The following is a 54056-nucleotide window of genomic DNA, read 5'->3' as shown; positions in this document are numbered from 1 at the left end:
TTTTAATTTTTAATGATGTTTCTCTATTGATATTAAACAAATTCTTTTTTTAATTTATATTGAAGTTATTTTTTAGTTTTTGTATATCATATATTTTTCAACTAATATCAATTTGATCTATTTTTTGGACAACTGTACGTTGGGATTATTTTTCGATTAATGTTAGGTAAGATTTTTTTTAGTCAATATTGAAATAATTATTTTTTTACTGACATGGAATAGGATTTTTTTTTTGTTTTTTTTTGTTGATGTATGATTTTTTTTATTTGCATCATTGAATATGATTATATATTGAATATATTCTTTGTTGACTTATAAAACCTAGGTTTGATTCTTTCCAACAATAAATTGTTAATAACATCTATCTTTTTAACTTAAATAATAATAGTAAATATATATTGTAATAAATAATATCGCATTGTTGGGATTGTGTGGTTATTGTACTTTTTGTTTGATATTAGTTAGGTTTCTTTTGACCAATATCAGTGAGACTATTTTTTATGAATATGAATTAGATTTTTTTTAATAATAGCTATCTTTGTTATTTCTTTGTGAATGTCTATATTATTAATAATTTATTTGTTCAACTAAAGAGAGTTTTTAAAATAAAATAAGTGAAAAGTTAACAAAAACAAAGTCAACCAATAAAGATTATAAAAATAACTCTGATGAATACCATAAATAATTATGATCGACATTGACTTGATTAAAATATATCATTAATATTACTATTTTTGAATTATTTTCAAATTTGTATACATTATTTGAAAATAATTAAAATGCTATCTAAAAAAATTAAAAAAAAAATTGAGTTCTCTTATTCAAACCTATGAAATGGATCAAGAGCACTCGCGATTCCTTTTTGAAATGCTTCCCACCAGATTTCCACTTGTTTGGTTTTCACAAATTTCATAATTACATTGAATGTTTTTAGAACGAGACTACTGTGTTATGGTTTAGTGGTTAAATTGGGACTGATAAAATTATTACAAGATTAAAAATATACTGAAAATAAAAAATTATAGTTTTATGACTTTAAAAACTAAAATAGTACATAAATTTATAAATTTATAATATTTAAAATGCATATAAAACATTAAATAAAGTTTGTATTATACTTATATTGAAATTTAAATACAATATTTTAGTATTTCTTAATAATAATTTTTTTATATTAGAATAAAAAATTAGTAACGCTTTAAGCTAATTTCTGCTTTGGTTAAGAAAAAAAAAAGAGTTAATTTGCGATTTATTAATTTTTTATTGAACCAGTTTTTTATTGGTTTGACCAGTTTTCTTATTTAATATCGAATTTATGCATAATCGATTTTGGACCGCACTAGAATTAGATAAGCGAATGGTTCTTAATTGAGCTGTTTGAATTTACTGATTAATCTCATTCATTATATAAATAAAAATAAAGATAAATTCTACTAACAATCACCACATTCTTAATTAAATATTTGTAATATGATGATTTTTCATGTGTATTTATATATTTTTTAGTATTTAGTTAAGAAAATTATTTCGACTACGTTAAACAGTGTTTTTTCGTTTCTACTTACATATTTATTTTTAAAAACTCTTCAAAACTTTAAACTTATCATCTTTCTTTTTATTTCTAAATTAAGTTTAAAAAATAATATTTTAAAAATGATCAATAATTATTTGGATTACTTTTTTAAAGTATAGAGAAAATAATTTGTACAAACGTTAAATACGTTTCCCTCAATTGTTAAACATACTACTTTTTCATTCTTATTTTTTTCATCTAAAATTACTTTTTTCCATGACTTGCAGGTAGAGAGCTCCCTCATCAGCGATTTATTCTTGATTAAATTCAATATTTTATACATAGTTAATTAAATTTTAATTACTTTATAAATTATAATATTTTTAATTAAGTTAATATGAAAATAAATATTCTATAAACAATTCAAAATATTTATATTTTTATTTGACTAATTTATCGTTTAATTTTGTAGTAAATAGAATGATGTTACCATTATTTTTTATTTTTGTTCGGGTACTGTCAATATAATTGTACATCGCTCAGGAATCGAGGATCGAGGATCGAGGTAAATAGTAGTTTATATACTCTTTCCTCTTTCAATTCGTCGAGACATCTTTTAAGGATAAAACTGTGATGGAACACCAACCTCTAAAACAAACAATGTCTTACATGCGTGATTGACCATAACAATGCTATCTCTCGGATTCTCAAGTTATTTTTGACAAGAACATTTTTCATTTATATTTTGTCGATTAATCTGTTAATTTCCTTCATAATCTAAAATAATATTACTTAATATAGTCAAAGAGTATTTATATTAATTAGTCTTATATAAAATAATTAGTTTTATTTTCCAAAGAGTATATTTGAACCAAATCTAAATTATTAGCTTTAGTGTAAACGTTACATCACATGAAAATGGAAAGTGGACAAGAAAGTGGAAATCTAGAACATCACATCTAGTTCTTTATTGTTTGTTCTTCATACTTCTGTCTTAGAATTCTAAGCTTTTGTTGATTAACTTACTTGTAGAATTCCATCACTCCAGGACCAGAGGAGGCATGGCATGCAACTTGAAAACTTGAAAATCCAGCAAGCTTGCACAAATTCTCATATTGTTTCTGAGTTCTTTCCTTTCCACCAGCTGTGATAAACATAAGGTTGTCAAGGCAAGAAACAAGCTGAGATTGTTCAGTTGTTTCTGGTTCTTCTGGCATTATGAACTCCACAACAACCACCTTCCCATTTGGAAAAAGTGCTTTGTGACAATTGCTTAAAATTTCTATGCACTTTTCATCAGACCAATTGTGCAATACAGCCTAAAACAATATCATTAAAGAAAGAGATTTAGAATCTTAAAAATGAAATTAGATTAATTAAATACATGAAATAGGTGTTTAGTATCATGTATACTAACTTTTAGTATCATGGAGTCAGCCTGTGGAACTCTTGCAAACATATCTCCTCCAACATGCTCAATCCCTTAACAAAATTTGGCAAAGTTTAGAATTGACCCTTTGATATATGATAAAACATTAAATATATCATGCTATTACCTGGTAGGAATGGTGCATTTTCAATCACTTGGGGCAGATCAAAGTTAATTCCTTTAATGGAAGGGTATTTGGAGATTATCATTTTGAGATTTTGTCCACTGCCACCTCCTATATCAACCAATGTTGATATTCCCTCAAAACAAGTATATGTTTCAAGTATTTTATTCATATCTATTGCACACAAGTCTGCCATAGACTTATTAAAAATTTGGTTCATTTTTAGATCCTTTTCCATGTACTGGTACGCTGTTACTCCATGAAGTTTCTTAAACAAGTCAACGTCTGCATCAATCACTGCTTCCTTCAAATTCAACCTGAAAAGAGTTCAAAACATTGCAGCAAAGTAAGACTACACATACCCTTTTTCTCAACAAAACACAATCTCATTTGAAGTATGACTTTATCATAGTTATAAATGAAAAGCTCAAACTAACAGAAATAAATTCATATCATCAATATAGTAATGATAAGAATGACACATGCATGACAGTTAAAATCATTTACCAAACTGGTGAGAGTGCTGGACAAGACAGAAAGGTTGCAAATGAAGCAAAGTTGCCAGTAGTTGCATCAGGGACAAAGTATTGTCCAACTTGTGAGAGTCCATAAACTATCTCAGTGGCACCATGTTGTGTGGTGCGAGTGGAACTAGTAAGAAGAGAATAACTAGCAAGCAAACGCAACAAGCGATCAAGCCTATTAGGCAAATCAGGGTGTTGGTTTGGGAGCTCAGAAGCAATTTCATGGGATGACATGAATGAACCATGTGGTGTTGTAGCCTTGGCTATGATCTCAAACAAGTTGAGCTCAATAGCAGCATTCAGAACTGCAGGGTACACTACAGTAGTACTAAGCAGCATTGCAGATATAGAGGCACCATCCTCACTTTTTTGAGGACAAGTTGTAAACAAGTTATTCTTGGCCACAACATAGGATTCCCCCATTCTTTCTTCTTTTAGTTCTAATGATCTTTAGATTCTAGTTTGGTAACAATGTGTGCTTAATTGCACTTCAATGTGTTCTTTTTATAGCAGTTTGTAGTCATGGATGGAAGGCTTTTACTTGTTCATTTTTTTTATTTTTCCTTATCTTGGTTGAATTTTTTAGTATTGTGTGCACAAAGCAAGAGTTGTGAGAAATTTATTTGGATCAAATTCTTTATAGATATTTTCAAAGAAAAAGAAAATAAAAAAATAAACTAATTTTTTTATTAAATTAAAATTAGTTTTTAAAACTCTCATATTGATTATGCATAAACTCTGTATAAACTTTTTTTTTCTTAAAGTTGTTTAAGAAGAAATTTTACAATCTAATCTCAGCTTTTATTTTTTTATAAGCAAAATCTGAGATTTTATATATTACTACTTACTTAATAACTCCCAGTCACTATCTTAATGAAATGTTGATTCTCTGAATACTAATTTTTGTAACTTTGATTATTCAAAGATAAAGATGTTGTACTTTTAAAATGACAGCCAAATGGAAAGCATAGGAAGATTCAACAGGACTGGATTAAGAATAAATGCGTTGAAGAAAAAGTTGTATACATTTTTTTGTAAACTATGAAGACATGGTTATGTTTTTGACTAAGAATACGTCTACTTCGTAGAAAATAAATAAATAGAAAAGTATGAATATAGTACAGTGGAGGAGTTTGAAAATTATGAGGCACCTTTTTCTTCTTTGTTAGCTTTTTTTTTTATCTGTCTCTTAAAGTCTATCTTTTTCTTAGTATACGCTACAAAAATTAATTTAACATTATTGGTATATAATGTGTGAGTATAATCTATTTGATTTATCGAGTTCGTTACGAAAAGCATTGTTTAAGATTAATTCAATTTTATAAAAAGAGATGTGAGATTTTTAATATTTTTTTGAATATTATAAGAGACAATGAAATAAATTAAATTTAAATTTAAAGATAATGAGATTGCTATTAATATTTAATTTAACCTTTTTTGAAAAATCTTTTAAAATTATTATTTTTAATTGGTTAAAAGTTGGATCATAGGACTTAAAGTTGTATTGTATGATAATGCATGCGATGGTTTTACTTTTCAAAGGCTTATTATTTAGAGTTATAGAAAATTGTAAAATATTATGTAAATTAAAACATGATTAAACATGATTATGAACGCATACATACATGTTCACATATAGATCTTATCATATCATGATTCTCACATATATCCGTACAATCAAGAAGGAATAGACACTTACCATGATCCATGAGTGATTCTACTTGAACAATTACTTTATCTCATTTGTCCTAATCTATCTTTTAGCAATTCCGTTCTTTTCACACACTTTCATGATGGTTAACACTGAGACAACTATTATTTGCATAGACAGAACCCTATTGACCTTAATTCTCAATCTCCATCTGTTGTAGGTTTTTCATTAGGTACCATCAGATATTTATTCTCACGTTAACCAACAGTCCCTTTAATTATATTATTATTATTAAATCATATTCGGGTCCAAAACTCAAACTCTAAGTCATGTGAGTCACTTTATCGAAATTAATTTACATAATTTCTTACATTCTACCACTTGACTCATATGAGTTATAATACTTTCATGATTTAATAATTACATAAATGCGCATTTAAAAGGCCATACATAAATTGGTTCTATCATTAATCAAAATCAAGGATACAGAAATAATAAGAGTCATGGCGCTTACATGTCATTTCAATCAACACATTTCCTTCCATGTATTACTATATCATTCTTTCTCCTTTATATGACTTTATAATGAGAAATCCATAAGAGGTTCAAACATAATGTCATTTTTCATCAATAACAACATAATTTGTTTTCCACAACATAATTTACATGCATATACATAAAGTAGAAAACATAAATTTCAGAAACTTTATTTATCAATGAGCTCAGAGTGTCAAATAAGCATTAACAACAACATTCATCATTCACTAGTAGACATAATGCCCATATTTACAACATGACCAGTAAATGTTTTGGACGGTAACCCTTTTGTTAAAGGGTCAACAATCATAAGATCAGTGCTAATATGTTCTATTGACACTCTATATTTCTGAACTTCTTCTTTAACGACAAAGTATTTCAATTCCATATGTTTAGCACATTTGGAATACTTGTCGTTTTTAAGAAAAGAAGACAGCTGCGGAGTTATCACAATAAATTCTCAACGGCTTGGCAATACTGTCAACAATTCCAAGTCCTGAAACAAAATTCCGCAACCAATTAGCCTGAACTATGGCCTTAAAGCATGCCACAAATTCAACTTCCATGGTGGATGCAACAATGACGGTCTGCTTCGCACTTTTCCATGAAATCTCTCCTCCGGCTAAAAGATACACATAACCAAATGTAGACTTTCGTGTATCCACACAACAAACAAAATCTGAATTTGTATATCCAATCACCTCAAGATGATCAAATCTTTTATAAGTAAGCATGTGATCCTTCGTTCCTTGTAGGTATCTTAAAACTTTCTTTGCAGCTTTCCAATGATCCAATCTTGGATTACTCTGGTATCCACCAAGCATACCAACTGCAAAACTAATATCTGGTCGTATACAAGTTTGAGCATACATTAAACTCCCAACAATAGATGCATAAGGTATATTCTACATCTGTTTCTGTTCCAAATCATTCTTTGGACATTGCATGAGACTAAATTTGTCTTCTTTCTGTATTGGAACGAGAGATGTTGAACATTTATCCATTCTGAATCTCTCTAAAACTTTATTAATATATGCTTTCTGAGACAAACCTAACAGTCCTTGTGATCTATCACGAAATATTTCTATTCCTATCACATAGTATGCCTCACCCATATCTTTCATCTCAAAGTTACTAGAGAGAAACTTCTTAGTCTCACTTAATAGACCAAGATCATTAGTTGCAAGCAAGATCTCATCAACATACAGAATCAGGAATATAAACTTGCTCCCACTGACCTTCAGATATATACACCGATCAACGATGTTTTCCTTAAATCCAAAGGACACAATAGTATCATTGAACTTAAGATACCATTGCCTAGAAGCCTGTTTAAGCCTGTATATTGATTTCTTAAGTTTACACACCATGTGTTCCTTTCCTTCATCAATGAACCCCACTGGTTGGTCCGTATAAACATCCTCTTCTAAATCCCTATTCAAAAAGGAAGTTTTGACATCCATCTGACGCAACTCAAGATCATAATGAGTTACTAACGCCATGATAATTCTAAAGGAATCTTTCTTAGAAACAGGTGAAAATGTTTCCTTATAATCAATGCCATCCTTTTGAGTAAAACCTTTGGAAACAAGTCGGGCCTTGTAACGTTCGATATTGCCATGAGAGTCACGTTTAGTCTTAAAGATCCATTTACACCCGACTCTCTTGCATCCTTCTGGAAATTCTATAAGGTCTCATACTTCATTCTCTGCCATTAATTTAAGCTCATCTTTCATGGCATCTAACCACTTATCAGAATTATCATCATTGATGGCGTCTGAAAATGAAACTGGATCATTATTAATACTTAAGTCATTTTCTGACTCTTGTAGATAAACCACATAATCATTCAAAATAGCTAACCTTCTTTCTCTTTGAGATCTTCTTAATTCTATTTATTGTGGTTGTTCTACTATAGGTTCATTGTTAACCTTGTGATCATTAATTTGTTGTTCTTCATCATCGTTGAGTGGTTCAACTACATTAGGAACAATAATCCTTGAAGTTGAAGTACTAGTCAAAGGAACTTGTACTCTGACTTCCTTAATCTCCACATTTCGTGAAGTATCACTCCCACTAGTTTCACCATTTTCAATGAACCGTGCATTTCCAGATTCAACAGTTCTTGTGCTATGGGTAGGACAATAAAACATATACCCTTTTGACTTTGCTGGATAACCAATGAAATATACAGTGATTGTTCTTGCATCCAATTTCTTTTCTTGCGGATTGTATATTCTAACTTCTGCCTGACATCCCCAAACATGTAGGTGTCTCAAACTGGGTTTCCTTCCTGTCCACGATTCAAAAGGTTTCTTTTGAACTGCCTTACTAGGAACCCTGTTCAACAGATACATGGCAGTTTTTAAAGCATACATCCACAATGAAACAGGTACAATTGACTTACTTAACATGCTCCTAACTATATCCATTAAGGTTCGATTACGCCTTTCTGAAACACCATTTTGTTATGGTGTACCTGACATTGTCTATTGAGCATAAATACCACGTCTCTCAAGGAACTTAGCAAACGGACCAGGGTGTTATCCACTTTCATCATACTTTCCATAATATTCACCACCTCTATCTTACCTGACAATTTTCACCTTTCCGTCTAATTACCTTTCCACTTCATTTATATAAACTTCCAAGGCATTCACTGCTTGCGATTTTTCATGCAGTAAATAGACATAACCATAACGTGAAAAATCATCAATAAAGGTGATAAAATACCTTTCTTTATTAAAAGAACTTGCATCAAAAGGTCCACATATATCAGTGTGTATAATTTCAAGAAGCTGAGTACTTCTTGTGGCTCCCTTCTTTGTGTGTTTTGTTTGTTTGCCTTTCACACATACATTCAGATTAGTAAAATCCAAACTTGGAAGTATTTCATTCTTTACCAATCTCTCCATTCTTTCTTTGGAAATATGTCCCAAACGTTTGTGCCACAAGAAAGCAAAACATTCATTCACTAAACTACGTTTAGTGCCAACATTATGATTTGAGGTCATAAGAGTTTCATCATATAAATTATCAAGATTCAATCTATATAACCCATCATATAAAGAGTACCAGGTCCAATCAAATAGGTACGTTGATATAAACTGAAACATCCATTCCCAAATTTAAAAAAGTATCCGACAACACCAAGTTTAAACAATGAAACTAAATTCCTAGATATACTAGGTACATAAAAAGTATCCATCAAGTCTAAATAAAATCTAGTGTCGAGGATTAAACGATAAGTCTCGACTATTGGAACTTTCTCTCCATTCCCCATGCAGATAAACTTTTCATTTGGCTTTATGGTTCGGGTTGAAAGGAATCCTTGTATCGTGTTAGAAACATGAGTTGTGCATCCAGAATCAATCCACCAAGAATTATGTGGAACTTCAGTTAAGTTTGATTCAAAACATACATAATAAGAATTCATGGTGGTTGATGTACTCATTAATGTCTCAACAAGAGACTTATCATCTTTTTGGGAACGCTCTTCCACAAATTTCATAAATTCTTTTGCATTCTCGGTTTTGGGAAGAGCAGACTTAATATTGTTTGCTATGCTCATTCGCATAAAGATCATGCTAAGTCTATTTGACTTTTCCCAAGCCCTATAATGAGCCTTCTCCTCATTTCTACTATCATCAGTAATAACAACAAGTTTCTCGATTCGAATGGCCAAATCAAGATCCAATACACCTAAGTGAAATTGGACTTTTTCACTCCAGTATGGAAAATTTAGACCATTAAAGACTAGAACTGACGTAACTTGCCAATGTAAGGCTATAGGAACAAATACTGCAATCACACATGCTTAACATTAATACTTTTTGCCATAAACTAAACATACAATACAGATTCAGAAAACATTCTATGTATACTAATGTTCGCCTTTGGGAAATTCATTAATACACAAAACATAATGATGCTAATAGTATTAACTTTATTTGGCAAAATATATGCATTAACTAGAAACACTTGTTATCTTTGGATATACAAGCAAAACTAATAACACATACTCACTACCAACAGTCATATCCATTAATTATAAGGACAACTAATTAACATTTGGGTGATCCAAAAATTTCTTATAATAATGAATTTTCATTTACCCATATTTAAATAATTTAGCATCCATTCTATAGGTAATTGAAATAAAATTTATCAGTAATGTGGAATTAAATAAAACACTTAAAGATTTGATCACTTTGGTGATTAACAAATCTATCATACAAATAATTCCATAAATTATATCATTAATTGAAATAAAATTAATTCATAATTTGAAATTAAATAAAACATAAAGATTTGATCACTTTAGTGATTACAAATCTATCATACAAATAATTCCAAAATTTCAATTTAAAATTGAATGCATAAAGCGGAAAAATTAATTTTCCATTCCTCACTTTCAATCAATTAATTAAACTTTAATATAATACAAATTAAATTACATTATAACATAATAAAACTTTAATTAAAATTTGATATGGAGGAATGAATTCATGCGTTTCATTAATTAAATTCTTTTCATGCATGCATTTTATTATTTTATATTATAATATAATAAAATTTGGAAAAGACTTTAATTAAACTTTAAAAAAAATTAATAAAATTGATAACGTAAAGTTGAAGGAATTAATAACGTAAGGTGTGCAGATAATTCATACATGAATTTAATTATATTATATTATAATATTTTGAATCCAACATTTGGTCACATTCCAATTCCGTGAGGACCTGGACCCTTCCTTCCCTTGCATCATCCACGCTAAGGCTGATACTTCCACACACCAAAAAAAAAACTAATGACATAAGGTGCGGCGAATTAATTCATACATGCATGAGCCAAACGCACCATCATTCACCGTATTGCAAACCTAGAACCATTCTTTTGGAAGACAATCATGCAACCAGGCCGTTCTGGGAGAACACCACCGCGCCACACTAGACTTCAACCCCAATGCCGCCATGCCCTAAGCCACCTTCACCGTTAATGGAGAATCACAAAAATGAGCAACGAGGCTCTAATACCACATGTAAATTAAAACATGATTATGAATGCATACATACATGTTGGCATATAGATCTTATCATATCATAATTCTCACATATATCCATACAATCAAGAAGGAATAGGCGGGCACTTACCTTTGATCCATGAGTAATCCTACTTGATCAATTACTTTATCTCCTTTGTCCCAATCTATCTCTTAGCAATTTCGTTATTGTCACACACTTTCATGATGGTTAACAGTGAGACAACTATTATTTGCAGAGACAGAACCCTATTGACCTTAATTCCCAATTTCCATTAGATGTAGGTTTTTCATTAGGTATCATCATATATTTATTCTCACGTTAACCATCATACCCTTTAATTCTATTATTATTATTATTAAATTATATTCGGATTCAAAACCCAAACTCTAAATCATGTGAGTCACTTTATAGAAATTAATTTATATAATTTCTTACATATTCATCCATCCTTAAGATAATCGTTAGCAAAACTTGATTTAAAAACAAACTTTATAACTTTTATGAGCATGGAATCAAATATCACTAAAAAAAATCATTAAATAAAAACTAATTTTAGAGAGTAAAAATAATTAGTAGTTATATTGACTAATTAGATACTATTTTAGAGACTACAAAAATTATTGATTTCTAAATTAGTTTCTATTATTGATAAATAGTTTCTAAATTATAAATCTTATTAATTTAGAAACTATTTATCCATAATAGAAACTAATTTAGAAACCAATACTTTTTAATCTTTAAAATAATATCTAATTTAGTCAATATAACCACTAATTATTTTTAGTCTCTAAAATTAATTTTTATTTAATAATTTTTTAATAATGTAAGATGATAAATTCAGAATTAATATCTCTAGTTAAACTAAGAATGAATTTCATTTGGTTTGTAGACAATCGATAATCTTAAATCACAATAGATTATATGTTGATAAAAATTGTTTTTAATATATTAATTATTTATATATATATATATATATATATATATATATATATATATATATATATACTTTTTGAGAGAATACCAACCTTATAGGAGGTAGCAAGTAGCAGTAGACAAAATCTTAAAATGATAAAAGGTGACAGTGGACAAAATCTCAAAATTTATTTGAATATACGATCCAAATAAATTTTGAGATTTTGTCCACTGCCACCTCTTATCATTTTAAGATTTTGTCCACTGCCACCTTCTATATCAACTAATGTTGATATTCCTCAAAACCAGTGTATGTTTCAAGTATTTTATTCATATCTATTGCACACAAGTCTGCCATAGACTTATTAAAAATTTGGTTCATTTTTGGATCGTTTTCCATGTACTGGTACGTTGTTACTCCATGAAGTTTCTTAAACAAGTCTACGTCTACATCCATCACTGCTTCCTTTAAATTCAACCTGAAAAGAGTTAAAAACATTGCAGCATACCCTTTTTCTCAACAAAACACAATCTCATTTGAAGTAACAAGACTTTATCATAGTTATAAATGAAAAGCTCAAACTTAACTGAAGTAACTTCATACCAGTTCATTCATATCATCAATATAGTAATGATAAGAATGACACATGCATGACAGTTAAAATCATTTACCAAACTGGTGAGAGTGCTGAACAAGAAAGAAAGGTTGCAAATGAAGCAAAGTTGCCAGTAGTTGCATCAGGGACAAAGTATTTTCCAACTTGTGAGAGTCCATAAACTATCTCAGTGGCACCATGCTGTGTGGTGCGAGTGGAACTAGTAAGAAGAGAATAACTAGCAAGCAAACGCAACAAGCGATCAAGCCTATTAGGCAAATCAGGGTGTTGGTTTGGGAGCTTAGAAGCAATTTCATGGGATGACATGAATGAACCATGTGGTGTTGTTGCCTTGGCTATGATCTCAAACAAGTTGAGCTCAATAGCAGCATTCAGGACTGGAGGGTACACTACACAGCATTGCAGATAGAGAGGCACCATCCTCACTTTTTTTGGGACAAGTTGTAAACAAGTTATTCTTGGCAACAACATAAGATTCTCCCATTCTTTCTTCTTTTAGTTCTAATGATCTTTAGTTTTCTAGTTTGGAAACAATGTGTGCTTAATTGCACTTCAATGTGTCTTTTTATAGTAGTTTGTAGTCATGTATGGAAGGCTTTTACTTGTTCATTTTTTTATTTTTCCTTATGTTGATGGTTGAATTTTTTAGTATTGTTTGTACTAGGAAGACCTGTGAGGAATTTATTTGGATCAACTTCTTCATATATATTTTCAAAGAAAAAGAAAATAAAAAAAAAAAATTATGCATAAACTCTATATAAACTACTTATAAACTCTATATAAAAAAGTTATGCATAAACTCTATATAAACTCTCTTTTTTTCTTAAAGATGTTTAAGAAGAAATTTTACAATCAAATCCCAGAAAAAATAATCTCAGCTTTTATTTTTTTATAAGCAAAATGTGAGATTTGATATATTACTACTTACTTAATAACTCCCCAATCACTATCTTAATAACATGTTGATTATCTGAATACTAATTTTTGTAACTTTGATTATTCAAAGATAAAAGATGTTATACTTTTAAAATGGCAGCCAAATGGAAAGCATGGGACTGGATTAAGAATAAATGCGTTGAAGAAAAAGTTGTATACATTTTTCTGTAAACTAGCAAGACATGGTTATGTTTTTTACTATGAAAACGTCTACTTCGTAGAAAATAAATAAATAGAAAAGTATGAATATAGTACAGTGGAGTGGAGGAGTTTGAAAATTATGAGGCTCTTTTTTTCTTGTTAACTTTTCTTTTATCCGTCTCTTTAAGTTTATCATTTTCTTAGTATTATTTAAGTTTAATTTTTTTCTTAGTATTATTTAAGTTTAATTTAATCTTATAAAAAAAACGTAAGATTTTAATTTTTTTTAATATTACAATAGACAATGAAAATAAATTAAATTTAAAGATAATAAGATTGCTATTAATATTTAATTTAACTTTTTATGAAAAATCTTTTAAAAATTATTATTTTTAGATTGGGTAAAAGTGGACTTAAAGTATGTTTTTAATCTATCAATTTGAGACAGGTCATTGTATGATAATGCATGCCTTTTGTTGATGGTTTTACTTTTCAAGGCTTATTTAACATTAATCTACTAGTACAAAGATAAAAATAAAAACTATTTATTTAATGTGTTTTTAAGGGTTACAGCAGTCATTCAAAACATGATAAATTTTTTTAAATTAATTTCATTTAAGAATGTAGCTATTTGTTATAGCCGCTTTCTTAAAACAATCATTCTTAAAACAAAGCGTTTTGTTTAAGAATGCAATTTTACCTCTTAGTCACATTCTTAAATTTTTTTTTTATCCTAAGACAAAGCGTGCCACTTACGCTTTCATACTTCCTTCTCTAGCGCTTTCGTTCTCCAACTTTTCTGCTATGGTGCTTCCTCTTGTCTTCCTCGAGCCTCCATTTGTCTTCTTCTTGGCATTGATAAGTTCATTTCGACCTCTATACTTCTTCTTCACTATTGGTTTTTGTGTTTTTTTCGTTTCTCTTGTGTTTCTTTTCTGCCATTACTCGAAGTTGATGGAAGAGGCCCAAGCACAAGCCCACCAAAGGATAGATTTGGGCCAACCCTAGAATTATGGCCAAGAGGATCCAAGAAGACGTTCTTTTACATGTTCAAATGCCATAAACTCTAGTGTAGAGTAGACTTTAATTTCTTGTCAAAATTAGCATAGGAACTTTATTTGTAATTTTTCTTAGAATTAATTTTGCCACATAAAACACCAACCTAGGTAAACTTGGAGTTTCTAAAAACCTCTAAATTTACCAAGGTCGGTCTAGAAAGCCCATGGAGGGGGTGAGCATACAAACTAGACACACCCCTCCCCATGTGCTCATTTAGGCTCCACTTTTGGGAGGGAATTCATTTGAATTTCCCTCCACTTTCTTTTGAATTTCCAGCCCTCTAAACACTATAAATTGAGGTGCTTGGCTCTCATTTTGTAAGATTAATATACTTAGTGAATTGCTGCCAAATTTTGCCAATTTCAGTTCTTGCTCAAAACCTCCTAGGTTAGGCTTTTAATCTTCACAAACTTCCCCTTTCCAAGTAGAGTTGGCCTCACCACTCTCAATCCCTACCTCTCATGCACCTTCAAGGTCACCACCACTCTTAGGAGGACCTTGCTTCATCTTCAATCCATGATGCTTCCGCCATTCACCAACAAAATCCAAAAACTATGGAGGCACATCTCCATCATTTGGTATCTAGAGCCATGGTCTTCAAGAGCTAAGTGCCTTATTTCATTTTAATTTTTGTGCTCATCTTGTTTCCGTGTTTTTCTTCAAGTTCTCCATATTGTCTTGTTGTTTTTTACATTTTAATTTGATTTAGGTGTTGTTTGGAGAAATCCAATCGGTGCATTGTGTTCAAGTTGTTCTTTAGCTTCTAATTTTCAAATTTGTGTAGGAATCCATATAGAATTGTGTTGTTGTTCTATTTTTAGTTTATTTTGAGTCTTATTTGCAATTCTAATCTGTTCATATTGTGTGTCTTGAGTCATTTTAATTTTTGAATCCAATTGTGTTTTGTCTAAGTCATGTTTCTCCTAAATTGTCATCAATTCCATGTAGTGCTATTTTTGATAATTTTGGTTTCTTGATTTAATTTGAGTCCAATTTTATTATGAGTTTGTTTGATCCTTTGGTGCATTTTTCTTTTTAGTTTTGAGTTCATATTTGTGTGTTAGATCCATAAAATTCATATACATCCACTCCATTGTGTTTTTGAAGTTTCTTCAATCTGTTTTTAATTCCAGAATTAGGATTACTTTGTTTTTCAATTCTGTGCTGGCTGTTTTTTATTATGAAATTAAAATACATTGAAGAAAAATTATGAAAAGCTGGATCTATACAGATTGATGTATTAGAAAATCAAGAAAAAAGAATCAGATCAAAAGACAAAACAGAAAAAAAATGATAAATCAAACAAAAAAAGTGTACATCCTGGCGCCAATAGAAACGGTAATTTGACAAGAATTTTGAAAATTTTATCACAATTATTTGGTGCATAATTTTGGTGTGATTCTAGCGCCAAAAGTTTGCTAAGACCTTGAATTATTTGTGGTTCAAATTTCAGAATTAGATTTCAAATAGCCAGCTCAGCATAAATTTTATAAGTCACACTTTTTGTACCTAAAAATTTCCAGTAGTACTGTTTTGGTTTTTTTAATCAATTCTAGTGCCATTCTCTAGGTTCAATTTGCGTGCCACCTTTTGTTGAGTGCCTATTTGATTGCTTGTCAAATTTATTCAATATTCCTTCTAGTTGTGTCATACAAATCAATACATTTTCTGTTGTCCTATTTTTAAATTTGAATTGTTCTTTGCTTTCATTTCTTGACCTCTAAATTGTTGGTGAACAAAATTCAAATTGGTGCTTGTTAAGTGGAATTAACCTTGTGGTGAGTTCATCCCTACTTAGTAGGTACTGTTTTGAAGATTTTAATTGGCTAATCATAAGAGGTTAAGGCAAGGAGCTACAACAAATATAAATTCAAACACATACACATTGTAGAACACATCAAGGAAGATCAACCACAAGCCAAGGAATGCATAGTTTAGGAAATCTGAATTTTATTTTGTGTAATTCAATTTCTTTGTATTTCCTTTGAGTTGTAATTACATTCAACTTTGATTAATTAGTGGAATAATTACGTGTAGACGGTGAGTGTGTCTTCAATGGCTCCAAGTGTCTAGAAGCCTCACCTTAGGAATCGTCTAGTTTAAAGCTTTTAGTTAGCAATCTTTAATTTATGCTTAGTAATTGTTTTGCTTTAATTACTTGTTTTGTATTGTTAATTGCTTTGCATTGTTTTCTTTGCATAAAATTGTGTTTTCATTCTACTTGTGACTCACTTAGTTTACTTAGAAAAAGGTGTGAGACAAGTTTTGAGGGATGGTTTTTGGCAAGGAAAGACTTGGTACTTAAGAAGTCCTAGTGACTCACCTCTCTTTCCTGGAAAGCTACCTCCACTATTATCTTTATCTTTATTGAGGTAAAATAATTAGGACACAAGTCTTTAACCATGTCTTCTCCATCTCGCAATTCTAGTGAAAGTGATATGACAATTCATAAAAACCTTTTAGAAAAAGTTGCTCAAAATGTTCAAGCACTTTCATTTAGACAATTGCATCATGAAGCTCAATCTGTTCAAATACAAGATGATTTGAAAATGGTTAAAGATGAATACACTAAAACCAAAAAGAGTTCACATCCATATAGCTCTAGGGGTAATGAATCATATGGGGAACAAAGCCTTAGGATCAATGAATATTATCAATCACCCCCAAGAATAGTTAGAAGAGAAAAGAAAGAAAGCCCTAGGGAGGTTAGGATAGATCTACCTCATTTCCATGGTAAAGAGAATGTAGAAGCATATCTAGATTGGGAAATGAAGGCAGAACAATTGTTTGCTTGTCATCATGTGAGCAAAGAAAACAAAGTATCCTTAACCACTCTAAGTTTTCAAGGCAATGCTATGTATTGGTGGACGACCCTTGAGAGAGAGAGACGTCTTTCTTAAGGATCCTCCCATAGAATATTGAAATGATCTTAGGGGAGCCTTAAGACGTCGCCATACTCCCACATACTATAATAGGGAGTTAATGGACAAGCTCCAAAGACTCCAACAAAGAACCATGAGTGTAGAGGAGTATAGGCAAAAAATGGAACTATATATGATGATAGCCTCCATTAGGGAAAACGAATCCACCACCATAGCTAGATTTCTAAGTGGGTTTAATCTTAAGATTAGAGATAGAGTTGAATTTCTACCTTACCAAGACTTGAATGATTTGGTTCAACTATGTATCAAGGTTGAACAACAAAATTTAAGGAAAACTTCAAGTCATAAGGAAGGTTCATACTTCAACTCCTATCCAAGAAGAGAATTTAAAAGGGAGGAGAGTACACCTAAAGAAAAACCAAAAGAGACTCCCAAAAGTGTAGGTAAAGATATGCTCACTCCACCCATTCGCACTAGGGATGTTAAGTGTTTTAAATGTTTTGGAAGAGGCCATGTGCAAGCTCAATGCCCAAATCAAAGAACTTTGTTTTTAAGGGGGGTAGATGAGTATAGTAGTTTTGATGATGCACCTAGTGGGAAAGAAGAGGAGGAGAAAAATGAGAGAGTATATCCTTATGAGGGCGAATTAATGATAATTAGGAGGACCCTCAACAACCAAACTAGTGTGAACTAAGAAACACAAAGGGAGAAGATCTTTCATACAAGATGCAAAGTTTTTGAAAACATATGTTCTCTCATTGTGGATAGTGGTTCTTTCTGAAATTGTTGTAGCACTAGGATGGTTGAAAAGCTACAACTACAAGTAGTCCCTCATCCAAAACCTTACAAACTTCAATGGATCAATGAAGATGGGGAACTAATTGTAGACAAGCAAGTGAAAGTCAAGTTTTCTGTGGGTAATTACAAAGATAACGTTTTATGTGATGTAGTACCTATGGAAGCTTGTCACATCTTATTGGGTAGACCTTGGCAATTTGACAAGAAAACTATGCACAATGGTCTAACCAACGAGATTACCCTCACCCATAATGAAAAGAAGTTTATACTCAATCCTTTACCACATTCACAAGTGGTAAGAGATCAAGTACAAATGAAACAAAAGAGGGATGAAAAGAAGAAAAAAAGAGAAAGAGAGGAAGACGAAAGGAAAGCTAGAGAAGAGAAAGAAAAGAGAGAAAAAGAGATGATAGAAAAGGAAAGTACAAAAAACTCTTTTTCTGAAGTTGAATTAGACATCAATAACATTTTATCTTCTCTAGAAAAATATTGTGAGGATGTGCTTGAAGAAAAATCTATGTTTGGAGCTGAACCAGATATAGATATAAATATTTCCTCCAAAAAAATATAGAAAAATGTTTGATTGAAAAGGAAGAAGAAGAGGAAACCCACAAAGAAGAAGAGTCTTTTGTGACACTCCCTCAAAGCATGGCTGAGAAAAAATCCTTAAAGGGGGATTGCAATACTTTGAACTCTTCTTTTCAATTATATAATGCTCATTCTTCTTTACAAAAATCTCAAAAACCAAACTTTGTGATGTTGTTTCCTAGCTTGGGCAATAAACAACACAAAGTGAACAAAAATATTTTTGAAAGGGGCCTTATGTTTTTCTTTCAAAAGAAATTTAAAGATAAAGGGCCTTATTTTTGTTTAGTTTTCTTTTGTTTTAATTTTCTTTTAAGAAATAAATTTATCTTATGTTTGTTTGATGTTTATTGTAGATTGACATTTGATCAAGGAGGACGAGCATAGTTGTCAAAGCAATAAAAAGGCTGCTATTCGAGATCGACCCTGTAGATCTGAGGATAGATCTTCTCAAGAAGGAGGAGATGATGGACACCATCCAACCACATTCATCCCCCTAACATTGAAGAAGAAGAAGCATTGGATTTGAGGACAAATCCTTTTAAAGAGGGAGGGGATGATGGAAGAGGCCTAAGCACAAGCCCACATGCAAGCCCACCAAAGGGTAGATTTGGGCCAACCCTAGAGTTATGGCCAAGAGGAGCCAAGAAGGCGTTCTTTTACATGTTCAAATGCCATAAACTCTAGTGTAGAGTAGACTTTAATTTCTTGTCAAAATTAGCATAGGAACTTTATTTGTAATTTTTCTTAGAATTAATTTTGGCACCTAAAACACCAACCTAGGTAAACTTAGAGCTTCTAAAAACCTCTAAATTTACCAAGGCCGGTCTAGAAAGCCCATGGAGGGGGTGAGCATACAAACTAGACACACCCCTCCCCATGTACTCATTTAGGCTCCACTTTTGGGAGGGAATTCATTTGAATTTCCTTCCACTTTCTTTTGAATTTCCAGCCCTCTAAACACTATAAATTGAGGTGTTTGGCTCTCATTTTGTAAGATTAATATACTTAGTGAATTGCTGCCAAATTGTGCCAATTTCAGTTCTTGCCCAAAACCTCCTAGGTTAGGCTTTTAATCTTCACAAACTTCCCCTTTTCAAGTAGAGTAGGCCTCACCACTCTCAATCCCTACCTCTCATGCACCTTCAAGGTCACCACCACTCTTAGGAGGACCTTGCTTCATCTTCAATCCATGATGCTTCCGCCATTCACCAACAAAATCCAAAAACTATGAAGGCACATCTCCATCAGAAGTTCACTATTTCATTGCCTCGTTGGTGTTTGGGTGTTTACTGTGTCCCTGTTGTCGCTTCTGCTGTCCTCGCCGCTGCTGCCGCCGTCATTGTTGTTGTCGCGCTGCCGCTGTACTGACCAACAAACCCGCCATGTGGATCAGACACAGTATGGCCCCACTATGACCCCTCAACGTCTCCATCTTCACCGTGCCGTTTTCCTCACACCCCCACTCCCACAGCAATATCGCGTCGTCGCAACTGTCGGAAAACAACCTTGCGCCATCATCGTCCAACGCAAGCGCATTCACCGTCGACTTCTACCCCACAATAGTGCTCACCAATGCGTGTCGTTTTGCCTTGCAGTCCCTTCTCCAAACCTTGATGCTACCATCCGCAGATGCCGTGTATACGGTGCCGTCACCGTGAACAACCTAAGCATAGATGGTGTTTGTTAGAATAGATGGCTTTAAACTAGAGGGGGGTGAATTGTTTAAAGAGGATTTTCGTAAACTTTTAAAACAAGAATGAATTTATCTCAGGAAACAATTGATTCAGAAATTCAGTTCGCCAAAACAATAAGCAAAAGCTGCAGTACCAGAAAAACAATCGGTTGTTTCGCAAAAACAATCGGTTGTTTCGCAGAAACAATCGGTTGTTTATACCAGCAAACAACAAATAAACTGAATTTAAAGAGTTAGAGATAGAGAGATTGTACACAATTGTTTATACTGGTTCACTCCAAACCCAGAGCTACATCCAGCCTTTTCAGAAACCCTGAGGAAATCCACTAAGCAACCACACCTTGATCACTTACACAACAACCAAGAGAATGACCTTGAACACCTTAAGAAACACACTCTCCTTGGTCAACACACCACACTAAGAATGTTGATCTTGAACCCCTCAAGAACACACAGCCAATCTCAGCAAACACAGAAACGAAACTTGTTTAACAGAGTACAAGGATTACACTTGTTACAGAAGATAATCTGAAATCAATACAAGCATAATCCTATTACATACACTTTGATCAATCACAAACTCTTAGCAATCTCTGCACTTTGAAAAACTAAAAAACTCTTAGTAAAAACTTGTCAAAGATTGATTGTTAAATCTGTTTTTCTGAATTTATTCAAAGATGTAGTTTGATATCAAATCTTAACAAACTCTTCAATTGCATTTAAAGATTGGTCAAAGCATTTAATGATGGAGCATAAGAAGTTAAAACATTTAAAGCTCAGTCAAACAGAAAACAATTTTTCTGTTATGGTCCCAAAACAAACAATCGGTTGTTTCCTCGAATCAATCGGTTGTTTTGGTACTTAACAGTTCAACCATTTTAAAAACAGTTTTCAATCTTTTTCTCAAAACACCTAAGTACAAACAATCGGTTGTTTCAAAAAAACAATCGGTTGTTTTAACTTAGTTTGAAAACATTTTACTTTCACAAAGATTGAGAATGTTAATGCTTTAGATTTAATCAAAGGGTGGATTACAACATATAAACTACCTCATAACTAAGCTAAACCAGCACAACAACACCAAGCACAACAGAGGCTTCAACATCCTTCAAAGGATTTGGATTCTTCAAAGCTTGAACACCACTTGGTTCAACAATGTTCTCATTTATAAGCATATAAGAATACGACTATTTACCATAGCCCATTTATAAATTAACAACATTTAAGAATGTGGCTAAATAGTTGTCTTCTTCTCTGTTGCATATAAGACTATGTGTACATCAAATGCGACTAGAAAACTGTCGTTTTAAAGTGAAGATAACTGCCCTCTTTTAACCTTTTTGCACCAGTGATCCATCCTTAAGATAATCTTTAGCAAAACTTGATTTAAAAACTAACTTTATAACTTTGATGAACATGCAATCAAATATCACTAAACAAATCATTAAATAGAAATAATTTTAGAGACCAAAAATAATTGATAGCAAAAATCTTACCAATTTAGAAATTATTTATCAGTAATAGAAATTAATTTAGAAATCAATAAATATTTTAGTCTTTAAAATAGTATCTAATTTAGTCAATATAACAACTAATTATTTTTAGTATCTAGATTTATTTTTTATTTAATATTTTTCTAGTAATGTATGATGATAAATTCAGAATTAATTATCTCTAGTTAAACTAAGAATGAATTTCATTTGGTTTGTAGACAATAGAAAATCTTAAATCAGAATTGGTTATGTTGATACAAATTGTTTTTATTATTCTTGCAAATAATCGATTATTTTAAAGAATAATTGAGTGTATTTAAAAATTGAAAATTTATTCTTTTGCAAATAATCAATTATGTTTAAAAGTAACTGATTATATTAAAAAATTGGGTAAATTGAAGAATATCATAATAAACTATAATTAACAATAATGGATTATTAAGTCACTTAGTTCAAAACTTTTATAATGAAATCCTTTGAATTTATCACAAAGTACACTTTTAATATTTCTTGAAAAAATATGTTTATAGCTTTCTGAATTGAATTTTTGTGAAAAAGTTTTCTATATGCTTTGTTAATTTATTTTTTATCAAAATCAATTAAGAGTTTGAATATGATATAAGTTTATGCTATAATTCTTTTAGAAAACATTTAGATTATGTATTTCTACGTTTTGGTAGATAATTGAGTGTTTTTATTATCTTAAAAAATTTCTTAAGAAGTTTTTCTTGAAGTAGGTTTAAAGAATTGTTGTGTAACTATTGTTTGTTTTAGTTACATAGTTTATCCTATAATTGAATAATTAAACAATATAATGAAAATTCCAGTTAAGATTATTTGAACACTACAAGAAAATCATGAAATAGAAATCAATTTTAGAGACAAAAAATAATTAGTTGTTATAGAGACTAAATTAGAGACCATTGTAGAGACTAAATTATTGTTAAATGATTTTTAAATTGGTATCTAATTAGCAACCAATTTTTTTGCTACCAAATTTAGAACTTAAATAATTGGTAATTAAAACTTTGGTAGCTAATTGATAAGTGTCTAATTTGAGTAATATTTCATATTAAAATATAGGCACTTATGAGGATTTATTGCTAATTTACCTATAAAATAATCCCTAATTTATGAATTTATAGTTTTTTACATTTTTTTATGAACTTTATTTGAATAATAACATTTTATTCCCAAATTTGGTGTTAATTGCAGATTTTTAGGGAGGATTGAAGATTTAGAATAAAGAAGAATAATTTGAGCTAAAAAGATAAAGCTGGAAGGTCCCAAAATGGAAAATGATGCAAAGAAAGATTGAGCTTTTTTTATGTTTCATCATTTAGCCCATTAGTGCGACACAGGAAGCAACCTAACCCTAGAAAACTAGGATACATAGAGGGCTAGAGGCTCAACCCTAGTGTGCGAGATTAAAAGGGAAACACCATAGAATGAATTGTAACCCAATTGGGAGAATGGAAGGTGCTAGAAGTATGCTTGACTAGTTCTACCCTTTGGAATTGGGAGTAATATGCTCAAACTTTCATGTATTGAGGTGATCTTTTATATATTAATATTCAGTTCTTGATTGATTATTGATATTGTTGTTTTACTTTTAACTTTCCGTGACAAATTGAGAATCTTAAATCTGACCGAGAGGTATTTTTAGGGTTCGGACCTAAACATCAATATTTAGCATATTTGAGTGCTAGAGATAAACTTGAAATGTTAATTGCCATTAATGTCTGATTGTGATTTCTAAGTTGTTTTTATAAGTATGTGAGAGATCGATATTTAAGAAACATTCTTAAGAATTTTATATGCGAGAGATCAATATAAATGAATTTTCTACGGGCATCAATTTCAATCAAAGAACTTAATATTAACATGCTAATCAAAATACATGAGAGTGAGAGAGATGAAACTTAATCCCTATTTTTTCAATTGAAGCAACTAATTCTTTGTTTGTTTTGTTATTGATCAGTGCCAACATAATCACTTCAAACTCTTTTTATTGTTCTATTGTTATATTTAGCGAATATTGTACTTGATAATTCATTGTTCCTTGTGGGATCAATATTCGTCCGTAGGGACAATTATTACTTCTGATAAATGCAGTGCACTTGCCGTAAAAAGTCATCACTAATTAGATACCAATTTAGAAATCATTTAACAATAATAAAAACTAATTTAGAAACCAATTTTTTTTTTAGTTTCTAATTTAATTACTATAGCAACTAATTAGTTTTTGTCTCTAAAATTGGTTTATATTTCATGTTTTTCTTGTAGTGGAATTAAACTTAATGTAAATTTTTATGAAATCAAATCAATATAAAAATATGTTTTTCTCTTTTTCATTTTGATCATATTATCTTCATTTTCTTTTATTTATTGGAAGCAATTTTAATGATAAGAGATCAAATTTTCTATACCAATTCATCCATCTTAGTTATAATTAGAAGCATACTTAGTTTTACAAATTAGACATATTTAATCATTCATGTCTTATTTTATAGGTGGATTCATTATTCAAATGCATCACTAATCCTTAAAATCTAATTCATTTATCATACATACGTAACAATATTAATGAAGTTAACAAAAATGAAAGGATACCATTTTCTCAACATTTAGAAAAATAAGTTTAATTTAAGAGCAAAATTAACAAAACTTTATTTATTTTACCTCTAATTTAAAAATACTATTTTATTATTCTGTGTATGTTTATTTTGAGAAGAGAAGCTAGTTATTAAATGAGAAAGTGATTGATCTCAGGCAATCTGCTTTCCTCGAGGGGAGGGGTTTGCTGGATAGCGTGTTAGTTGCTAATGAAGTTTTGGATGAAATGAAAAGAAGGAAGAAAAATGGTGTTTTCTTCAAATTTTGATTTTGAGAAGGTGTATGCTTCTGTAAGATGAGAGTTTTTTATTATATGTTAGAAAGGGTCAGATTTTGCGGCAAATGGATTCGTTGGATTAAAGGATATTTGAAGTCTTCTTCTATGTCAGTTCTTGTGAATGGTAGTTCAACTAAGGAGTTTTTATCAAAGAGAGGTCTTCGACAAGGCGACCCACTAGCTCCGTTCTTGTTTCTCATTGCGGCAGAAGGTCTGGCAGGAGTGTCTAGGATGGTAGTTGAGAAGAACCTGATTGATAGTTTGAGATTGGCAGAGAGAAACTAAAGGTAAACATGTTGTAGTACGCTGGTGATACTCTACTCTTCTGCTAAGCAAATGTCAAAAGTGTTTTCAATATAAAGGCGACTTTGTATTGCTTTGAACTCTCTTCCGGGCTCAAGGTGAACTTCATGAAGAGCAAGTTAGATGGCTTGAGGGTGCAGCAGATAATGATCCAACGCTTCGCGGCGATTCTCAATTGTGAAGTGATGGAGAATCCTTTTGTATATTTGGGGATGTCGGTAGGAGGGTTTCATAAGAGGAAGGCGTTTTTGGATGGAGTGGTTGGTCGAATGAAGAAAAGTTTAAGTAGGTGGAAAGGTAGATTTTTGTCTCCAGAGGATTTGCTTGATAAAGTTAGTTTTGTCATCTATTCCATTGTTTTATTTATCTTTATTCAAAATGCCGGAGGTGGTGGCAAACGAGCTTGTGAAAATCTAAAGGAATTTCCTTTGGGGGTGGGGTTCCAAGGGAAGAAAGGTAGCCTGGGCCTCCTGGAAAAAGGTGTGCGAAGCTCGTGAGTACGAAGGTCTCAGGATTATCGATTTAAGGACTTTTAATTGGCGCTTCTTGGTAAATGGGTATGGTGCTTGGGGTCAAACAAGGGTGGTTTGTGGAAGGAGATTATTGTTTTATTACAAAGTGGACTTTAAGCCTAACTCAACCCCATGAAACCGGCTCAACATGTGAAGAAAGAGACATAACAAAAGATTTGTATGAAGGTGATAAATTGTTATAAGACAAAACAAAATTCAAAGGATATTTAACTCTTGAAGATGTATTGGAAACATTAAGATTACAATGATAATCCTTTAAATACTCAGGTGGTCTTTTTATTCTTGTACTCATTCGGACAGATTGATCTGATTCAGAATTTTGTTCTATGTCATGATCTTCATTGAGGTTTTGGTCTATATGGAAAAAAACTTCTTCTGGAACCTCAATGTGTGACTCACAGTTATTACCACAAGGTGCATTATCACAAGGTGCAAGAATGGCTTGTGATGGCTAACTCAAGACAGGTTGATCTTCAACAAACAAAATTTGATCATAAATGTCAGGACTGTTAGTTTCATTGCTAGTATCTTGAACCCTTTGTTATGGAAAAACATGTTCATAAAAGACAACATCCCTAGAAACAAAAATTTCTCTTGATCGAATATTCAATAAAATATATCCTTTTGTCCCTTTTTTTAAAACCAATAAAAACACATTTTGATGCCCTTGGATCAATTTTTTTTCTATTTGTTGACAAAGTGCTAGCATAACATAAAGAACCAAACACCTTTAATCCATTAAAATTTGCATCAGTTTTGTAAAGCATTTCATGAGAAGAAGAATAATTTAAAACAGGTGTGGGAAGCACGTTTATAATATGTGCAACATGTATCACAGAATATGACCAATAAATTTTTGGCAAATGAGATTGTATCATAAGAGCTCTTGCTACATCTAATAAATGACCATGTTTCCTTTCAATTATACTATTTTGTTGTGGAGTATTGACACATGATGTTTGATGTACTATTCCTTTATTGACAAAAAAATTAGTCATGAAAAATTCAATCCCATTATCACTTCTTATTATTTTTATCGCGGTCTCAAATTGTGTTTGAACAAAAACAACAAAATTTTCCAAAGCTTTGACAACTTCATATTTGTGTTTTAAAAGAAAAATCCATGTGTACCTCGAACAGTCATCAAGAAATATTTATGACCATGAATTGATGGTATTGAGTATGGTCCCAAAATATCTACATGGATCAAATCAAAACATTTTTTTTTATTTAGATGTACAAATAGGAAATGAAAGCCCTTTTTGCTTTGCAAAATGACAAACATCACAAACAAAAGATTTGTAATATTTAACGAAAGGAAATTTATTCTTGATAACATCAATACATTTATTTGAAATATGACTTAAAGGGTTTCTAGATCACTAGCACTGGCATTAACAGTGTTGATGGTGTGTGTAGATTCGATGGGTTTGATTTGAAGTTTCTGGTAAGATGAGATCCTGAGTATATAAAGTCTATCTTGCATCTTAGCAGAGCCAATCATTTTCAAGGAGTTTTTATCTTGAATGTGACAACCATTAGAGTCAAAAGTAAGAACACAAGATAATTTATCAATTAATTTTGTTACTGAAAGAAGATTAAAAGTGAAGCAAGGAATATACAAAACATCGTCTATGACATGATTTTGATTGAAAAAAACACTTCCAGAATAATTGGCAATGACTTGATTTTCATTTGGTAATTTGACGGAAATAGGATTAATTTGATTATATGAAGTGAAATAAGTTAAGGATGAACAAATGTGATTAGTAGAACCACTATCAATAATCCAAGAACTGAAGGAAGAAATAAAGTCATTACCAGTTTGTGTTGTCATGTTGGAAGGAATAACAAAGACTTGACTAGAAATATTATCACTGGATTCACTGGATTTGACCTGTTGTAAAAGAGCTAACAATGTTTGATACTGCTCAGGAGTAAAACCAATTTGTTGAGACTCCATTTCTGACTTCAAACCTTCATGATTATGCTCATTACTATTAAAATTTGTATTATGAAAAACTGCATTAGTATGACTCTGATCATGGTTATGATTTCTAAACTTGAAATGAGGTGGAAAAGCATGCTTTTTATAGCATGTATGAATGGTATGCCCTGTCTTTCCACAATGACTACAAATTTTGGCAGTATATTCTCTTTCATAGCTTCCTCTTTCGTATCCACCACCTCTGCCATAGATGGTAGCATTGTTTTCATAACCTCCTTTGCTAGTAGCAATCATTGCTTTGGATTGATCACTAAAAATTTGTCTCTCTTGTTGTGTAATGAGAGAGCAAACTCTATTCAATGATGGATTATTTGATGAACTAACATGGTAAGGTGAACAAAGATCTTGTAAGGGATCAACAATTTCACCCATGGATCAACAATTTCACAGCTTCAGAATAAGTATTTGGCTGAAGGGACAATTGAAAGGTATAAAGCAAGGTTAGTGGCAAAGGGATACACACAAACAGAAGGCATTGACTACCTTGATACTCTCTCTCCAGTAACAAAGATGACCACCATAAGGTTGCTTCTTTCTCTAGCTTCTATTTATAATTGAGAATTGAAACAATTAGACATAAACAATGCCTTTTTACATGGAGATTTGAAAGAAGATGTATACATGATTGCTCCTCCTAGATTGACTTCTATCCCACCAGGAAAAGTTTGTAAACTAAAAAAGGCTTTATATGGCCTTAAGCAAGCCAGCAGAGAGTGGTTTGCCAAACTGTCATCATTTTTGCTTTCTATGGGATATACACAATCTATGAATGATCATTCCTTGTTCATTAATTATTCTGAAGGATCTTTTACAACATTATTGGTGTATGTGGATGATATAATATTGGGAGAAAATGATAAAGAAGAGATTGCTCGAATTAAACATGCCTTGAATCAAACATTCAAGATTAAGGACCTTGGGGATTTAAGATATTTTCTTGGTCTAGAAGTAACAAGAAGCAAGAAAGGAATAATGGTGAATCAAAGGAAATATGCATTGGAATTGTTAACAAAATGCAGGTCTTTTAGCCTGCAAACCTGCACTCACTCCTATTGATAATCATGAAAAATTTTCTTTTACAGGAAGTGTTCCTTTCACAGATATTCAAGCCTACAAAAGTTTTGATTGGAGGCTTATGTATCTCACTAATACCCGACCTAACATAACATTTTCTGTGCAACAACTTTCTCAATTTCTTGTTAAGCCTACAATTGCTCACTATATTGCAGCGATTAGAATTCTCAAATATATTAAATGAGCTCCAAGTCTTGGTTTATTTTTCTCTTCCAACACTTATTCTCATCTCAAAGCCTTGTGTGATAGTGATTGGGGCACCTGCAGTGATTCAAGACAATCAGTGACTGTTTTTAGTGTGTATCTTGGGAATTCTCTCATATCCTGAAAATCAAAGAAGCAAAACACGATATCAAGAAGTTCTTGTGAAGCTGAATATAGGGCAATGACCACTGTTACATGTGAAATTCAATGGCTAACTTATCTTCTTCAAGATTTCAAAGTTCCTTTGAGGAACCATCTCTTTTATACTCTGACAATGACTCGACATGATACATTGCAGCAAATCCAGTGTTTCACGAGCGTACAAAACATATAGAAATAGATTGTCACGTTGTTAGAGAAAAATTAAAGAAGAGTCTCATCCATTTGCTTCCCATTTAATCTTTTAAGAGTATTTGTTCCAAGTTGGGACTCATCAATATTTGCTCCCCATCTTGTGGGGGATATTAAAGGATATGGATACCAGAGTTATAGAAAGATCTTAATATTAATTGTGTATTTTCTAATTATTAGTTGTTTCTCTTTATAGAGGTGAATAACCTTTATTTTGTTTTGTATGTTATGATTCTAGTATTTATTTGATTGATTATTTCTCTTTTTAGCTAGACCTAGAATGAGTGTATTACTTGTATATATTCAAACTATTTGTTTTAATCTCAACAGAATAATATTAGAGATATTCATTCTCATATCATTTGTCTTCCTTTTACTCTTTTGTTCATCTTTGTTCTATTTTATAATATGGTATCAGAGCTCTGATTAGAGCTCTGGTTGCTACATTTATCCATGGGTGAAATTGTTGATCCCTTACAAGATCTTTGTTATGTCTCTTTCTTCACATGTTGAGCCGGTTTCATGGGGTTGAGTTAGGCTTAAAGTCCACTTCTTAATATGGTATCAGAGCCATTCTATCCTAACGATTGTTTGGTGAGCTTATCAGGCCACCCGTTATCGGGCCGTTATCGGACCACTCATAATATGTTATCCCACGCACAAATTGTCATGGTCGGCGTGAGGGAGGTGTGTTGGGGATCCCACATCGACTAGAGATTAGAGTATTTCATTGTATATAAGTGGGTGCAAACCTCACCTCAGGAGTCAGTTTTATGGAGTTGAGTTAGGCTCCACTTCGTAATATGTTTCCAAGTACAGGGGTTGGAGAAGTCTGATAGAGGAAGGGAAAGACAATAAGGAATCTATATGGTGGAAAGATTTGAGGAAGGTCTGGAATTCAGAGGGTTGGGATCAGAATTTTGAAGATTCCATTAATTGGAAGGTGGGGTATGGAAAGGAAGTTTTGTTTTGGGAAGATAATTGGGTGGGGAGTGGGGCTTTGAAGAATGTCTTCCCGATGTTGTTTTCCCTGAGTCTGTCAAAAGATTTTGTGGTGGCAGCTTTCGGGGGATGGAATAATGGAAAGTGGGATTGAAATTTTTTTTGGAGAAGGAATATGTTTGAATGGGAGAAGCAAATAGTGGTTTTATTTTCTTAGGCAGTCTAAGGTGCGAGTTTTGACTTGGATAAGGAGGATAGGTCGGAGTGGAAGGAAGGGGAGAAGCTCGGGTATACGGTTAAATCGGCTTACCTCCGTCTAAGGGGGGACAGAGTTGGAGAGAATGGAACGGTGTATAAAAAGTTTTGGGTGAGTAAAGTTGTACCTACTGCACTAGTTATGGCTTGGAGGGTGTTGGAAAACAAGTTGGCCACTAAGGCTAACCTGGTTAGGCGCGAGATTACGGTTGCAAGTTCAATTTGCAGCCTGTGCGGGGTGGAGGAGGAGACTAGTTCCCATCTGTTCTTCGAGTGCAGATTTGCTTGGTTATTGTGGAACCATTGTTGTGTATAGCTGGGTGTGCAGGGTGTGTTTCATAATGTCTCATTGTTAAGTTATTCCCAGTTTAGGTTAAGTAGTGCACCGGTTTCGGTGGATGAGGTTTGGGGAGGGATTTGGATTGCAGTAGTTAATGAGGTCTGGAGGCATATGAATAGGGTTATCTTTAAAGGGAGAGTAGTAGATGTACTGGAGGCTTTCGCGTTGGTCCAACTAAAGACTTGGTCTTGGGTTTCATCCAAGTCACAATCTGTGTTTTTTTCCTTTTCTGATTGGTGCATAGATCCGATGGTTTGTATTAGGATGATCTTATGAGATGTTTACTTAGTATGTCAGGTGTCTTTCTCCGGGTTAAGTTATGAGTGTCTTGTATAGCCATACTTGGAAGTATGTCTACTGAGTGTGATTAAAGTTGTCATTATGTATAAGGGTTGAATCATCTCTAAATTAGTTCATATTTATTTATTTATTTATTATTGCAAATACAAAACTAAACTCATAACAGAGTTTGTTTGACTATTATTCTGTGGTGAAGTAGACAAAATTAGACAAAAATAAGTTCAGATAAAAAATATATATATATATAAAGAAGACCATTCGTCGTTCTAACTAGTTTACAATAAGTGGTTAGAAAGAAAAGTCTCAAAACACTATTATTATTGCAAACACAAAATTACACTCATAACAGGGTTTGTTTGACTATTATTCTGTGGTGAAGTAGAAAAAAATAAGTTCAGATATTAATGGAATTTGACTATTCTGTGGTGTAGTAGAAAAATAACTTGAGATATTAATAAAATAATTGACGGATGATATCAAATATCTACAACAAATGAATAAATTTTAATCATCATGATGTAAGGTAACTAAATTATTTAAATATTAATTTAAAAATTATTTATTAATAATAAAAACTATTTTACATATTAATACTTTTTAAATTTTTAAAATAATATTTAGTTTAATTAATACAGTAACTAATTATAATTATATTTTCTTATAATGATTGTTTTAACATGTCTATTCTTGAATATAAATTACTATTTTTGTAGAGTTAAAATTCAAAATGAATATTTGCAATATGTGTATATATATGATAATTGTTTATAATATAATCTATTTACATTTAAAAAGAATATAAAATATTATTTATTGAAAAATACACTAAAAAAATTATTAAATAGAAATTAGTTTTAAAGACTAAAATAATTGGTTACTATTTGAATAAATTATTAATATTTATAATAGTTTCTATTATTAATAAAAATTTATAAAATAATTTTTAATTAATTGATATTTAACTATTAGTTACCAAAGTTTTAGTTATTTACTATTTTGTATTCTAAATTAATCACTATTAATTTTTTAGAATATAAAATATTAATAGCTAATTTAGATACCAATTTAAAAATCATTTTATAAATTTTTATTAATAATAGAAATCACTTTAAATACAAATAATTTTTTAGTCTTTAAAATAGTATCTAATTTAGTCAATATAATGATTAATTATTTTTTTTCTCTAACTTTAATTATTATTTAATGATTTTCTTGTATTGATATCCGTCGATGAAGATGATAAGTGAGATGATATATTATCCTATTTTCATAACATTTTATCCAATAATTGTTTCTGTTCTAATGACCATGTAATTTTTATTTTGTGGGAATATCTAGGTTAAAAATAAATACGATATTATAAGATTTTTTATCCTTATTTAACCCATCTACAATTAAAATCTTGAAATAAAAAAATAAAAAAACTTACTTTTATGTCTCAGCGTTATCACACTCATTTCTCTTCCTTTCACCATCATTTATTTTCCTCTCAGGTATAGTTTTTTTTTTATCATTCAATGTCTTTAGCATTTTATATGTTTTTCTTATAATTGAATTCAACAATTGTGTAAATATTTTAATTCCTTTTATATTATATTACAGAGAATGCTGGACAAAAGGAAAATAATGTTGAAATGAACTTGATCCAAGTAATATATGTGAATCAATCACAATCTTACAAGAAAAAATAACTTTGTGCTAATTGAATGAAGAAATAGTTGTGCAAACTTTAGTGCTAATTACACAACTGAATTAGGTCAAGTTGACTAATTAAAGTTTTGAACTTATTTCATTCAAAACTACTTGACCTAATTAATATCAACCACATACTCATAGGCTAATAAAAAAATTATTATCTTCAATTCATTCATAACTTTTTTGTTAGGTTAGTTTATAGTTTTTCATGTAATTCAGTTGTGTAATTAGCCTACTCAATTATTTCATAACTTTTTCTTCAATGATTGTTAGGTTAATTTATAGGTTTTCATGTAATTTGATTCCTTTTGAATTATTTTAATCACTTTGTATAAAGAATTTATTGCTTATTATTATTTAAAATAGTTTTGGTATTATATTTTTTATAATTAAAAAACTAAAAATACAAATATACCTTCATTTGAGCATAATACATATATATAGGGTTAATTTGATTCATTATCTAGTGTACAAATAAACATTTTAATATAATTAAAGTATATCATTATCGTATTATCATATATATATACATATATATATATACATATATATATATACATATACATATATATACACATATATATATACATATATATATACATATATATATATACCACTAAATCCAAATAAATTAAAAAACATTGGAAATTTAATATTTAAGCTAAGCAAGGAGATATTTGATTATAAAAAACGTTGCTATTTATCAACTATTATAAGTTGTATAATCATCATGATATTTTTTAAAACTTTTACAATAATAAAGAATGGAATACCTGGGAACTAAAAATTCATACTAATATTTTAATGATGGCAAAAATGGATCATTCTAGTTCATTTTCACCCATCTGTAAAAAAATTATGTTATAGTAAGATAAGTTGAAATTTGAAGAATATGAAATGATTGACAGTTAAAAATATTGGTAGTTAAAATTTAAAAATTATTTTATAAATTTTATTAATAATTTAACATATTTTAAATATAATATTTTTTTTAGTTTTAAAAATAATATATAATTTAATTAATATAGTAAGTCATTAATTTTTGTTTTTAAATTTGATTTACATTTTATGATTTTTTTAATAAAGCCGACAAGCTGATTTTAAATTTTTTTTAAAAAAAATTGCATTTTTAATTTATTTTCATATATTTTAAAAGCATATTTAATATATAAATATTTTTTAAATCCATCAAATTTATAAAAAAAAAATCGATAAACTAGCTCACAGATCAAGATTCACTTTCTCACCCCTACCATATTTTTTATAAATTTGATGGATATAAACTTTTTGTTTTATCTTCATCTTCAATCTAATAACAAATATACATAATCCATTCATGCTCACCTAAATATTTACTAGATATTTTTTTTACAAAAAATAAATATCAAAATAAAATAAACAAGATCTAATAAAAAAAGGTCTATCATTAAAAAAACACAAATTTTTAAATGCATAACAAAAAAAATTATAATTATAATTTTTTAAAATAAAACTAAATAAATTAAGAATATCGTACTAATTTAAAATGATATCTGAGTATAGAACGGTATATATATATATATATATATATATATATATATATATTATTCGAATTAAAAAATTAAATATTATTCATAATTATATTGAATGAATCTAAATATTTCTTTCCTGTATCGGAAAAACATTATAAATGTATTTGTGATCCCTATATAAAGTAGAGTAATAATAATAAAAATAAATGGATTGAATAAATTTTATTTCTTAAAGAGTTTTCAACTCATTTAATATAAATATAAGTCAATTCATCATTTTTTACAAGTGATTTCTATAAATAGATATCTAATTTATTCATAAAATAATATTTTAAACAATTATATTTTTAAAACAAATTTGAATAATAAACTTTGTAAGAAAATTTTAAAATAAATTTGATATAAAAAAACTACATTTTTTAAATTAATTATGAAGAAATTAAATATTGTACTGGTAGGCCGAGAACAACATGCTGAGTAACCAAAGGGTGATAAGGCTAAAACCGAGAGGTTTAGGCCGAGAACAACATGCTGAGTAACCAAGAGGTGATAAGGCTAAAACTGAGAGGTTTAGACCGAGAGCGGAAAAGATGTGCATAAAAGAATAAAATAAAATATAAATATTATTATAAAAATGAAACCCAATTAAGTTAAAAACCTGCATGAGGGGTGTGTAAATAATAAAAAGGTGTAGAAAGAAAGTCCAAAAGAAAAGGGGAAAGCCCATTAAGGAAACTCTATAAATAGGAGTTCAGAGTAAGAAAAAGGTAAGAGTGAATATTGTCTGATGATATTTGAAATTATTTCTGACTTTGACATCGGAGCGCCTTGCAGGTACCACCCCCAACCTGGAGAAGCCGAGAGCACTTGCTGAGGGAGAAGCCGAGAACACCTGCTGAGGGAGAAGCCGAGAGCACCTAACCAGGAAGAGTTCAAAACATGAGCCCAAGAAGAAATTAAGAGAATCCGGCCCAAGAGTAGAATATTTGTGTAAAGTCTAGTCTTGTCAACCTAGTTTCAGTATTCTGGGTCCTTGTTGTAAGAACATTTTGGCGCCCACCGTGGGGCTGAGAGATAGCTGAAAAAAGGTTGGAGACAAGATGAGTCAAAGAGAGGAACAAGGTGGAGAGCATGCAGATAATATTAATATACCAATGGCAATGTTGGTACAACTGCAAAAAGAATTTGAGACACTAAAAAAGAATAATGAAGAAGAGTTGAGTATGTTGAGAGCGGAAAACGCACATATGAGGAGAAAGTTACAAGAGGAAACAGTTTTGAATTCATCCTTCGAAACTGATCAGCCTAGGGTACAAATGAATGAAAGGCTATATCACAACGAAAGTTCCCAAACCAAGAGAAGATTGCTTGAAAACTCTGGGGCTTTTGCAGGGATATCCTCCAGAAAACATCCGTTCTATGATGATATACTTGATACTCCGTTACCTGACAATTGGAAAATTTGACCATTGACAAATATGATGGAAGTACGGACCCTGATGAACATATTGCAATATATACTACTCAAATCAGCTTGTATACATGGAATGATGCTGTTATGTGCAGAGTATTCCCTACAACCCTGAAAGGAGCAGCGTTAAGTTGGTTCACACGCCTCCCACCTTTGAGTATAGATTGTTTTGATACGTTGGTGGAAAAATTCGGCGCTCAGTTTGCAACCAGTCGCCCTCATCATTTAACGTCGATTGCCTTAGTAAACATAAGACAAGAGAAGGGAGAGTCGTTAAGAATGTTCATGGAACGCTTTGGAAAGGTTGCCCTGGGAATTTGAAATCTCAGCCCAGAGGTCACCATGCATCACATGATAACAGCACTAAAACTGGGACCATTTGCCGATAGCCTTTGTAAAAAACCCGCGATCAATCTCGATGAACTAAGGCAACGGGCATCAAAATTTATGCAGATGGAGGAATTGAGGGAGTTTCGAAACCAAGTGAGGGTTGATGTAGGTGAGAAGATGGTGATAGAAAGAGAAAATATACCTGTGGCAAGAAGAGTCCGAGAAGAGTTTAAGAGTCGAAAATTCCAACAATACACGCCTTTAAATACAAATAGAACAAGAGTTTTACAGGAAGCCATGGTAGCAGCAATAATACCACCACCGAGAAAAGCAAGAACACCGGAGAGAGCAGATCGCACCAAACATTGTGAATATCATAAAAATCATGGCCATCATACAGAAGAAGTGATTCATGCGGGGCAGTTAAAACGTTTTATCCGAGGTGGAAATACAAGAGTATGGTTGAGCCCTGAGAGAGGAGTGAGAGGGGAAGAGATAGGAGAAAGAAGGGTGGAAAGGTTTGAAAGAAGAGAGAATAAGCGAGTAGAAAAAAGAGATGATAGAAGGGTCGGAAGACTAGAGGAAAGAAGTGGTAGAGTTTATCAAAACACACAGTCAGTAGAAGAAGTAAGGAGCGAAGTTTGGGAAGGCCGGTTAGGGGGTTTATAAATACAATCTCAGGTGGTTTCTCTGGAAAGGAATCTTTGTCAGCAAGAAAACAACATTGGAGGAATATCAGAACTGTTAATCATGTTTTTAAAAGAAGAACTTTACCGCCGATGCTCTTCACAGACGAAGACTTTCAAGAAATTGATCCAGATCATGATGACCCTATGGTGATAACGGTGGAAATAGTCGAATACGCTGTCATGAAAACCTTGGTTGATCAAGGCAGCTCAGTTGATATCTTGTTTTGGGATACGTTCAAGAGGTTACATTTGAGAGAAGAAGACATAGTGTCTTTCCGAGAACAAATCATTGGCTTCTCGGGTGAAAGAGTTAGTACCAAAGGGTATGTTGATCTAATAACAACATTTGGAAGAGGCAGCAAAATTAAAAAAATTAAAATCTGATATCTGGTAGTGGATGCATCCACGTCGTACAACGTGTTGTTAGGACGGTCTTCTTTAAACAAGTTAGGGGCAATCGTATCAACACCACACTTGGCCATGAAATTCCCGACAGAAAAGGGGGAGATAGCAACACTTTATGTCAATCAAAAAGACACTCAAGAATGTTATGCGGCAGGTTTAAAAATGAATTTGAAGATGGATAGAGGTATTGAAAAAATGGTAGCTATGGCAGATTTGGATCCTAGATTAAATGAGGAAAGGTTGGAGCCGAAAGAAGAAACAACCGCGGTGGTGTTAGGCCAAGACGACAAGCAATGCACTTACATAAGTGGAAGTATGCCTGATGAATTACTGAGCAAACTCATCACATTGTTGCGTAACAATAAGGATTTGTTTGTTTGGCAACCGTCTGATATTCCTGGGATTGATCCAGAAGTAATGTGTCACAAATTGTCTGTTTGCCGAGAAGCAAGGTCGGTATCTCAAAAGCGAAGAAAGTTAGGGGAAGAGAGACGAAAGGCAACAATTGAGGAAACCGAAAAGTTAATACAAGCTGGTTTTATCCGAGAAGCTAAGTATACTACATGGCTGTCTAATGTCGTACTTGTCAAGAAACCGAATGGAAAATGGAGAATGTGTACAGACTACACAGACTTGAACAAAGCATGCCCAAAAGACACATATCCATTGCCCAACATAGACCGATTAGTTGATGGGGCGTCTGGCCAAGCGATGATGAGTTTTCTTGATGCTTATTCGGGGTATAATCAAATACAGATGTATGAACCTGATATCCCGAAAACGGCTTTCACCACTGATGTTGCAAATTATTGCTATAAAGTCATGCCTTTCGGTTTGAAAAATGCTGGAGCAACATATCAAAGATTGATGGACAAAGTGTTTAAAGAACAGATTGGAAAAAACTTGGAAGTTTACGTTGATGACATGGTTGTTAAATCCAGTGAAATATAGAAATATTTGCACGATCTTGAAGAAGTGTTTGCACAAATAAGAAAGTACAACATTCGTCTCAATCCAGAAAAGTGCGTTTTCGGCGTAAGAGGAGGAAAATTCTTGGGATTCATGTTAACAAACAGAGGAACTGAAGCAAATCCTGATAAATGTGAGGCAATAATGCAGATGGGAAGACCGAAAAACCTAAAAGAAGTACAACGGCTGGTAGGAAAACTGAACTCATTATCAAGATTTCTACCAGTATTAGCCGAAAAAACCAAACCGATAGTAAACTTGCTGAAAAAATCTGAAACCTTTGTGTGGAGCGAACCATGTGAGCAAGCTTTATCTCAACTCAAAAGTATGGTGGCCGAACCCCCAATCTTAGTGAAACCTGTGCCAACCCAACCCATCATAGTTTACCTAGCAACTTCAAATGAAGCCATAGGAGCTGCCTTGATCCAAGAAAACCCAGAGCAAAAACCAATATATTTTGTAAGTAGATCCCTTCAACCTGCCGAAACCAGATATCCCAAGGTTGAAAAAATTGCCTTAACACTGGTGTATGCTGCGAGGCGTCTTCGACCATATTTTCAGAATCATCAGATAATTGTGAGAACAGATTATCCAATATCTAAAATTTTGAAAAAACCAGAACTTGCAGGTCGAATGGTGACATGGTCGATGGAGCTTTCAGAATATGGAATCAAGTATGAACCAAGAGGACCAATTAAAGCCCAATCCCTTGCAGATTTTATTATTCAGATGCCGACAACAACACAACAGAACCAGTGGACCTTGTATGTAGATGGCGCGTCAAGCAAAAGAGGAAGCGGAGCAGGAATAGTACTTGAAGGACTAGATAACTTCCAAGTGGAGATGGCGCTAAGATTCGAGTTCAAAACATCCAACAACCAGGCCGAGTATGAAGCTCTTGTTGCAGGGTTATTATTGGCTAGAGACATGGGAGTTGAAAATGTCGTTTGCAAAACTGACTCACAGCTGTCGGTAGGACAGGTGCACGGGGAGTATCAGATTTGGGAATCAAGTCCACAACCACTTCAGTTGAACATCCGCAAACGAATGGACAGGCTGAAGCTGCAAACAAAGTTATTCTTGGACAATTAAAAAAGAGGTTGGGGAGTGCTAAAGGTTTGTGGGCCGAGAAGTTACCAGAGATATTATGGGCGTATCGATGCACACCACAAACGTCAACTGGTGAAACACCATTTAATCTCACTTATGGAACAGATGCAATGTTACCAGTAGAAGTTAACGAACCAACGTTAAGAAGACAAATGGAAGATTGGAATATCAACAATGAATGTTTGAGGACTGATCTCGATCTTATTGAAGAACTTAGAGAAATAGCAAAAATAAAAGAAACAGCAGTATAGCGAAGGGCGATGAAGAAATTTAATGCAAAGGTAAAATTTAGAGATTTTAAAGAAGGTGATTTGGTATGGAGAATGTGAACTGAAGCTCGAAAGGATCCACGACATGGAAAGCTGGCATCCAACTGGGAAGGTCCTTTCAGGGTGTTAGAAAACTTGCAAAATGGAGCCTATAGATTAGAAACTTTGGAAGAGAAAGTGATACCGAGAACGTGGAATGCGAGTCATCTAAAGTTCTATTTCAGTTAAAATAGATGTAAAAAGAAGACTTTTGTGTACATACTTATCATATAATGAAGAAGCATTCCCAAATAACAATTCATCTTGTTAACTTTCATTCTTTTTTATTTTCGATCTTGGATGTTTTCACTTCAGGTGAAATCCCTCCCGAAAACATATTTACATAATTCTTTTGGGCTTGGATGCTTTCACTTCAGGTGAAATCCCTCCCGAAAACATACATAATTCTTTTGGGCTTGGATGCTTTCACTTCAGGTGAAATCCCTCCCGAAAAAATATTCACATAACTCTTGGGCTTGGATGCTTTCACTTCAGGTGAAATCCCTCCCAAATAAACATATAAATATACTTCTTTCGGTCTTGAAAGCTTTCAAATCAGATGAAATCCCTCCCGTCAGAATGTTCCCTTATAACTTTCAATCTTAGACGCTTTCATCTCAAATAAAAACCGAAAGGTCAAAATCAACAGATGCACGATTTTTATACCTTAAAAACCGCCAGGTCCAAAGTAATAAGTTTACAATTCAAAAAAAAAAAAAAACCGAAAGCCAGTCATACATCCAAAAACAGTATGTTAAACCAACAACTGCATATTCCAAATCAGTCACGTATCAATTGCATAAATCACCCTCAACAAGTGAAAAGTTCAGGCTTCGTAACTTTATACTTAAATAACTTAAATCAATATCATTTTACAATAACAGTATTGATCTCATCTTTATCAAAGAAGAAAAACATAACTTGAATTTATACTAGATAGCAAAAAATAAATTCAAAGATAAAAACTGCTTTTGTTAGATAAAACCGAAAACAAATAACCCAATGCGCTAGTCATATGATGTTATACTTTTTAAATCCCAATCGAAAGAACCCAGTACCAATTTTATTAATAAAAGAATGTTTTAAGAAATTCAAAATAAGTAACCAGAAGGTCAGCATTCGGTTAACACCGAGAGGTCTTTAATAATATTCGCTTATAATAAAAAATATCACGTTTGAAAAACCGAAAGTTCTAGGTTACAACATAGTCAATATTTTCATGCTCTAGAAACGGAATGTTATGCTTAATCTAGTTTTTATGATCATTAAAACCGAGAGATGAGTTCAAACATTTCTTTTATGAAATATAATAAAGAACTCTTTTAACCGAATATTAAAACCAAAAGATGAATACAAGGCCAACAATTATAATCAATGATTGTGATAAAAACTAATTATAACTGACAACTTTTGAAACCTAAAAAATTCTTAAGTTATCAAGATGAAGAAAACCGAAAGCTAACAATTCTTACTATGATTATAACCGAAAGAAAATTTTGACCGAACAAGATAATTTGAAGAATAAAATCATGATGTTAACCCCAAAAGCTCATAATATTTATATTAAGAAGTTCCAAAAAAAGGAATTACATCACGAATGCAAACATTAAACATCCCAGCATTCCAAAACAATTGTTCTTCTCAGCAAGTAATCGAGAGTTAACCGAGAAGCTATAAACAGATAAAAACCCATATCCACCTAATTCTCGATGTTAATATCTTCAGCATCATTATCCGGAATCTAATTAGCAGGAATTAATTCACCATTATAAAAATCCTTCTTAACATCAAAGTTACCTTCATCAATAGGAATCTTATAAAAATATTTTGCTTGTTGAAGAGCCTTCTCAAAGCCAAGCTTGTGTTGTTCAAATATAAAACTTTCGGCTTCAAAAACATTAGTCCTCAACTGATTTATCTCCTCATCCATAAGTTTGATGGTGTTTTTGTCAGATTCATTCGTAGAAGATAACGCCGATACCTTTTCGTTCAAAAGTTGATTTTCTTTAAACAGTTGAGCATTCTCTTTACTAGACTTCAAGTTTTCACTCTTCAAATCAAAAATTTCCTTTCCAAAACCTTCTATTTCAACTTCTTGTTCCTTTTTCTCCTTTTTCATCTCTTCTAACTGCGAAGATAAAGAGCTCATTCTTTCCTTATACTCAGCAAGATCATTCTTCAATTTTTCAAACTCAGATAAAGACACACAGTTCCCATTCTTCTCTTTCATCATTTTTCCAATCAAAAGATTTCTACTCGACAATTCAATAACAGAATCCGCCAATGAAGCAGCATCCATATTTTTCAGCTTGTTGTAAGATGATTCGCTAAAAGACGTTTGAACAAACTTTGCATATTTAGTTGTAGCACTAAATATCGTTTCAGAAAGAGGTTCAGATGAAACATTTTCACCATGGCGATGGCGCCGAGAAGACGAATGCGACCTCTTGCTACTCCTATCTCGTTTCTTTGATTTCTTCGAATGACCGGCAACATCAACATTACTTGTCAGTTCAACCACATCAACATTGGCAACAGGTTCCACGATTTCTACTTCCACCACAGGATTCACCACATTCTCACGTCGGGGAGTTACATCACCCACTTTGTTCAGCAATTTCGAAAAATAAGATCGAGCTTTCGGATTAGTGCTTGCCATCAGAGCTGAAAATCAGTAAAAAAATTAGCAAAGTTAAAAAACTCATCCTAAAAAGCAAGAAAATGTGGAACAACCACGTACCAATAAGATCTTCTCGAGGACTTGATGAAGTATACAACTGTAGCAAGGCACGAGTGGGAACTTGGTACGAGAGGCGACTAAAAACTTCAATAACATGACGATCGGCCACACCCATCGAATGAAAAGATATCGAGTTAAACTTCACGGGATCTCTCGTCCAATACAGAGGAAATTTTGAGAATCTCCATTAAAGAAGTACTCTCTTCCTATTGGCTCTATTAGAATTTTGAAAAAACTTCCCTTAAAATCCTTGTATGACGACGTAAAGGGCTTAAGAAAACACACATTGGATTTGCTAATAAGGGATAGCCACCCCGGCCGTTTACCAGGCCGAGAACTATAATAGTACAGAAAAGCATAGGGACTAGGAGAAAGTGATAATAATTTACACAAAATACTAAACGCTTGCATCGCAGCCCAACCATTAGGATGAAGCTGAGTAGGAGCAACATTAAGAAAATTAAGAACGCCCATTTGAAAATTGTTCAAAGGCAATCGAATATGAAGATCTCTGAAAAAGCAAGCATAAAAATAAAAAAATTCATAGCTATCACCTTCTCGGCCATGGCACACATTATCAACATCTCCAACACGCTGAAATGAAATGATATCATTTTCAATATCAGAGTAATAAATTTGAGAATGGGAAAGAAAACTATGAAGTTCGCTAACAGAACGATACTTCGAGAAAAACTCTCGGACTTTAGAATTAACCCACTGATAACCTGGACGAAGATTTTTCTGAGGCTTAATAATTTCAAATTCTTGAGGAGCATCAACAGTAGCAGCTCCATTTGAATCATTCATACAAGATGGAGTAGCAGATGAAGACTTCGAATCAGGATGAACTTCTTCTCGAACCACTCGGCCAGTTGATTCACCACCCGCGCTTGAACATTCATCAGTAGCAGAAGAACTTGAAAGAGACATTACCTTCGCAAGAACTGAATGAAGATCGACAATAAACTTCCTTCTCAACAGCAACAAAGCTCACACGAAATCATAAAAGATCGAATGACAAACCTATTTATAACCCAGCGTAAACCCTAGAATTCGAAACGTTGCAAACAATATGAAACCATTCAAAAATATATTATCTAACGGTCAAAATAGCAAGTTCACGTCAAGTCATTTAAACTCATCAAAATAAAGCACGAAAACCAAAGCGTTTCATATCAAATCAAATCAAATGTCAAAATTATTATATTATATTAAGACACAAATATTTTTGTTTAAACTTAAATAAAATATTTATGTCTCGGGGGCTAGTGTACTGGTAGGCCGAGAACAACATGCTGAGTAACCAAAGGGTGATAAGGCTAAAACCGAGAGGTTTAGGCCGAGAACAACATGTTGAGTAACCAAGAGGTGATAAGGCTAAAACCGAGAGGTTTAGACCGAGAGCGGAAAAGATGTGCATAAAAGAATAAAATAAAATATAAATATTATTATAAAAATGAAACCCAATTAAGTTAAAAACCTGCATGAGGGGTGTGTAAATAATAAAAAGGTGTAGAAAGAAAGTCCAAAAGAAAAGGGGAAAGCCCATTAAGAAAACTCTATAAATAGGAGTTCAGAGTAAGAAAAAGGTAAGAGTGAATATTGTCTGATGATATTTGAAATTATTTCTGACTTTGGCATCAGAGCGCCTTGCAGGTACCACCCCCAACCTGTGTGAGGGAGAAGCCGAGAGCACCTAACCAGGAAGAGTTCAAAACATGAGCCCAAGAAGAAATTAAGAGAATCCGGCCCAAGAGTAGAATATTTGTGTAAAGTCTAGTCTCGTCAACCTAGTTTCAGTATTCTGGGTCCTTGTTGTAAGAACAAATATTAATAAAAGCATCTATTGAATTTTAATAAATATTAAATAGTTTATAAGTTATTTATGAAATTAAAAAATTTAATTTAGCTTAGTTTTATTTTTGAATAGATTAATTCAATGTAATGGGTTCTAGATAGACGTACACAATAATTGTTATTGTGAAAGTAAAAGAAAAAGACAAGGATTATCACGTGCTTGGTGTGGAGGAAAGTTTGTGACAATAACGGTCAAAACGTGTGTTTGAAATATTAATAGAAAAATTCATTGGTTTGGTGTCCCACAGTGTCGGAAAGTACAGTGTGTCTTATGTGACCCTTAACTCTCCATTCTTAAAGTCACAATAATCAACTTATGTAATTACCGCTACAACAAAATCCATAAAGTTACGTACTTCTTAAAAAAAACATGTACTATTTTGTAAAGTTATGACTCTGATGATCCAGAATTTATCTGTCATGGAAGATTACAAAATTAAAATTATTTTTTTAAATCCGCAACCATTATCTCAAAATTCTTTTCAAATTAATAAATACGTTAATTTCATAAAAAAATATATTTATAATAACATCACCCATACATCCTATAGTTTCACGTTAGTCAAATCGAAATAAAAAATAATTTAAATACATGTTTATGAAGAATTCAACTTTGTAAAAACACCTTATAATGGTTTACATTCACTTATATATTATGAAATATTTGTATTTTAATATCTCTAGTCGATGTAGGATTTCCAACATCATATTAAGAAGTGAACTTTAAGTATAACTCAACCTTATAAAATCGATTCAGAAGTTGAGATTTGCACTCACTTATATACTATGAAATATTTTTATCTTTAGTTCATGTGAGATCTCAACATCTTCCTCTTTCCTCTGGGTCGCCTTTCAAGGACAAAATTGAGACGAAGTTTCAATTTCCAAAGTGGACAATACCTCAAATGTAGTAATTGACCCTGACGATACTATTTCAACAAACTTGAAGTCGAAACATTGGTACTGTACCATCACAAGATTGCTAGGAATTAGCCCGAGTAGACCGACCCATCAGGTAGCTCGGTGAGGCCAACCGAGCAAGCCCAAAACACGGTAAGGTGGGCATAAAACCCAATTCATTGATCTTGTTAAAATAATATCAAGAGTGAGCAATTTCACAACATAGTTAATGCGCTTTTAATTCCCAAAATTCCGGCCTCCTTAAATGCTATACGTAATGTCCCCGATTAAGTCACATAAATGATTTAATTTACCTGCACAATATCTTTTATTACGCTACAAACATACTCCATGATATTCAAATTCTATGAAAAGATATCATAAATTGTCGTTTTAATACCTGGAGAAACCATGGTTAAAGATCTAAGTCCATGAAAGCTTATAAATACATTACCACCCCTAAGGAGTACTCTAACTCGAATTTATTTTAGTATTATATTCCCTATATACACATAAATTTATGCTTTTATTGACTTGAGCGTCAGAGTATTTTCTGCAGGTGCTGACCCACTAAAACTTGAAAGAAGACTATTCGGAGCTCACCCAGATTCCGATCGATTTCATCTAGACGAGAACAATTACCATATAAAAAAGAAGTTCTAAAGACAAATACTCATCGAAAATAAAAAGTAATTCATGTTTCAACCTCCAAAACAACAAATAATATCTTAGACATAAAAATACCATTTTAACAAACTTGATGTCGGAAAAATCAATATAAAAAATTAACAAAATTATTTTGTTATAGATATAGTTATTTATAATTTTCAAAAAAGACTATTAAAGATATATAAATATTATTCAAAAAATTTCTCTAGAAAAGAATACAATTATATTCGCAATGAAAATTAAAAAGTGAGAAAAAAATATATTAGAAATAAAAGAAAATAAGTAACCGAGGCGCAAGGGCATCCATCCCTCACAATGCCTTCGTTTTTTTTAATACTAAACAAATTATTTAACAAAATATAATAGGAAAACTCTAATTATTATACTTTCCTTTTGTATTTTTTTCCTCTCATCGGTGTTTTTGCTATTTTTATTGTTTTTAAAAATTTGCGATTATTATTATTATTAGCACATGTAAGAATTGTTCATGAAAATGAGGTGCATTAGTATTATTTCCTGAAATGGTACAAAATACGAAGGTGTAAAAGAAGTAAGTCGAAAGGTGAAAAAGGAATTTTGCAGATTAAACCTGACACAAGTAATAATTTTTTTAAAGTAAAGATTCATGATAAGTTAATTTTTTTCATTATGCAATATTTGTAGTTTGATTTGTTGAATTTTAATCTTTCAAAATTGGAACACATGTTTAACAAAAGGATAATGCCTTTTTCTATGGTTTTCAAAATTTCAACAACGTGCTTTCTATAATGCTCTCTTTTTTCAATATTCCTCGTTCTGAATCGAAGACTTTAGTACCATTGTACCAAGTCAAATTAAACTGTACTCATAAATTAATTATTAACTTATTTAATTAATGTAAAAGTTTGTAGTTAATACCAGAAAGTATATAAGAATTTTTGTTTATAAGTTATAAGTTAATTCTATTAGTTTTTAGTTTATAATTTATTTAATTTTCTTCTTTTATTATTATTATTATTTATATTTTAATACATTATTTTATTATTCTAATTTTATTATACCTATTGTTCTCACTGGAGATTAGTTGTAATCATCTCAAATAGATGACCGAGCTGTTGTGGATGAGTTAACTTCTTCATTAGTGGATTGCAGAACTTTGTTTGATGAAGATTGATAGATAATCCACTTGCAAAAAAATTAGTTAGTAAGAGTTTAGATATATAAGAGTATCTAAGTAATTAGAGGAAATTGAGTGAGTAGTCATTGGAAAATAAATATTTATTTATAAATTTTTAGACTTGGAGAAATATTTAATAAGCTAGTTATTAAAAATTGGTTGATTAGTCTGTTACAACAAAAAACAGTTTGTAAGTATATCAGAATTATTTCGATTTGTAAGTTGTTTAATCCAACTACTTTATGTGAGTATTATTTTCTCAATATTTTTTGGTATATAAGTTTTCCAAGAAACCCAATTTTCAGGGTAATTGGGTTTCATTTTAAACTTTTGTTTTGGTCATATTTTTGGTTGAGTTTTGAGAAACGTCGTCTTTTCACAACTAGCTTGTATAGTTGGAGCTTCACGATCCTCATTTAGCTCGATGTGACAGTGTGATTATAATTATTATAAAATAGTACAAATCCATGTAAGTATTCCTAAGGAGCATTTATACCTAATGGTGAATTTTAATAACTTAAAAGACGTTACATCACCTAGGTTGTTGGCGTTTCACCTAGGTTGTCCTTTAATTGCTTCTTCTTAATTTTCTAGTTCCTCTAATGAGATACCTCTGATAAAGAGAGAAGTTACTCCTATCGAAGATGATCCTTCAATAGTTGTATTGACTCATTTTCAATTGAAGGAGATTGCTGAGAGGAAACTGACCTTTCATTTTTGTCGATGTGGCAGCTTTCGCCACTCCAAAAATAAATTAGGACCGAAACACCTATTTTAATGTTGCTGTTGCATTAATTTTAGTAATTATTTTTGAACTTTTTTTTATACAGTTTGATTTAAACAAAAAACTAATATTACAAGATTGGAGGAATAAATATTTGTTTACATAACAAAAACTGTAAAAAACGAAATTTAATTAAACATTATTTTAAATTAAGAGATAAAAACTTTAAATTTTAAAAATTATTTTTTCCTGTAGCTCGAATGAAAACAATGTGATTAATCATTGCTTTAGTTACACAAAGGCAATGGAAAATTCACCAAATGGAAGTCAAGTTTGCATTCCTAAATGACCCACTTGATGAAGAGGTTTATATAAAGCAGCCGTCGATTTCATACAATCTGACAAAGAGGAGAAGGTGTACGGACTATGCCACTGGATTCAAAAAAATGTGCATCGGATCATGGTATTTATGTAAAAACTAATGATTATGAAGATTTGCTAATTTTATGTCTTTATGTTGATTTGGTGACTTCAAGCATATCATGATGAAGGAACTTGAGATGAGTGATATCGGTCTTATGTCCTACTTTTTGGTTATTGCCAAGGAGACGATGAAATCTTCATTCATCAAAGGAAATTTGTTGTTGAGGTTTTAAAGAAGTTTAAGATGGAGGATTCAAACCCATTTAAGACTCTAATTGGGAAGAACATGGTCAAATTGGAATATTGTAGATTAGAAGATCAGGTTGCAGATCTCACTAAGCCATGGAATATTGTAGATTGGAATATTGGCATGAAGGTTGTTCCAAATCAGAATTAAGCGAGAATGTTGGTTATTAATTTAGATTTTATTACCATTAAATTATTTACCGTTATTATTGCATTAATGGTCAATTTACATAGCTATTAATATTTCTATTTTATAGCTTTCAGTATTTGTAATTTTATTATATATATCATTGAAGTAGTAAATCAAAATGAATGAATCAGTTAAGCAGTCTTGCAATTATGTTTAATCAGTTTCTACAACTTTTTGCATGTTATTTCCTTCAATTAATTTCTACATTTTAGTATTGTTTTTTCAGTAATTTTAAATTGCAAAAACACACTTGAAAAAGAACAATTTTTTTAATTCATGTTTTAAAAGATTATAGAAATTATACCTATATGAATTACAAACTACAAGAAACACAAGTTACGCTAAAGAATTTGCTTAATTTATCTTGCAAGCATTTATCGGCATTGATTTTGCCATGTAAGAATGGAGATATTTTTTTTTTTATTAAAGTTAGCACGAGTAGTTTTTTTAATGCAGAAACAATATTTTGCATATAAGTATAGTTATTAATTAAAAAATAAAGCATAAAAAAGAAGAAAAAACTATTGTATGTAAGTTTATAAGGAGGAGAAGGGATCGTATTCACATATGTGCCGATGATTAAAACTATAGCAAATAATTTATAAATTTGTTTTATGTGACATTTTCTTCTTCGTTGTAGTGTTTGTTCCGTTGTACTGTCACTTGCTACTGATTTACCTCATGGAACACACTTTGTTTTTAACACTTGAGCATGACAGATGAATGTATCACAACATAACACTTGGATGTATCATGTCATAATATGTACGAGAGCATAGTAGAGATTATATCAAATACTCATATGTAACATAACTTATAACTTAAAAAATGCAATATATCATGAATGTGTTAAAAATATTTATTAGAGCACAAAAAACAAAAAAATACATGTATTAGAGAAAAAAAATATAAAATAGATAATAACAAATCAATATTTTTATTTGAAGAATATGTTTTACATAAGCACCAAATGAAGAAATTTCACACACAACGTGTATCTCCTTTATTTCTTCACATGACTACAACAATTCTTACTTTGATCATATGGATACAACAATTGAATAACAATGTTCAAAGATTCTTTGTCATACTAAGTTTGAATTCAAACTTAATATTCACAATTCTTATTTAAATACACTCCTACTCTCCTCACATTCAACCACGCTTAGCTGAAATGTTTTTTTAGCTGTGCTAATTTTTTTTTAAGTGCTTAGGTGTGTCAATTTGTCTTCACAAGTTATTTCTCTCTTTACATATGAATATTTTTTAAGATCTTATGAATATTTTCCTATTATATTTATTTTAGTCTTATAAATATTTTGGTATGAAATTATATATGAATTTTTTTATGTTATATTACTACGTATCAATAATTTTTTTCAATCTTACCAATATTTTTACAATATTATATATATATATATATATATATATATTTATATTTTCTATTATTTATGAATATTTTATATTATATTATATATGAATATCTTTCTAAGATATTATAAATATATTTTTATTATATTTTTTTATTCTCATTAATATTTTGCTATGATACTATATATAAATATTTTTATATTATATTACTACATTTCAATATTTTTTTCGTTCTTAATCGTATTTTTACATTATATATATATATATATAAATAAATATTTTCATATTACATTATTATTTATGAATTATTTATGAATATATATATATAAATATTGTGGTAAAATTGCTCCAATAATAAAAAAAAATCAATTTCTTTATCCTTTCTATCCCATCTATATTTTATGCTTTAGTAAGTCCTTGTGATTTATCCATTTTTTTAACAAATTTGTCCTTCAAATAGCGTCCAATCAAGTCTTTCATGAACGCACCAAGCACATTGAAATTGATTGTCACCTAGTTCGTGAAAAACTTAACTTTGGTCTCCTCAAACTGCTGCCCATTACTTCTGCCATGTAAGTTGCTGACATATTCATCAAGCCCCTTACTTTCACACAGTTCTCTACTCTCAAATCCAAGTTGGGTCTGACAAATATCTACTCCCCAGCTTGAGGGGTGTTAACATATTTAGTTTTTCTGTTTTAAGTTATTGGGCTTTGTTTGTTTAACCCAACTTCCCTTTTCTGTTTCAGCTAGGTCTTAGTCTTTTTCTCATATATACACCATGTATTTTACTCTCTAATATACAAGTAAATAAGAATTTCTTTTGTATTTTTTTTTCTCTATTTTTCTCTCTTTTATGTTTAACTTATTGTCTCTTTTTCATTGCAATTAGGGTTCATCAAAACCTCCCTTTCTCCATTGTGTTTTCGTACGATTACGTGCGCTCCATTTGATGCACTACATCAGACAAGAAATATTCATCTTCATTAACTGTAATATATATATATATATATATTGTTATATAAATATTGTGGTAAAATTGTTCCAATGATAAAAAAAATCAATTCCTTTCTCCTTTCCATCTCATCTATATTTTATGCTTTAGTTTATGTAAGTTGGTTATTTAGTTTATGTAAGTTGGTGTTACACTACAAGAAAATTATCAAATAAAAATCGCCAAAATAATTAGTTGTAATAGTAACTAAATTAGATATCATTTTAGAAATTAAAAAAAAATAGTTTCTAAATTAGTTTTTATTATTGTTAAATAGTTTCTAAATTGATATCTAATTAGCAACCAAGGTTTTAACTACCAATTATTTAGATTCTAAATTTGGTAGCAAAAACCTTGGTGACTAATTAGATACCAATTTAGAAACCATTTAACAATAATAGAAATTCATTTTAAAATCAAAAATTTATTTAGTTCCTAAATGGTCTCTATTTTAGTGACTATAGCAACTAATTATTTTATTTTTTATTTCTAAATTTGGTTTCTATTTAATGATTTTCTTGTAGTGTTATACCTGAGTTTAATTTTTTTTTTGGTTAACAACATCATCATTGTTTTCCATCATTTTTTAATTCATATCAAATATCACTACAAGAAAATCATGAAATAGAAACTAATTTTAGTGACAAAAAATAAATAGTTGCTATAGTGACTAAATTAAAGACCATTCTAAATTAGGGACAAAAAAAATTAGTTTCTAAATTAATATTTAATTAGCTACCAAGATTTTAACTACCAATTATTTAGTTTTTAAACATGAAAGTTATGTAAATTTTAATTTTTAATATTTTAATTTTTAAAGTTTTATGAAAGATGAAATTAATACAAATTATTTAATTTTTTTATTAACTACCAAAGTTTTATCTTAAATACGATGCCCTCTCCACTATTAAGATGTGGAAGAAGGATGAAGACAGATAATCTTTTATGTGGTCTGACTCCCTCCACGTTCATGGCGAAGGAGGCCAACACCAAAAACATCATCATATATAGAAAATGGTAGTTTTGAGGCAAAGTGAGAGTAAGAATAGATGATATTGTTGACTGTTGAAGGATTTATGGTTTCTACACTACTATCTGCTATTTCATAACCTAACCTACCCACTTCTTCAAGGAAGCTGTGTTTTTTGGACTCAACTTCCTTTTCTCATTAGAGAAGTAAGTAATTTATATATTTTTTTAAAATCTCTCACATTATGGAGGATAATAAAAATCTTCAAACTTTTTATATATTACACAAGAATATATTAAATATCTCTGTATCAACTAATTTGAGATCCTCAATAAATATTTAATGAAAAATTAATTGGATTATTAAAAACCAATAATTTATGATTTCTCATCTAATTATAATTCATATCTAACATTAATATCATTTATGGTTTTATTTTATTTTATTCTAGTCAGTATCATTGATTCTATTTTTTAACTCAAAAATAAAAATAATTAAGGAATTAAAACAATATCCTATATTTAGGAATATGAACCGATAATAGAATAATATACATTCTAACCAACGAGATGAAATTACAATTTATATATTTTTTAAAATCTAATTAAATGTTATCATAGAAAATATATTTACTTTTTTTATCTATAATAAAAATCTTGAAACCTTTGTTAGAAGTCTCTCTTATAACACTATTATAATCTCTAATGAGAAAAGACTGGTTTTTGGAATAAGATTTTCTATCTGGTTTTCTCTCTTATTTTTATTAATTATGATGGCAAAACACAAAGATATAAATATATTGTAACTCTAACTTTAACTTACTTTTAAGATTAATAATAAATAATATATGTTTGGTTTTACAGAATTAGATATTTTTTTACATTTTATTGGAACTCGGTTTTTTTTTTTATATAAAGTCTACAGGTCTTTCAGATTTTTTTTTGGTAGGTGTACTTTTGATTATACTTCAAATAAATTTAGAATATATGTTTAAAATCATATTTATATTATTTAATTATAATTTTATTTTTTATTATATATATTTATATTTAAATCTATCATATCAATTGTATATAATTCTTAGGTTGGTGAAAGCATTATTTTCCAACTTTTTATTGTAGTTTTTATTTAAAAAGCTTATTCGAGTTATTAATTTAATTCAAGTGTAATATGTAGAAATTAAGAAACAAAATGAGTCATTATCCGGGAATAATCATCCATACTAGTATAAATTACGAAGAAGAAGAAGGAAAGTGTAGTGCAATTTTCTCGTAACAGAATAAATTCAATTAAATATAAAGAGAATTCACTTATCACTGTTCTTTTGTTAAAAAAAAATAACTGATACTCAACTAAAACGAACTGAAAATAAGGATAATAGTTATGATTTGTAAGAGAAATGAAAACATGGAAAAAATATATGTTATATAATTTGGATTCTTTTTCTTTTTTAGGATTTTTTTCTTTCTTTTTTGGTCACTCAAAATAGAGAAATGAGAAAGAGGAAAAAGTTGGGGAGGAAGATTTCGATTTTGTAAACGTCATACTTCTTGTTTTTTTCTTTTTTCTTATTAAGGAAATACTCTTGTCACGTAAAGTATTTCAAGATATATAAAAATATTCTGGATCTTCAATAAAATTCCCAACAAATATTTAATGAATATACTATATGAATATTTTAATTGAGTGATTAAAATAAAGTTATTGATTTATCAGTAGTTAAATAATTGTATATAATTAAGTTTTATACATTTATAATTTCAATTCTACATTTTTACTCCTTCTTTTCTTAATTTCTCAATATTTTCATTTCTAGTTTTAAAAAATAAGTTGAACCTATATCAAATATATTTGCTGATAACTCCAGGTTTCTTATCTTTCTTATAATGGGCAAAATCATTTTTATTTGTGTTAATATATATGTTATAATGTTTACTCACTTATTGTAATTAAAAAACTCTAATCCTATTCTTGTGATTGCAATTAAAAAAATCTTAACCCATAATTGATTTTTTACTACAATACTCAATTCTATTTCTTTCTAATTTTTTTTTATTTTTTTTATCGGTAATAATAAATTAATAAATGCAAACCACTTCAGGGTGTTTCAACCCTTATACAAAGGAAACAAGAGATACTAAACCAACTACTAGCTAATATTCCCAAACTAACAAATACAATC

General features: G+C 30.9%; 2 protein-coding genes across 2 annotated transcripts; one reads left to right on the top strand and one right to left on the bottom strand.

Moving 5' to 3' along the window:
• Positions 1 to 2374: 2374 nt before the first annotated feature.
• Positions 2375 to 4067, bottom strand: LOC137828111 (isoliquiritigenin 2'-O-methyltransferase). The gene is made up of 4 exons (XM_068634553.2): positions 3574 to 4067; positions 3070 to 3383; positions 2931 to 2995; positions 2375 to 2832 (listed from the first exon to the last, which is right to left on the bottom strand). The coding sequence occupies exons 1-4, from the start codon at positions 4011 to 4013 to the stop codon at positions 2536 to 2538; spliced, it is 1116 nt and encodes a 371-aa protein (XP_068490654.1). The 5' UTR covers positions 4014 to 4067; the 3' UTR covers positions 2375 to 2535.
• A 32098-nt stretch (positions 4068 to 36165) lies between these two features.
• On the top strand, positions 36166 to 37226 carry LOC137829012 (uncharacterized). The gene is made up of 2 exons (XM_068635808.2): positions 36166 to 36806; positions 36917 to 37226. The coding sequence occupies exons 1-2, from the start codon at positions 36166 to 36168 to the stop codon at positions 37224 to 37226; spliced, it is 951 nt and encodes a 316-aa protein (XP_068491909.2).
• The last annotated feature ends 16830 nt before the right edge of the window (positions 37227 to 54056 follow it).

Source organism: Phaseolus vulgaris, chromosome 7 (assembly GCF_051622355.1).
Source record: "Phaseolus vulgaris cultivar YP4 chromosome 7, ASM5162235v1, whole genome shotgun sequence".
Classification (NCBI taxonomy): Eukaryota; Viridiplantae; Streptophyta; class Magnoliopsida; order Fabales; family Fabaceae; genus Phaseolus; species Phaseolus vulgaris.
Note: the sequence above shows the minus strand (reverse complement) of the source record. Positions and strands in the feature narration are given on the sequence as shown.

What these genes read in the sequence shown, in the direction of transcription:
- LOC137828111 (XM_068634553.2), bottom strand. Translation starts at nt 4,013, where the DNA reads ATGGGGGAATCCTATGTTGTGGCCAAGAATAACTTGTTTACAACTTGT. An exon ending in AAATGCACCATTCCTACCAG is followed by an intron (nt 2,996 to 3,069) that starts GTAATAGCATGA and finishes AATTTTGTTAAG; the next exon opens with GGATTGAGCATGTTGGAGGA. An exon ending in CTGACTCCATGATACTAAAA is followed by an intron (nt 2,833 to 2,930) that starts GTTAGTATACAT and finishes ATATTGTTTTAG; the next exon opens with GCTGTATTGCACAATTGGTC.
- LOC137829012 (XM_068635808.2), top strand. Translation starts at nt 36,166, where the DNA reads ATGCATCACATGATAACAGCACTAAAACTGGGACCATTTGCCGATAGC. An exon ending in AGCGAAGTTTGGGAAGGCCG is followed by an intron (nt 36,807 to 36,916) that starts GTTAGGGGGTTT and finishes TGTTTTTAAAAG; the next exon opens with AAGAACTTTACCGCCGATGC.